Below are 72089 nucleotides of genomic sequence, written 5' to 3' on the forward strand. Positions count from 1 at the left end.
GAATGTAATATTTTTCAGACTAAAACGTGTGGTACTCAAGTGCTTGATTTCTATAAAGAATACATAGAATCTAAAAATCAATGGAATACTCTGTTTATGCTTCATTAAAAAAAACTAAATATTAATACTTTATTACCAAAAAATTAAGTGGATAAATCCACAGTTAAGGTCTTCTAAGTGGGTTCGCCCCTATAATCATCCACCAAAATCCATGTATTACGACTAGATGGTTACTATGGTTGCGATGTACAAAAGACCGGTCTTTAAATTAAGAGATAATTGGTGTCTATATCTCCACCGAACATCAATATTGGCAAAATGCCCTTGCCTTCTGATTAATAATTTCAAGACCATAATATCCTTATACTCTATTATGTGCACTTGAAACCGTGTCAGTCTCGTGAATGTGAAGCGATTATTAACTCCAATAGAAACGAGTTTATGCATTGATGGTGTCCGTTTGATAAGACATAATCATATAATTTATGGTGTTCATAGCTTAGGTTCTCTAAACTCCTGATTAATAATTTTAATATGAGTTTAATTAACTTTTAAGAAGATTTTAGATATTTTCAAATTTGATTAATAATTTTCAAATTATTAATCATATAATTTATGTTGTTCTTAGATTATGTTCCCTAAACGCCTTCTGGTTAATGATTTCAAATTTGAGTTTAATTAACTTTTGAGAAGATTATGGATATTTTCAAATCTGATTAATAATTTTCAAATTATGAGTTTAATTCAAGTTACGAGTTTAATTAAATTATGAGTCTAATTTGATTAATAATTTTCAAGTGAGATGTTATAAAATATTTTCTACCAATTGCTAATTAATTTAGTAGCTGATAAATGTTTTGGTGAATAGTTTGTGGAACTATACATTGTTTCATACATTGTTTGTTACTTGATAAATTGGTAGATACATGATTTGCGAGTTGATTTTTTGATAAATTGTTTTGTTATCTGATAAATTATTTTGTTACATGATTATTTTAGCTTATACATAGACAAATGGTTGGTATGCTACATAGATTTTTTATCTGATAAAATATTTATTACTTGGTATATGTTATGTTACCTGATATATAATTTAGTATAAAATTTTTGATAGATGGTCTGTTATTTGGTACATGTTATGGTAGCTGATTTATAATTAGAGTTTGTTTCATGGTAAATGTTACTTTACCTTATACATAATATCAAATTAGTAATAAGAGGTTGGTGTGCTACATAGACTTGTTTTTATCTGATAAAATATTTGTAACATGGTACCTGATATATAATTTGATATTTTTTTTTTGTCATCAACTTATACAGACTCATATAGACTCTGTGAACCATGTTGGGAGATTTGCATCCATGTAAACGACGAAAGACGGCTGCTTCCTTGCACTGCGTGCTAGGCTGTCCGCCTTGGTATTGTGCGTTCTTGAAACAAAGAGAATCTCTGATCGGAGGAAACTTGCTTTCAGGAGTTGTAAATCTTCTAAATAATTTGCAAAAGCTGGCCATTCTTCTGGTTCCGAAACCATCTTCACCAATTGAGAACAATCCGTTGCAAACGTGACCTGAAATTGTCGTAAATTCCTCATACATTCCATTGCCCAGATAAGCGATTCCATCTCTGCATGAAGAGGAGAAAGACAAGCTCTAACATTCCTCGCCCCCAGCAATCCATCAAATCCTTCTAAAGTACTAAACCATTCTTGTCCAGAAAAAGTATCATTCTCTTTCCAAGAAGAATCTGTGAAACACCATCTTCCTGGAATTACCGGTAGTGTCGTAATCTCTACGTTTTGTGCTATCCTCTGGTCGTTCGATATCTGTGCCTCTGCCCAGAGTGTTGACTCTGTTTCTGCCCGCTTAAGAGTTTCCCTAGGATCGATATCCAAGTTACTGAAGACTTTACTATTCCTTCCTTTCCAAATATACCATAATATCCATGCAAACTGATGGTCGTCCATCTGAGGAAATACTCTCCAAAAAAGATGATCCATGTTTGTGAAAAGAGAAGAAGTGGGGAAAATATCTGGATTTGATGGAATCTTCGAGAGAGCCCAAACCTGAAGTGCTGGAGGACATTCGAAAAACACATGATTTACCGATTCCTCAGAGGCACCACATCTTGCACAACATATATCCCCTTGTAATCCTCTTGCAGATAGATTTTTCTTAACTGATATACATCCTGTTACCAATTGCCATAGAAAATGTTTTAGCTTTGGCGGACATCTTATTTTCCAGCAGAACGCCTTTATAGCATCGATTGTGGGTCCAAAGAGTAACGGTGGTCTTTCTTTGTCTGGATAAACTCTTTCTGCCTGATATCCAGATTTAACCGTATATTTCCCATTTTTTGTGAAGTGCCATCCATCCTTGTCTATCCTCTGAGTTCGACTCAGTGGTATACTTTCTATAATTTTTGCATCTTGTGGGTCCACCAAATCCCTAATCACCTGCAAGTTCCAAGTTCGCGAAGTGGAATTAATGAGAGAATCCACTGTGAGGTCCGGGTAGAAATCGTGTTGTTTTTTATTGGCTGGTCTCGGGCGAGTGGTTGGGAGCCATGGATCATTCCATACTGAGATAGATGATCCTGATCCCACCCTTTTGATTAGTCCTTTGCTAACCAGAGATCTAGCAGAAATTATACTCCGCCAGCCATATGACGAAGAATTAGAACGGATCGATTCCAGGGGTGAGGCATTCCGGAAATATCGACCATTGAAAACTCTAGAAAATAAAGTATTTGGCTTCTCTATTAGCCGCCACAACTGCTTAGCTAGCATCGCTGTATTAAAATCAGTAATATCTTTAAACCCCAAACCTCCATTATCCTTATCGACACATACTTTGTCCCAAGATTTCCAGTGCATACCTCTTGTACGCCCCCCTGGACTCCACCAAAATTGCGCTACCGCACTCGTCAGTTTTTTAACAGTTGCCTTAGGCAGGCGATAACAGGACATCACATGATTTCGTAATGCAGTAACCACTGATTTAATAATCACTTCCTTATCTCCTTTTGTGAAAAACCTAAAAGTCCAACCATTGACTCTGTTATTTAGTCTGTCCAGGACAAAACTAAAAACTTGTATTTTGGATCCTCCAAGATTTTCCGGTAAACCTAAGTAAGATCCCATGCCTCCTATATTCTGGATTCCCAGAATATCCCTTAACTCCTGTCTAACCGATTCTTCAATTTTGTGGCCAAATTGGATGGACGATTTATCAAAATTTATAAGTTGTCCTGATACTACCTCGTATTCCTTTAATATCCTGAGGATAGTTTGACACTCCTCTTTCTGCGCTTTACAAAAGAAGAGACTATCGTCCGCAAATAGCAAATGAGATATTGATGGACATGCTCTAGCTACCTTCATTCCCGTTAATTGTTTCCCTTGCTCTGCCTTTTTTATGTTTGCAATTAAAGCCTCAGTACATAAAATGAATAAATAAGGAGATAAAGGGTCCCCTTGACGTAAACCCCGATGTGGGACAATGAGCCCACGTGGATGACCATTCAGGAGAACCCGATATTGAACCGATGATATACATTCCATCATTAGTTTAATCCAGTGAAGATCAAACCCCATCTTCTGTAGTAAGGCCTTTATAAAATCCCATTCCACTCGATCATACGCTTTACTCATATCCGTTTTAATGGCCATACACTTTTCCTGACATGCCTTATTAGTTCTCAAACCATGGAACATCTCCTGAGCGATAAGAATATTATCAGAGATCAACCGACCTGCAACAAAACCGATAGATGATTTTGTTACTTGGTAAATGCTATGTTAGCTGATATATAATTTGTTATCTGGTGCATGTTATGTTAGATCATACATAACACTATGTCTTAGCGGTTACAAATCACATTGCGAAACTTTTACGTGTTGTCGTTGTTGTTAGACGGATTGGAAGATCCCTAAATATATTCTTTTTCATATGTAAATTAAGACTAATGAAGAGAAATTTGCGGGACATATATTTTTGGCAAAATTATAAATATCATATAGAAATGAGTTAGTCATATTGCTATATCGTGGTGGAGAGATAGTTTGTTTGGTCTTTGTGTAGAGAGATAGTTTATTCTAGTAATCTTTTTTATATTGTTATAACTATATTGTTAATTATTTTTCTCCATTAGTTTTTCTTCATAAGTTATATTTATCTAAGTCCAATATGAATGAGTAGAGAAAAAGTGAACAGCTGGAAACCTACGACCACGAACGCCACGATACTCGCCTGACACGTTTTTCGGCTACCTGCTGCGGCAGAGTACAAACCTGCCATAGCTCCATATGTCGAGAGCAAATTCGTCCGTTTATTTCCGAATGGATATGGTGTGGATCGATACTGTCACTTTATGTATACTTTGCTAATATGAGCTTATTCTAGGTATATTGAGCCAATTCACTCTTAAATTTACAAGACTTAAAATAGTTTCGGAAGTGAGACAAGATGCTCTACACATATTTTTTCTTAGTACTACGAAGACTAAAATAATCTATATATTAACCAACTAAATTTTGGAGGATAAAAAAAATGTAAATTCTTTTATAGTGACCAGACGAACATCAAGTAGCTGGTTTTAACACAAGTTCTTATCCCTTGTGAAAGATAACAAATCTAGTTCCTAATTGTGTATCAATTCAAAATTTTTTTTTTGTTTTTGCTAAGAATGGAACTCAAATCTAAATTAGATTTCAGACAACTACATATATATAAATGATTTGAGACAACTATTACAGCCACACAGGCTAGTAAAGTGCAGTTTTTGTAATAATAAATGATAATTTCCTCATCATTGTATAACAATACAAGTATGGCTCACCATTCAGGAAATCAACCAATTCATACATTAACGGAAGGCCGCGATCCCGATCAGTACATACACATGGACCTTGTATTAAGCCATACATCAACACATAATACATTTGAATTTCATACACAACATAGATATTTACGTTTGTACCTACATTGACCATGTCTCTGTTAGTCAAACGGATAAAAAATGCTTATGTGGATTTAACGATACTTACATGGCATTTACATTTTTATTAATTAATAAAAATATATCATTTATAAATCTGTAGATGGGGATGTCGAAACCAGGTTTGGATGATATCTAATCCTAAGCTTAACAACTATGCCAAACCAGATTATTAGTTTTATTATCTATTGTGTCTCTTTTATATGTAATATGTTTTATTTAGATATTTTCATCTTTCTCTGTATTTTGTCATCACCCAAACAAAATAAGAAAAACATAATTCCTACATCATCTAAATATGTCCATATTCCTTCTTATGAGTTTTAAACTATCTAGAATTAGTTCCATAAAATATAAATTCTAAGTAATTGTGTTTAATTAACTTAATTATTGTTATTTTGTTAATTTTTTAAATAATTTCAAGATAAAAATTTAAAGATCAAAAGGAATTTTAGAAACTTAAAAATAAAATATGAAAAAAAAATATAAAAGTTTATTATAAAGAAATATATTTTAAATAGTTTTGAATTATATGTTTTCTAATTCAAACTTGTTATAATAATTTTTTTGATTTTTTCATATTTTATTTTTAAGTTTCGAAAATGCCTTTTGATTTATAAATGTTTTATCTTGAAACTTTATTTTTTTTAAACACAATAATAATTAAGTTAATTAAACACAATTACTTAGTATTTGTATATATTTTGGAACTTGTTCTAGATAATTAAAAACTCATAACAAGAAATACAAACATATTTAGATGATGTAGGGATTATGTTTTTCATGTTTTGTTTGGATGATGACAAAATACATAGGAAGATGTAAATATCTAAATAAAACATAGTACATATAAAACAGATACAACAGATAATAAAACTAATAATTTGGTTTAGCACAGTGGTTGAGCATATGGTTAAATATGATTTGTACCCGGGTTTGACGCCCCCCCCCCTCTACATATTTAAAAATATTTTTTCTTTTTTTTATTAATTAATTAAAAAATAAATATCATGTAAGCACTCGTTAAATCCACATAAGCATCAGTTATCATTTGACTGATGGAAACATGGTCAATGTATGTGTAAACCTAAATATCTTTGTTCAAATTTAAATTTATTATATGTTGATATATGTTTTAACACATGGTTTTTGTTCCCCTCACAATTCAAATTAAACAAAAACAAAAAGCAAAAAATTAACCTCAATAAATGATGAAGATATTAATTCATTCATGATAATAAATCATTGATAAACTTGACGGAAACCCCTTTAAGATCAAGCAAGTAGAAATTAATTAATATCTCTCATGTAATATATTTTCTTTCTTCGCTTAAAAGGTGACGTCAGGGACAATACCGAGCTCCTTGAAAGCGGCGGGACAATCAGCTAACGGCGTCTTAACCATGAAACCGAGAGGGTTAACGATACGAGTCTCGTGAGAGACGATTCCGTCATTCGCGGTTAAACTGATCTTAGCGGCGTTACGTAAGTAGGCCTCTTTGCTGACGTCACTGCAACCACTGTCTGGTGATTGGACCAACACGAGCTCGCAAACTTCTTCTTCGTGGTCACCGGTTACTTCCATCTTGTAGCTTCCTGATTTGTCGGTAACGGCTTCTTTAGTCAACGTTAGGGTTCCGTTTGTTCTGCTCCTGCACTCCAACTTCACTTTCGCACCTTCACAAACACGAAAACAAAACAAAAGAGGCATAAATTAGTCCAAAGTATGAGAAAGTGAATTGGCCGATTTCCCCTCACTTTCACTTGCCTATGCACTTGATTTAAGTACCATGAATGGTTTGGAATTGTTAAGGCTATATTGGTTTCATGTCTTATTAATATAAAACAATATGAAAGAGATATAGACTAGTTCAAAACCTTCAAATGGCAACAATGCATAACTATTACTATAAAATACGAATAGTATGTTGAAATAACCGCAATTAAATACTACCACTATATATATATGTCGGTTAAGAATCACATTTTGAAAGCTCTTCATTGGGAATGCTCAAAAGATACGCGTGAAACCGATGTATAAGATATTTGGAACATGTAATTTTAAAACAAATATAGTTGCGGTTCGATTCTGAATCTAGCTATTTTGTGCATGATTAGAGATTAGCGCTTAAATAAAATTAACTATTTGTTTGAACATATTATAAGATTGATCTAGTAACTGTGGTCAGACTACTCCTTCGGATTCAGAAACCGATATGGTTATTGTAAGACGTTGCATGCATTCTTATATTATGCAAGATAGAGAGCGCACACACATAGTCGTCTCAAACCATTTCGTTTATCAAACGTGTATTTGATGTTTTTGGATTAGAGGCTTAAATACATATATTCACGTATTCATAATTTATTTGTATGATACTTATTTTAAATTTAATTTACCTTCGAGGAATTTGCTGAGACGGGTAACGAATTGGACACGGCAAGTGTCACAGTAAACAGATCCTTGAATCTGGAAAAGGTCAAAATCGTCAGCATCAGCGGCGGCAAAACCGGCGAGAGAGAACAAACACACGGTGGAGACGACTAAGAAAGAGAAGAAGATGGCTTTGGACGCCATTTTTGTTTTTGTTTGGTGGTCTCTTCTTTTTAATTTCAAACAATAAGTTGAGATATGTTTGAGAAGAAGACAACTATTTTTGTGGCGTACCGAGTTTGTTTTATATTAGAAACCCATTGTTATTTTTAGACTGAAAGTAAAAGGTAAATCATTGGTTTGTTATTTAAAATTAGTTTCACAGGTCTTAAATACAAGAATGCTTAATTTATGAAAACTTAATTATAGAATAGGTTTCTAAATTTGTTTTACCACCCTTTTTCTCTTTGGTAGAAAGAAGCCGGCCGGAGCTATTAATATATAATCAAATCACTCCTACAAGAGAAGAAATATAAAAAAAAGATCAAAGAATAATTTAGCAATGACGATAAACATATATAAAATAGGAAAATGGATTGTAGGATGTAAGTCCATTACACCATTTTTGATGTAAAAATTACATTATTTTGGTGCAATTTTGACACCAATTTTCTTGGTGTCTCCAACCCATTACACCAAATCTTACACTAAAAAGATATTCTGCATATAATATTATTAAATCAATTGTGTATCTTTTAATCGGAACATTCTTGGTTCTAGACTTGTTCACTCACCTGTTTTAACTCAGAAATAGCCTCCATTGACTATCATATCTAAATAGGTTAGTTCTCTTCCATTTCGAATTTTCAGTATTTAAAGGCAAAAGTCTGTGGTCTGATCCTATCAAGGGATATAGGATACATAAGCTTAGGGGTAGTGGCTACATCTCTAACCATTCACAGTTTGTAAGAGATCTATCTATTCTAGACATGATTGTGTACTTTGATATCTTGGCCAACTATGTAACATCTGCGATCCTAGATAGAATCATCGAGATGGGCCATGGTTCGAGAAAACGTACCAGCCGGTCTTAGGACCTTAAGGCAAGCGTTCCATGGCCAAGATAGAAGGTTAAGGACGTCATGATACTGAGACTTAACCAAACAAATAAGAAACAAGGATAAGTCAGCTGGACAAGCTAGACGGTAGTTGGGCGATGCATTCAGGAAGCTCGATCAAGTTGGACGAAGCTCGTTCAAGGTCAGCCTAGCTCGTTCCAAGTTATGTCAGCTCAACCATCTGGAATACTAGCTCACCCAGCTGGGTCAGGTGGGAGTCAGCTCAACTCAGCTGGACGGAGTGTTCGGATCTCGGGCAGTTTGACCGGGTCCGGGCTGGTGGTGGGCTGATTGGTCAGCCATCTGGGCTAGGGATGATGGGTCTTTCGGCAAGACCGTGGGCTATGCCCAGAGAGGCTGGGTACCTCTTTGGGCTCAGGACCAATCCAAGAAAGGGCAGTTATGGGCGTTGGGGGTGCAAGTAGCAAAGGTTGCAACCTTTTGGTCAAGTCATACCCATTTGCTTAGCAAGTTGTACTGTTCGTGTGTCAAGTCCTGGCCACCCATTCTCTATAACTATAGGCCCTCTCTGTCCATTCTAGACATCAGTTTCATGAGAAATAAAAGGCAAAGGCCAAATAGAAAGAGAGAGAGAGAGAGAGAGAGAGAGAGAGAGAGAGAGAGAGAGATCGGCCAAAAAAGGCTCGGTTGTGGTGGTTTACTATCTTCGGCAAGGAGAAGAATTAAAGAAAGAGGAGGCCGTGTTGTTATGGACACCGGAGGCAAATAGAAAGGTCTGGAGAAGGACTCCAACCCCGTGGTTCAATCATCTAAGGTTAGTGGAGTAACCACCGACCCATCGGCTAAGACAATCGGACAGTCCGAACCAGTCTAGTCATGGGCGGTTGGATTATGTCCTATTCTTCTTATTATTCTCATCGATTTCTTCTTATAATACTTTCTGCATATTGGTGTGGCCTTGTTGATGTGTTGATATTGGTTATAACCATGGTTCTGGTTTAGTAATGTGGTCGCGGTCCATAACCGACGAGTTAGGCACGTGCATGGTCTGATCGGCCTCAGGTGATCCGATTGGATAGGGGTGGTTCAGTTCTGATATGAACGGTTGCAACCCTTTCCTGAACAGTCACAATGTTTCATGACTTGTGTAGGTTAAGGCGTGGTCATTTGGCCATAGGCCGGACACACACACGGACCATACAGTCCATACAGACGGTTAGGTCAAACGGTTGGAACACCTGAATGAGTGCGAGATGCCAAAAGTCATGTGTTGCCAAGAGGCACGTGTGTCCAAAGGGTACAAGTTTCCAAAGGGTGTGATTCTAAACGATGCCATTGGTTCCAGGCTTTGGCTGAACCAAGTGGACATCCGCGGCTTCATAGTCGGACGGTTCGTTTAACCGGAGTGTTGTGTCGCAAGGTCTGATAGGTTGCAAGGCAATCTGGTTTGGGCTTGGGTCTTACTTGGTTGTATGGATCCAGGCCTTGGGCCGGATTAGGTAAGAAGGTATGTGAGCCTTTGGACCAGACTTAAAAATGGCCGATCGCACCTAGATCTTAACCGGACGGTTAGACGGGTCTATGGACGATCCGGCTATGGTTGGATTGAGATCGTTTGGGCTTGGCTGGGACTTAGTCTAAGGCTTAGCCATTTGATCTATAGTTGTCTTGATAGATGTTTATGATTAGGAAGTTGAACCAAACCATACATTGCTAGAATCAATTGTTAGGCTATCTGATTGTACTTATGTGATGGATTGTGGTTTCAGGAAACGAGGCTGATCGTGGTAAAGCCAAGGAGCCGTGAAGACTCTATGAGTGAGAGGCTGTAGCATGTGGGTAGATCGTGTTAGGAATGAACTCATAAAAGCTTATATAACTGATAAGACACATTGCAACTTATGTATCAAATCTCATTTTAATTATTAACATAAATGATTTACCCTATGTTTCTGTTTACTATTTGGTCAATTGTTTATGAACCTCATATGAGAATATGACTTAGTAAATAATAGACTTGAAAATGAATCAAACAAGGGAAAATGTCTGAAAGTAAGATTTAGAGTTCAGTTGGGACGAAAGGCGAGGAACGGGTCTTACAAGTTGGTATCAGAGCATGCTTGATTCTAGGATAGTTTGGGTTATGGTAGTTCACACGCGCAGCCAACTGATTGAAGTCTCATGGTGAGGTATCACGATTGCTTAGTCTAGGGATTGTTGTGTTTTCTTATGTTATGTTTCTATACTAAAATTGTCTGGAATCCTTAGGGTGGAAAAAGCAAATCAGGAAGATCTCGGAAAATTAAGGAAGCGGCTGGTCAGTCCAGTCAGGTAGCTGCAGATGGGACTAATCCGACCGGGTTACCAACCAATCCGGTTGTGGCTAACACCGGGGGTGAGTTACCGACTGATCCGGCTAACCTTACTGGGACACATCAGGGAAATGAGGAAGGTCAACAGCATCAGGAGGGTGAAGAGGAAGTAGAATCCTCAAATGCTAACCGTGATGGTGACCGACAAGAGGTAGCGGCCGATGGTACAGCTAAGCAGGCCGCAGCACTGTTCATGAAGGACATGTTAGAGGCCATGAAGGTGATGGGTAACCAGGTGGTTGCTATGACTCATCTGTTCACACTATTGGTGAACTCATCAGTTGGTCAAGCTACACCAGTGGCTACGGCTACACCTGTCGCCGATGGTCCAGCTGTGGAAACGGCAGAGGTGGTCGAGATCAATCCGCCTGTAAGGACCGTGAAGAAGGTGGACTATCTGAGTTTTTTGCAACATATATCTCGTCTGGGAACCAAGCACTTCTCAGGTAGTGTAAGTCGTTTACCGTAAGACTTACATAGAAGTCATCCACCGGAAGACTTACATGAAAATCGTCCGGATAAAATTAAATATTTAAGTTTTATTTTTCAATTGCAAAAGTAACCTGCAACGACTTACTTGAAATTCGTCTAGTAAAAATTAAATATTTAATTTTTATTTTTCTGTTGGACGACTCCGTGTAAGTCGTCTAGGAGAAGTCAAATTTCTGACACAATCCGGTCAAATGCAAAACTAACTTGTTTATCCTAGATGATTTATGGGGAAGTCTTTTATAATTTTTTGAAAACAAGGAAAACCGGAAGACTTCCAAAGAAGTCATCTCTAAAAGACACACATAAAGTCAATTGCGAAACTAACCTATGTGTTGACCAGAAGACTTCCGTGTAAGTCTTCTCGTCGGACAGATCTGAAAAAAATTGATTTGATAGCTTTAACTAGTGAGATAACTTGTTTAGCTTCTCCAACCATACAATACTTCACCACCAAAGCAATCTACTTGTTAATGACCATGAAGCATGAGCTTGAATGGTTCTATGAACCTTAAAAATTTTATAATCAAAATCTCGGATTTTTTGGATGAATATAGAGAGAAAGTGAAATAGATATTGTTATTAGTTCATAAGAAATGAGATTGAAGGAGTCAAAAATCGATTTTTAGGTGCATTAAGAGCTTCAAATTGGTTGTTCATGGTGGTTTATGTATTCATAGCAATGAAAATATTGTAAATACTTGAAGAAGATGAGGATGAGAGAGTAAAAAACTTACTTTCGAAAAAAAATAATAATAGCATTTTTGTAAATAATCTGAACTTTTGGGATGAATATGGCAATGAAAGTTCTAAAAAGTCATAGGTTAATTTTGTGTTTGACTTTGAATTTTGAGTCATATTTGCAAAAAGTTTTTTTTTCATAGAGAAAGATCTAAATACAAAAGTGATTTTCAAACTTTTAATTTAAACATAATCAGGTTAGTTGAAAAATAAATGTGATCAAATCTTGATCAAATCTACAATTTGAATTTATTTTAAATAACTGGGAGAAAATAAATGAGAGAAATTCCAGATTGGGATTTTTAATATTAAAATTTGAATATTGTTTTAATAAAGATTATGGAAACTAAAAAATATGTAGCACCTTTAAGAATATTGTAACATCCCGAGTTGTGATATGTGAAAAAAGTTTAAGAGAATTGATTTGACTACCTATGTCACCAAAGTTGAGTTACCTTTTCCGTCACACATCCGTTTAGAACTCTAGAGTTAAGTGTGCTTGGTCTGGAGTAGTGAAAAGATGGGTGACCTATCGGGAAGTGATTCGCGATACCGTGCGAGAAATTCCAGATTGAGATTTTTAATATTAAAATTTGAATATTGTTTTAATAAAGATTATGGAAACTAAAAAATATGTAGCACCTTTAAGAATATTGTAACATCCCGAGTTGTGATATGTGGAAAAAGTTTAAGAGAATTGATTTGACTACCTATGTCACCAAAGTTGAGTTACCTTTTCCGTCACACATCCGTTTAGAACTCTAGAGTTAAGTGTGCTTGGTCTGGAGTAGTGAAAAGATGGGTGACCTATCGGGAAGTGATTCGCGATACCGTGCAAGTGAGGCCAAAGCACGGGGAAAGGTCGGGTCGTGATTGCAGGGTCAGTAAACAATACTTTTGGACCTTGGAAAATTAACGGACCGACCGTTGGATGGGATGGGGCCCACGGGCCAAGAGAGCAGACGTGGGTGGCTCATTAGCCGTGGACGGTCGGGGCGTTACAAATGGTATCAGAGCTGGTTAGCCATCTCAGTTCTGACCTGAGAGGCGTCTTGAGACCTGTCATGGGGCGCAACGAGGACGTTGTGTTTTTTGAGAGGGGGTAAATTGTAACATCCCAAGTTGTGATATGTTGGAAAATGTTTAAGAGAATTGATTTGGCTACCTATGTCACCAAAGTTGACTTACCTTTTCCGCCACACATCCGTTTAGAACTTCAGAATTAAGCGTGCTTGAGCTGGAGTAGTAGAAGGATGGGTAACCTATCGGGATGTTATTCGCGATACCGTGCGAGTGAGGCCAAAACACAGAAAAAGATCGGGTGGTGATTGCAAGGTCAGTAAACAAGAGAGTGGGCATGGGTGGCCCATTAGCCGTGGGTGTTCGGGGTGTTATAAATATCCGACCGAATTCTCACTAATCACTAAATATTTTCAACATATATTTTACATAGTAATATTTTTATTCATATATTATGAATGAAATCTAATAAACTTTCATACTAATAAACATCAAAATACTCAAAATATTATATTATTATTAACTGGATACTTCCAAAGAATTTTATATAATAACAGTATTGATATATAGATTTATTATTAAAAATAAGTTTAAAAATCTATTATTTATCACATACAAGACAGATGGTATAAACATATTTAAGTCTTGGCATATAAATTGATAACAGAAAACCGAACTGAAACAACACAAAACAAAATCCAAAACCAAACCAATGTTCACAAATATTTTAATGGTTCCTATATCGTTGAAACGGAAAAACCGAAACCTAATCGAAACCAAACTGAGAATCGAATGGGTACCAAAATATCTTAAATACAGTTTATATACTTTAAAATATTAATTATCTTTAGTTTTAAGATTATCAAATATTCTAAAAAATACTGCTTATAACCGAACAACCCAAAAGATAGATTACCCTATTACTTTTTATCTGAGATATTTAAAATTATCGTATTATCCCGATAGAACTGCATCACCCAAAAATATATTCGAAATATTTAAATTTATTTAAGTTATATGATATTTGTTGGACCCAATTTCGGTCAATTAGGTAGTTGGTCTTGAATGATTTGGGCCAACGCGACCAACGAAGAAGCCCAACTCTGACAAGCAGGAAGAGATCGATTCAAGGAGCTGAAGATAACGGAACGGTTGCAGAGATCGCGGAGTCAACCCGCTATAAGAAGAGATCGAAAAACAGAGAAAATGACACGTTGAAAACCGTAGAGAGAGTTACACCCATACATCGACCTTATTTTCACCTAGCTTTAAGTCTTTTGTCTTGTAGATCTCTTTTGTAACATTCGAGCTCGTCTAATTTGTTGTATTCAATCTTATTCATCAATAAATCCATCTTGACCTACCGGAATCTGATTATATCGTTGTGTTCTAAAGATATCGTTACCTACATCATCTTATCTTCCCTAGATTAAACTCTCGATCATTATCAAATACTTAGTGTATATTTTAGGATCGACATTTTGGCGCCGACTGTGGGGAAGATAAACGAGAAACATATTTGCTAAGAAAACCGATCTAAGTTTCCTAAGCGCGATTATGGATTCTAATCAAACCATCAGAACCACGCCATCAGAAGTCGAAAACGTCGATCCCGTTGGATCCGATTCGAGAACTGAAACCTTACCCACTGGACCAACGAATACCGGTGGGACGGCCGGAATAACCAAGACACAACGAATCCCTCCAATCGGTGCCTCGAACCAGGACCGAGCATCGGGCCACGATCAATCATCACCATCAGATCGCACCTCGGTTCCAGACTAAACCTCGATCCCAGACCGAACCAGAGCTCGGGTCTGGAATTGCACCGGAGAAAGGCAGGTCGCTGACGACCTAACCCGACCTCAGTTAGCTAGGCCGATATCTCCGACCCCCTAGCCCAGACTCGGGAAGAAGTGACCGAGCTCCGAGGAATAGTCTCATCATTAATCGATGAAACTCGCAACCAAAAGGTCGCCTATCAAACCATCGCTAACCGACTGGATCAGGCTGAACGAGAACTTGCGGAGCACCGAGCTAACGCCCGATAAAAAAACAAACCGCCGTCTGATCCGTTAAGGAAAACGCTGAATCCCCAAAAGTACCGGAGCCTTCAACATTCCAGAGATCCCAAGCGCCCAAGCCGGGTGCTACATGGGAGAGAGCTTACAACGACCCCCGCAACAGGGCATGGCACAACGAAGCTTAAGTTACAGCGGGCTGGACGAAATAGATACGGGGCTACGAGGTCAAAGAATACTCCGATCCAATCGAAAAATGAATACACGGAGAGACCTGGGGAGCCAAGAACGCGAATTCCACCACTGGTCCACTTAACCCCCGAGAATCAAACTCCACCAACTACAAGAACCTTTCAGCAAATGGGGTTCAATGACCCAACAGGGCAAGCTCGAGGTTACAACCCCCGCAGACCCATCAAAGCGGATCCTCAAAGAGAAGACCTGAGGATCCCGAACGAAAACGGAACGTTCCAGAACTATATCAAAAGAAACGATGCCGAGCTCAAATGAATACTCCCTATCGTACATATGGTGACCAGCTCTGCCCCGGATAAAGATATGGTCATCGAAGAGACAAGAAGGACTCCATTCACGAACCTAATTGCCAGCGTGAGGCTACACCATGTGGGAAAGCTGAAATTCCCAGAATACGCGGGGGACACAGACCCAAAAGGTAACGTACGAGCCTTCCGACTAGCGATGTCGAGAGCACATCTCAATGACAATGAAAAGGAGGCCGGTTATTGCCGCTTCTTTGCCAAAAATCTCACCGGGGCTGCTCTTGAATGGTTCACTGGCCTAGAAAAAACTCAATCGACAACTTCACCCAGGTTGTGTGTACTTTACTCAAACAATACTCGGTTTACATAGAAACAAGGATTACCGAGGCAGACCTCTGGATTCTCAAAGAAGCACCCTTCGAACCGCTAAGAGCATACATAAACAAGTTCAGAGAAATCATAGCCAAAATTTCACATCCGAACGAAGTTGTAGCCTTAGCAGCACTAAAGAACGGCGTCTGGTTCTCGTCCAAATTCAGAGAAGAGCTGGCAGTGCGAGAACCCATCTCGTTGGACGACGCCCGACACCGAGCCTCCTACTTCACAACCCACGAGGAAGAAGTCACAGCTTTAAAAGAACAATACAACGCAAACAAAAATAACGTCGCCAAGAAGACTAATGCTCCTAAAGAACCAGCGATCAAAGGGCAGCACTCCTATGCGATAAACAATTTGCCGCAAAACAAATCATCGACGTACGATCTCAACAAATTTTGTGCTTCCATAACCGTAAGGGTCATTCAACCGAAGAATGTCAACCAACACTTTGCAGTCAAAGTAAAAATAAAGAGACCAACAAAGATACCAAAGAGGAAGAAGAAGCGCCAACAACGCCGAAAGCCAATCAAAAAGTGAAAGGCTCTTCGAATAAAAGAGGTAGGAAAACCGAGCTAGAATCACCTAGTTCTCCGCCCCCAGCACCAAAGAAAAGAATCGACATGATTTCATGGGGACAAAAAATGATATCCCTGAAGAAATCGAAGGACATACCGCAGGAAAAGTCTGCATCGATATCACGGTAGCAATCCGCACGTTAGAGAACCTCGACAAAGCCTCCCCTCCATCTAGTGTTCTTCAATACAATCCAAATGTGAAATCTCCCTTCAGGGAAATCTCCAACTTCAAGCGAAAGCATAGGATGGCCAAAATCTAAGAACTACTAAAAAGACCGATTGCCCCACAAATTCGGAAAAAAAAGACAAAACGCAAAATCTTAATCGCAACCAGTCTGGGGGACAGACACACTACCAACTGGCACCCACCAAAAAGTGGAATTGCCCGGCTCATGACAAAAAAAAACGAATCAACTTTATCTACGGAGGCTCTAAGTTCTGCAACTCGGTTAACTCGATCAAAGCATACCAACGAAAAGCCGAGAACAACGTAGGAATCAAAGAGCCCTTATCAGGTCCCAAGACCACGAAATAACCTTCGACGAAAATGAAACAGTAGATCTTGACAAACCGCACGACGATGCTTCATAATACGACTCGACGTCGGCGGTTGCAAACTCTCTCGGGTCATGATCGATACAAGAAGCTCGCTTGACATCCTCTTTTATGACGTGTTCAAAAAAATGAGATTCACCAAGGGCCTCTTTAAACAAGAACAGACCCCACTAATCGGATTCGCAGGAGAAACTACTTACTCCCTCAGATCAATCGAACTCACAGTAACCGCCGGAGAAGTCAAGAAAATCGTCGAATTCATCGTTATAGACCGTCCAGCCCCGTTCAACGCAATCCTCGGAAGACCCTGGCTGATGAGGATATTCAACCAGAGCCGGAACCAGACTTAACTGAACCTGATATCCAGGACATGATCAGCAACATAACCAAATCAGAGACAGTCCAAGAAGTGCCAGTACCAACCGTATTCAAGGGAGCTATCACTAGACAAAGAGCTAAGGTACTTCAACATAAATTTAATGAGAGCATGATACTTGCTTCTGATCTTGGACAGGTTAAACTGGCTGGTGAACCAAGCTTGAAGCAAGATGAACTAAAGGATGCAGAACCGGTTAAGGAGAAACAAGCATCAAGTGAGGATATGTGGCCATTCATCCCGGAGCAATGCCACACCAACCTGATGATCATTACCATGGAAGATCAACTTGCCTAGCAAGTCTCTTGGACGAATCTAGCAACTAGGCCAAGCTCTTTGTGTGTGCTCTTTTTCCCTTACTCTTGGTTTTGTCCCAAATGGGTTTTCCAGAGAAGGTTTTTAACGAGGCCACAACTTGCTTCACACTTATCCCAAGTGCCAAGTTCGATCCAAGGCTAAGAAGCCTCATGACCTTATTTCATGTTTTACATTATAGTTTGTTTCCTTATTTGTACTTTCGTGACCTAAGTGGAGCCTGTTCCCTTAGTCCTATTTATATGTTTTCGCAAGCCCACTTTTGGAGCAGACTTTGAATAATCATAAACTTTTCTTTTAAAGAAAACCCTAGAGCTCTCAAGCTAGAACTCGCCTCCTTCTCTTTGCCTTGTGAGACCAGTACCTCCACGGCCTAGAGGAACCTTGTGTTGTATCACGAGCCTCCCCATCTCTCGTGTGGTGCACTTCATCCCATCATACAGTTCCAGTTCAGATCCCTTGGTTGATTAGATCAGTCCATCCGGATCACCCTTGTGTTAGATCGGCTCCTTCTCTCTTGCTTGGGAACGTACAGCCTTTGATAGCTTAGGCTTGTATCATTTCTGGTATCAGAGCTGAAGTTCCTTCAGCATCAGGTTATATCTATCCTTGTCTCTTCTATTTGCATCCGATTTGTGATTCATTGTTTCTGCTTTCATGAAATCATAAAACCAAATAAAGAGATCGCGTTTCATTGTTGCACTTAGTTGTTTTCTTCACATCTTGCTTGCATCCGATTGTTACATCCTGTTCTGCTTAGTTTTAATCTTCATCAAGTCAAAAAAAAAAAAAAAATAAAAAAACGTGTTGCTAGGATTGCATAATTCGGTTTCCATTTTTGCAAAGAGTTTTCAAATTGTTTCCTTCCCGGTCGATCACCTTTTCCAAGTCTTTCCAATTCTATTACTACTACAGCTTTTATTAGTGTCTATTGCCTATTCGAATTTATAAAAAAAAAACAAAAAAAGGAAATTTGTATCTTTTCTTTCTCGTTTTCTTTCTTATTTACCTATTGAAAAGCTAAGGCATCTCTTGTTTATCTTGCAAGGTACAACTCAACCGCATACATGGGAGAAGCGAGTGAGCAAGCTACCATGATGCAAGTCCTCAACGCTTTGAGAGAAGAGATGAGGGTTATGCGGCAAGACCTTGGGGAAAGGATGACTAGAGTTGAGCAAAGACCTCCTCCTTTGCAACCAGTACGGAACGTTGATAGGTTCTTGAATCCAAACAACAGAAGATATGGAGTGCCCGTCCATGACAACCCGGAGACTAGCACCCGGAACCAGCAGACTGATGAAGACACGGGACAGCAGCACGGTCCAATACCAAACCAGAGAGCAGGGTTGCCACCAGATGACTATGGTGAAGAAGAAGAGGAGGAAGGGTTTGCACCTCAACCCCGAGCTCCACGCAGGCAAAACCGGCACCAAGGGTTTGAAGAAGAGGAACTCCTACCTCAACACCGAGCCCCACGCCAACAAAACTATAACCAAGGGCCAGAGCACATCAAGATGAATGCTCCCGGCTATGCGGGGAAGGTTGATCCAGAAGCTTACCTAGACTGGGAGAAAAGGATGGATCACATTTTTGCCTACTATAACCACCCTGGTCCTAAAAGAGTTGCTTTGGCAGTAGCTCAGCTCACGGACAATGCACTTTCCTGGTGGGATAGATTGTGCTCCGATAGGAGAAGGAACGGATTGAGGCAACTAGACTCTTGGCTAGACATGAAAGATGCGATGAAGCAACGGTTTGTGCCACAACACTTTCACAGAGACTTGCAAAGGAAGTTACGGGCACTCAAGCAAGGCAGCAAGTCAGTGGAAGAGTACTATGAAGAGTTTGAGAAATTAAGAAACCGTTTGGACCTTAATGAAGATGAGGAAGCTACCATGGCTCAATTCCTTGATGGTTTACAGGAGAGGATAAGCTGCAAGGTGGAGAGACATGTTTATGCTGACATGAAGGACCTGTTCCATCTAGCTATCCAAGCTGAACAACACATCAAGAAGAAGAGCTCCAAGGGCAAGTCTCAAGTTTCTTGGAATTCAAGCAATAGCAACTACAACAAGTCGGTGGACAAAGGAAAAGGGGTTGAAGGAGACAGCCGGCCTAAGCCTCGCACCACCGAACCCACGAAGGACAACAAAACCGAGCCAGCCAAAGCTACCAACCCCCAACGTGCCAGAGACATCACCTGTTTCAAATGTAGAGGCCGAGGGCACATGGCAAGAGAGTGCCCAAACCAGAGGGTTATGCTGCTCACCGATGATGGCTATGAATCTCGTGATGAAGGAGAAGTACCTGAGATTCAAGAAGAGTATGGAGAAGTTGAATATGCTGATGTGGGAGAGAGCTTGATGATCCGACGTGTGCTTAGCGTCTTAGTTCAACCCGCCGAGACAATCCAAAGAGAAAACATATTCCACAGCCGTTGCACCATAAAAGGCAAGGTATGTAACCTTATTATAGATGGTGGGTCTTGTACCAATGCTGCTAGCGCTTACATGGTAGGAAAACTTGGTTTAGAAAAGACAAAGCATCCGCATCCATATAGGCTAAGGTGGTTAGATGATAAGGTTGAGCTTAAAATTAAGGAACAAGTGAGCATTCCATTTAGCATTGGTAAGTATCAAGATGAAGTAGTTTGTGACGTAGTCCCTATGCAAGCTGGACATGTATTGCTAGGAAGACCATGGCAGTGGGATAGAGAAACTAAGCATGATGGTAGAACTAATATGTATACATTCATGCATGATAAGCGTAAGATAAGCTTAGCGCCTCTCACTCCAACACAAGTTCATGAAATTCATTTGCAAATGGTTAAGGAAAAGGAAAAGTCTGTTAAATCAAACTTTCTTATCCGTTCTAGCTGTGTAAGAAAGGCTGCTACTACCAAACACACAATGCTACTAATGATCTTTAAGGAGCTTTTGAGTGCAGGTTCTGATGAGTTAACTCTTCATCCAGAGATTACTAAGCTTCTTGACATGTTCAAAGATGTGTTTCCAGAGGAGATTCCGCACGGTTTACCCCCACTCCGAGGCATTGAGCACCAGATAGATTTTGTGCCAGGAGCTGCCCTGCCAAACAAACCGGCTTATAGGGTGAACCCGGAAGAGACTAAGGAGTTGGAGAGACAAGTGCAGGACCTATTAGACAAAGGATACGTGAGGGAGAGTCTCAGTCCTTGCGCTGTGCCTGTCTTACTTGTACCAAAGAAGGACGGGACATGGAGAATGTGTGTAGACTGCCGAGCCATCAACAACATCACCATCAAGTATAGACACCCCATCCCACGGCTTGATGACATGTTAGATGAGCTAAGCGGAGCCACCATCTTCTCCAAGATTGATCTTAAGAGTGGGTACCATCAGGTAAGAATGAAAGAGGGAGATGAGTGGAAGACAGCTTTTAAAACAAAGCAAGGTCTATATGAATGGTTGGTGATGCCATTTGGACTTAGCAATGCTCCTAGTACTTTCATGCGTCTCATGAACCACATTCTTAGGCCATACATCAGTAAGTTTGTTGTGGTTTATTTCGATGACATTTTAATTTACAGTACTAGTTTACTTGATCATGTGACACATCTTGAGCAAGTACTAGAGACACTTCGACAAGAAGGGCTTTATGCAAACCTCAAGAAGTGCACATTCTGCACTGATAAACTTGTCTTCCTAGGTTTTGTTGTGAGTTCACAGGGCTTACAGGTTGATGAAGAGAAGGTTAAGGCCATTCAAGAGTGGCCGACTCCAACAAACATCAGCCAAGTTAGAAGTTTCCATGGCCTAGCTAGCTTCTACAGGCGGTTTGTCAAGGATTTCAGTAGTATAGCTGCACCCCTTACTGCTGTGGTGAAGAAGAGTATTGGGTTCATTTGGGAAAAAGCTCAACAGGAAGCCTTTCAGACCTTGAAGTATCGCCTGACCCATGCACCAGTACTGGTCTTACCCGACTTCAATAAGACCTTTGAAGTAGAATGTGATGCATCAGGGATTGGGATAGGGGCAGTTCTTATTCAAGAAGGAAAACCCGTGGCTTACTTCAGTGAGAAGCTTGGTGGAGCAGCTCTTAATTATCCGACCTATGATAAAGAGTTGTATGCCTTGGTGAGAGCTTTGGAGACATGGCAGCACTACCTGCTGTCTAAAGAATTCGTGGTACACACTGACCATGAAACCCTTAAACATCTAAGAGGGCAAACCAATCTCAAGAGGAGACATGCTCGCTGGTTAGAGTTTATTGAAACATTTCCCTACATTATCAAGTATAAGAAGGGCAACGAGAACATTGTAGCAGATGCACTCTCCAGGAGATATGCTTTGATTGCAACCATGGAAGCAAAGGTGTTGGGATTTGAGTTCATCAAAAGTTTGTACGGAGAAGATCCGGATCTTGCTGCTATCTACTCAAGTTGCACCAAAGGACCACAAGGAAAGTTCTACTTGCATGAGGGATTTCTTTTCAAGGGCAGGAGATTATGCATTCCTCAATGCTCCTTGAGAGATCTAATCACTAGAGAGGCTCACGGAGGAGGGCTCATGGGTCACTTTGGAGTAGATAAGACACTTGCTGTGGTCAGGGAACATTTCTATTGGCCGCATCTTAAGAAATCAGTAGAATCTCATTGCGCCAGATGTGTGACTTGCAAGAAGGCTAAGTCTAGAGTCCAGCCTCATGGCCTTTACATGCCACTGCCGATTCCTACAGCTCCTTGGGTAGACATCTCCATGGATTTTGTCCTAGGATTACCAAAAATTCATCACAAGGATTCAATCTTTGTTGTCGTGGACAGATTCTCCAAAATGGCACACTTCATACCTTGTGCCAAGGTGAATGATGCGTCCAAAACTGCTGATCTGTTCTTTAAGGAGGTAGTGCGCTTACATGGGGTGCCAAGGACTATTGTATCTGACCGAGACACCAAGTTCCTCAGCCACTTTTGGAGAACACTATGGAAGAAGTTGGGAACAAAGTTGCTATTCTCTACTACTTGCCATCCCCAAACTGATGGGCAGACTGAAGTTGTCAACAGACGCTCTCTACGCTGCTTAGGGCAACCATTGGGAAGAACATGAAGAATTGGGTTGATTGTATTCCATTCATCGAATTTGCATACAACCGAGCTCAGCATTCAGCCACTAAGATGTCCCCCTTTGAGGCAGCCTATGGGTTCAACCCGAAAACCCCTTTGGATCTTAAACCATTACCCCCAGCTGAAGTTGTCAGTCTTACCGGGGAAGCTAAAGCTGCTTATGTCAAAGAACTCCATCAGAAGGTTCAAGAGAATTTAGAGAAGAGGACTGAGCAGTACACTAAACATGCCAACAAGGGCCGCAAGGACATTGTATTTGAACCAGGGGAGTGGGTTTGGTTACACATGCGGCAAGAAAGGTTTCCTAACCAGAGAAGTTCCAAGCTGAAGCCAAGAGGGGACGGCCCATTTCAAGTTGTTGAGAGGATCAACAACAATGCCTACCGTCTTGATCTGCCAGGTGAGTTGAATGTGTCTTCTACTTTCAATGTTACTGATCTATCTCCTTGTTTTGCAGATGAACCAGTTTTGAGGTCAAAACCTTTTGAAGAGGGAGGGAATGATGAGGATATTCAACCAGAGCCGGAACCAGACTTAACTGAACCTGATATCCAGGACATGATCAGCAACATAACCAAATCAGAGACAGTCCAAGAAGTGCCAGTACCAACCGTATTCAAGGGAGCTATCACTAGACAAAGAGCTAAGGTACTTCAACATAAATTTAATGAGAGCATGATACTTGCTTCTGATCTTGGACAGGTTAAACTGGCTGGTGAACCAAGCTTGAAGCAAGATGAACTAAAGGATGCAGAACCGGTTAAGGAGAAACAAGCATCAAGTGAGGATATGTGGCCATTCATCCCGGAGCAATGCCACACCAACCTGATGATCATTACCATGGAAGATCAACTTGCCTAGCAAGTCTCTTGGACGAATCTAGCAACTAGGCCAAGCTCTTTGTGTGTGCTCTTTTTCCCTTACTCTTGGTTTTGTCCCAAATGGGTTTTCCAGAGAAGGTTTTTAACGAGGCCACAACTTGCTTCACACTTATCCCAAGTGCCAAGTTCGATCCAAGGCTAAGAAGCCTCATGACCTTATTTCATGTTTTACATTATAGTTTGTTTCCTTATTTGTACTTTCGTGACCTAAGTGGAGCCTGTTCCCTTAGTCCTATTTATATGTTTTCGCAAGCCCACTTTTGGAGCAGACTTTGAATAATCATAAACTTTTCTTTTAAAGAAAACCCTAGAGCTCTCAAGCTAGAACTCGCCTCCTTCTCTTTGCCTTGTGAGACCAGTACCTCCACGGCCTAGAGGAACCTTGTGTTGTATCACGAGCCTCCCCATCTCTCGTGTGGTGCACTTCATCCCATCATACAGTTCCAGTTCAGATCCCTTGGTTGATTAGATCAGTCCATCCGGATCACCCTTGTGTTAGATCGGCTCCTTCTCTCTTGCTTGGGAACGTACAGCCTTTGATAGCTTAGGCTTGTATCACTGGCTATACAACATGAAGGCAGTTCCCTCAACCTATCACCAATGCTTGAAGTTCTTAACTCCAAAAGGGATCGAAACTATTAGAGGAAGTCAAAAGAGTTCCAGAACGTGCTACGTCGCAAGCTTTAAGGATATTGAGCAGCATCCCTAAAATAAAAAATGTAAGACCCTGAACAGACGTACACACGTACACGAACGACCGAACAAACGACCCTACTTCTAGGGAAAACAATCAAACTACGTTATGACTTGATCCCTCACCGAGGGTACGTAGGCAACTCACAACACGAGTTCAATTACCCACCAACTGCAAAACTCAAAAGATGCACGCTGCGACACCCGAAACATGCTAGCATGGCAACATCGACCTCGAATAGAAAGTCAAGCTACCATCTTCCTCACAAATTTGTAATATAAACGACACTTGATATTTTTAATGAAATCTAATTTTTTCTATGTTTCACACTTCGAGCTCTCTCGATATCCTATATCCAAAGAAAACAATCCCTCGAATACTTATAACGGATGGCTGCAGACCAAGACCTTGATCAAGTCTTTGGAAACGGCCAGCCCCGCCAACCAACGCGGCAAAAACTCGTTAACAAAATCTTTTGCTACATCGACCCACAGCCTCATAAGATCGTCCCACGTAATTATAAAAATAATAACGATAACTAAAGGACTCGCAGTCCTGTTTTTTATTAAAAAGAACAATGCGACAAAAACAGAAGGGAAAAACAAAAGAAAAAAAATTAAATCCCTGAAACTACTCCTCGGCGTCAAACTCGCCATCCTAAAACTGATTGCCCACGATCTTCGTCTCGTCACCCGGTTCATTAACCTCAGAAGGAACTTTCGCAAAGAAATCCTCTGGTAGATCCTTAGAAATCTGAGGGAGATCCAATTTCCCAATAGAAAAATCCGACACTGCCATCACATCGAGCTCGGACCCGAGCTCGACCTGCTTCGCTCGAAGACGTAACAACTCATCCGAAGCCAACAAGTTATTATTCATAATCTCCTTTAGGAGATCTATATTAGCCATAACCTCCTTAAGACGAGCTTCACAATCAGTTGCTGCCTTCTTCTTCTCCCACTTCTTCTTCAGAGATATCAACACATCTAAATAGTTATCGGCTAAAGTCTTCTTAGCATCATAGGTTGTGCGATGAAGATCGTCAGCGAACTTACTAGAAGAAGACTCGATCTTCGCATGCAGAAAAGAAACCTACTCGAGGACCGACTTCCTCTCGTTACTCACGATTCGCAAACGAGCTTTGAGCGAAGCTGCCTGATTCCCTAGCTTTTCGGCAGCAGTCAGCTGAGCAGCGTTAGCATGCTCTCGATCCTGAGCCATCTTCAAACCAATATTTAGTTCCCGAACGACCTTCTTGATTTCATAAAGCTCATTGGAGCGCGGGACATCCTGCAAACGCCTCTCTAAAATTGCCGCAAACTCGTTGTTATCCTCCATAGCTTGGAACATGACGGATCAACATGAACACAAGCAAGTTAAGGACTCAATGTCGCGAGTATCAAAAAGCCAACCTTAGCGTGCGCATCAGCCATCTTAACGAAGGCATCACGCTATGTCATGTTTCGAAGAGAAGGGAGCGGACACCCGACTGGCTTAAATTGCCTGACAGCAACGCTATCCGAATCTTCCGTAATCGGGTAATCTTTGAAATGAGAAAATTTCCATTGAAACGGTTTCGCAACAGTGTTTTCACCCGAAACACCAGGACAATGATCATCGCCAGCCACGTTTGCCTTCTTCAGAGGGCTGTCTCGACCATCCGAGCAAGTCGGACTGTTCTAGCTCGTACAAACCGCCACCTTATATCCTCAAAGGCTTTTCCCCTCTCTGCTAACGGGAGCATGATGAAGTCGGGTCTCTTAACGAACAACTACTGTAAGCGCTTCACTCACATCACCAAAACAAATTTGTTCTACGCCAACACTTCCACTCCGACCTCGTATCCTCTCTGACTCACGGAGACCCACTCTTCTCCACGACATATCAGAAAAAGTAAAGGAAAAAGACCTCGCTCAAAACATGAAATCGATACCGAGAAAAATAAAATCTTATAAAGGGTAAACACACCGCATGATCTCAACAAGAAAGGAGAATAAAATAAAAAATCATATGTTCATCCGATCAAAACAAAAAGATATCAAAAACGGAACAGAAAAGATCGCTTATATCCGATACAAAAGAAACAGATAAAAAAACACCTAAGAACTAGCTCATTCGCCGGAAGACGAGTCCGCAGCTTCGTCATTGACAACCGAATCTTCAGAAACTTGAGGAAAGTCGGGACCCGCCACCGACTAATCCGGAACGGTGACCAAACTAGCAATGGCCTCGCAGTCCTTCTCCATCTCCTTCAGGGGAGCTATCTCATCCTCGACAACCAGCCCTTTATCCTTGATCTCGTTTAGCAAATCAAGATTGGCAACCACCCCGTGGAGTTGAATCTCAGCAGACACTTCTTTCTTCTTATCAACCCATCTCTTCTTCAAAGAAGTTAAGACCTCTCAGAAGCCACTGGCAATTTCACGGCGAGCAGCGCGAGAACCTCAGCTGATGTCCTGGTCACGATCCACTTCGAGCTCCGCAACCTTGGTTCTGAGAGTAGCGACCTCAGTCTCAAAAACTGCCCTTTCTTGACGAGCTCTCTGCCATTTGTCCCTCAGAATCATAGCTTCTCAAGTTTTCTTCCTAGCCTCCTCCTTGGCCACCCGAAGCTCCTCCGTAAGCCTCCGGACCTCGACTTTCCCTTTCTCTACCTCGCTTTCATTGCGAAGAGTAAGCATGCGATCCTCCATCGTCACAGCGAACTCATTGAAAGCTTCCATAACCTGGAAATGGGAAAAAGCCTAAGAATTAGAATCCTAACGCCTATAACATAGATACATATAGCTCAATGAATTCCTCCTCTTCAGAAGAAGCATGACACGGGGGACGACAACCCACAAACCTCGTACGACGAGCAAGAGAAACATGGTCATCCTGGCCCACGGATGATGGATCATCAACCTTTAGAGCGACCTTTCGATTTTCGCTTGGAACAAAACGGCTCCTTCATAACGGCCTTCGACGAGCGACGCCGTGTACGGCTCGCGGCAGCATAATTGTCCTGCAAGCTAGGACTCAAAGGGACAGGAGGCCTCCGACCTTCGGGGAGACCCTCATCGTCCGAATCCAGAATCGAGATTGGAAGCAGCCCACTAGCAGTTTTGCCCGCCGATGCCGGCCTGGAGGTACGAAACGACGACCTCCTCGCAAGCTGCCTGTCCAACCTATCACAAGGAGGAGGATTGCTAGAAGAAGCCCCTACCTTATCCGGAGAGCGTCTGCTTCATCCTCAAAGGCGCCCGCGATCACCGGGACAACACCCGATCCGTCTGGCATCAAGAAGGCAGATCGAATTCGAGCATGATCGTTAGAAGACCAAGTCGAACGACCTCTCCGAAGAGCTCCAATTAAAATTTGAAGCCCGTCGGTCATGTCCGATCTCCCCAAATGAACTAAAACGAACAAAAAAAAGAGAAAATCAGTCAATAACTGCCCGCGCATGCTAATATAGAGAAAACAAAAATACTAAAGAATGACTCACCTATGTCCTCAGCCCAATATTGGGGAAGCCTCGAGAAATCAAAAATTCCCACAGACGCCTCGTCGATCTTGAAGACGAAGAACTCATCACGCCAGTCCTGATCGCGATACGGGAAACCCTGTATGATGTGACGTCCTGGATGGGGAGACATAATAAAGATTTCGGAGTTTTGGTTGTTTCGTTTCATCAAAACGAGATGAGGGAGCTCGTAAAGGCCAAACGATAAACCCTCTTCGCGAGCCCTGACTAGGAGTGCCAAAAGATGTCCCAAGAAGTTGGGGCACATCTGAGTGAGCGACAAACTCCGCTCCGCCAAAGTACTAAGGATAGGCTCTGGGATCGGGAAGGTAAGACCGCAGGTCTCAAAGAAGGTAAGATACGCCCCACCGTATCCATCGCGAACAGCTTCCGGAGAGTCTGTCGTGGAAGCCAAATCAACTACAACGGCCCGATCGACGCCATGGACAGTATAAAGTTCCTCGAGACATTTAGCTGTGGTCGTTGGAAAAGGACAGAAGAACGACAGAGCCATCTTATCAGAATACAGCAATTAAAAGCCTTTGACTGCAAAAAAAAAAAGAGGATTAAGGCAGCGTAGAAACGCTCTCGGGTACTTATAAGCCATCACAAGCCCTAACAGCAGTATTGCTAAGCCCGGGGAATTTAATGATTCGCCCTGAGGCGGCGCATATATCCGTTACGCGGGCAAACCAAAAAGTGTGCACGAAGCAACGTATGAAACCTATTTATATCATCTCCCTTCATTCATCCCGAAGAAAAGAGATTTGGGGGACAAATGTTGGACCCAATTTTGGTCAATTAGGTAATTGGGCTTGAATGATTTGGGCCACACAGACCAACAAAGAAGCCCGACTCTGACGAGCAGGAAGAGATCGATTCAAGGATCCGGATATCGCGGAACGGTTGTAGAGATCACGGAGTCAACCCACTATAAGAAGAGATCGAGAGACAGAGAAAAATGACACGTTGAAAACCCTAGAGAGAGCTACACCCATACATCAGCATTGTTTTCACCTAGCTTTAAGTCTTTTGTCTTGTCGATCTCATTTGTAACATTCGATCTCGTCTCATTCGTTGTATTTAATCTTATTCATAAATAAATCCATCTTTGCCTACTGGAATCTGATTATATCGTTGTGTTCTAAAGATATCGTTGCCTACATCATTTTATCTTTCCTAGATTAAACTATCGATCACTATCAAATACTTAGTGTAGATTTTAGGATCTACAATATTGTATCTAACAAAATCCAAAATGTGATTTTTACACGAACTATTCAAAATTATCCAAACGTAGGAACCGAAAAAAACTCAAATTTTACCAGGTTCCTAACGTTATTATCTGAACCAAACTAAAAACTAAAATAACCAAACCGAAACTAAACATAAATTCATAAATAACCAAACAGTTCATACATCTCTTGAACCGAATAAACCGAATTGGCACAAATCGAAAAAAAAACTGGAACTGAACCTAAAACCAAACACCCAGGGATAAACAAATTAGTGGACTGACGGGTTAGTAAAATTTTCAATAAAATCTAGTAATGGTTTAAATTAGATAATATTACCCGGTGGACAAAAGTTTGGTCCAGTTTGTGCTTCGGGCTTAATAGTAATGATGAATTTCCGTACGCGTCCGGCCAGTGATCATTCATTTTTCTTCCCTAGCTGTAACCTTTTTTTTTTTAACATCCCCTAGCTGTAACTTATAAGCAATTGTATTGTATTTTTATGGACAAAATAGAAAACTTCATAGAAATTCGAATAGATGAAATTGGTGGGAAACATAATTGAAAAGGAAAGCAAATCATCATGATTTATCTACAAAAGGATACTTAGCGTAATGAAGTTCACTTGTTCTGAGTGATTATGATTCGATGATTTGATCCAGTTAGTTAATTTTGTCGAATCATTTTCTTCTTTCTTCGTTTAAACATTTAACTTGCACGAATGGTTCTCTTGTGATTGAACGGAATCTTTGAATTCAAATTAATTAATTAATAAGAAGACAAAATAAGATTCCATGTTTTGATAAGATTAATGATTTTGATGCATTAACGGCATATTTGAAACAAATTCATTAATCAGCAAAACTGAGAATTTTGAACTACGAAAATTCCAGTTTCTAGTTGAAAAAATAATGATCGTAGAGAACATATTATAAAACCTCAGAAACGAACTATGTAGTAGAAATTGGTTAACTGTATTTAGCAAACAAAAAAGCGTTAACTGTTACCATAAACCCATTATTTTAATTTCTAAATTATGCAAGCTTCCAATCTTAGCCTTTTAAATAAAAAAGACGCTATGGACTTCGAATCAGATTGTGAACAACTTGTGGAACTAATTAACAGAGAAGAAGACTGACCAGCGATGGCAGTGGAGCTAGATGAGATTAAAGCCTATGCAACAAGATTTATGGAGTTTTCGATATTGTTTATCCTTAGAGCTTTAAACGTCCGTGCAGATGGAGATGCTCCTCGGAGGATCGGCTCGTCTGTTCCCACTTGATCTAGCCTAGATAGATAGACAACAGAAAAAAAAAAATGTCCGTGCACATAGCAGGCGCTAGATCATGAGTCCTCAGGTTCCCCTCTGTAAACGGTTGTTCACCACGATGGCTAGTACCTAATACTGGTCATAACTCATACGGATGCAGACCAGTAAGCTGGATTGATTTTTTTCGATGTCAAAAAAAAAAGACGCTATGATCCTAATAAAAACAGGGTAAACATACATAAATGATATAAGTTTAGTAGCTCAAAATTGCTAGTTTCCAACAAATATGTTTTCTGATCCTATTTTCAGGTTTTTGTAACAAATATAATTTTTAAATGTTTCCTTAATATTTGATTTTCAATTTTTATATCAATAAATATATTTGTCCAAATACCAATCAGTATCCAAGTTCGAGTATCGTTAAGCCTTGGGAGATTAAAGTCTAATAGGTTCGAACCATGATGAGTTCTAGTTATCTACATAGATGTATAAGATGATCATTACTTGTAAACTAAAAATACTTTGTCATAATCACTTCATAGGAACATTACCAGTAGTATCACACTTTTTTCACTATAAAACCCCACTGCGAAACCCTTTTGGAGTAATCAAACTAGTATCTAAATCCTTCAACTTTTCTAAAACAATGGCTTTAGAACACATCAAAATCTTTCTCATTGTCTCTCTAGTTTCATCATTCTGTTTCTCGACCACTCTTTCTCGTCTTCTCGACGATGAACTCATCATGCAAAAGAAGCACGACGAGTGGATGGCCGAACATGGACGTACTTACGCAGATATGAATGAGAAAAACAGTCGCTACGTTGTGTTCAAACGCAACGTGGAACGCATTGAACGCTTAAACAACGTTCCCGCCGGAAGAACGTTTAAACTCGCAGTAAACCAGTTTGCTGATCTAACCAACGACGAGTTCCGTTCTATGTACACTGGTTACAAAGGAGACTCGGTCTTGTCTAGCCAAAGTCAAACAAAATCCACGTCGTTTAGGTACCAAAACGTTTCTTCTGGTGCTCTGCCGATTGCTGTTGATTGGAGGAAGAAAGGAGCTGTGACTCCTATCAAGAATCAAGGCAGTTGTGGTAAATATAATTCATAATCTTTATTCATGTATATAAATTAAAGAACTAAAGCAAGCTAAGATTTTGAATCGTTTTTGTTGTTGAAACTGAAAAGAAGTTGGTGTCCTTGTCCCAAACGATTTGATCACTTAATTTTGTACCGAATATAAACAAAATACAACCAAACCAATTACAAGTTCATTTTTACTTATTTGTATATACAAAATATAAATAGATTTCTGTATACTAAATTAAGAGAGAAAATTATTTTTATATATATTTTAAATAGCTTTTATTCCAAAACCGGAGCTAATATGATTGAGGATTTTAAACCGAACTTAAAAATTCCAGCTATGAATGCTCAACACCGAAAAAAACAAGAATATATAACCCAACCAGATCAAATAACCATCCCTAAGATAATTTTGCATGGATGGTGAAACTAATTAACGAGGGAGTGTACGTGTAGGATGTTGTTGGGCGTTTTCAGCGGTTGCGGCTATAGAAGGAGCAACGCAGATAAAGAAAGGGAAACTTATTTCTTTGTCTGAACAACAGCTTGTAGACTGCGACACAAACGATTTTGGCTGCAGCGGTGGTCTAATGGATACTGCGTTTGAGCACATAATGGCCACTGGCGGCTTAACCACTGAATCCAATTATCCTTATAAAGGCGAAGACGCCACTTGCAAGATCAAGAGCACTAAACCGTCAGCAGCTTCTATCACAGGTTTCACTTTTATTCTCTAATAAAAGTCATACAAAAGATTTGAAATGCACATAATAAACCCAAAGTTAATCGGACAAACTCTAAATAATTAAAAATAAGAAAAAAAAATTGTTTATAGAGAATACCAAACCAAACCGAATATAACAAATTATCATACATAACCACACCAACTTTCAAAATTCGATCATAATTCTCACAACTGTGTATACAAAACAAGATCAGTCCTGAGATTTTGGGAGTTACATATAATTGGGTACGAATTCCAATAATTTTTACACAATTTGTTTATATATATGTATATATTAATTCTTTAAAATTTGGGGTCTCTACACAAACACAATGTTTCATTTATCCCATGTTCGGTCATGACCAACCAATATATTTGTATTAGATCATAATTTTCAAGCCAGTAATTAAACCAAACCAAATCAAATGAGCAAATGTTCATCCTTAGGTTACTAGTTATTCTTTGTTTTTTCTATAAAAAAAAGGAGAAAAAGAAATAGATACTGGTACAGTGGTACTCATGCTTTGAATTCCAAACATTTGTTCACGAATCATAGGCTATGAGGATGTCCCAGTTAACGACGAGAATGCTCTAATGAAGGCAGTGGCACACCAACCGGTTAGCGTTGGAATAGAAGGAGGTGGTTTTGATTTCCAATTCTACTCGTCCGGTGTGTTTACCGGAGAGTGCACAACGTATCTTGATCACGCGGTGACTGCCGTAGGATACAGCCAATCTTCCGCCGGATCAAAGTATTGGATCATCAAAAACTCATGGGGAACAAAATGGGGAGAAGGTGGATACATGAGGATTAAAAAAGATATCAAGGATAAAGAAGGATTATGTGGTCTTGCCATGAAGGCTTCTTACCCAACTATATGAAAAACCGGTTCAATACCCGGTCAAGGTTAAAATGTGTATTTTTTTTTTTTTTTTGAACACAAGGTTAAAATGTGTATATGTGTGGGTTTTATGTCTTAAAATGGTGATATGAATACTTTGTATGGGTGTCACAAAAAACAAAGAATAGTTTGTATGGTTATAATTAAAGACTGTTGTATGTAATCTGTGAAAAAGGTAAGGATGCAAAAGATTTGATAAGTTCAGATTGTTTATTTCAAATTTAGTCACGTAAATTTTTTTTTTTTTTTTTGGAAAAAATATTAAATTTTATTCCTCAAAAAAAAAACTTTTATACAAAAAGTGCAACCATTGATCTAATTCCTCCATGAAACTTTAGCACCAGTAGTCTTGAGAATAGGACCAGACCAAAGGAAAGCTGAGCAAAGTTGCTCCACTTCTTTGACACATTGACTTGGCAATCGTAAAGAAGGAGACCAAAAGTTTACAATGCTCATTATAACCACTTTAATCAGTTGCAATCTCCCAGTATAAGATAGAAATCTGCTCGTCCAAGTATTAATTCTACTTCTAATTTTCTCCACAAGTGACTGATAGTCATGCTTCCTCATCACCTGAGTCATAAGAGGATGACCCCGATATCTTATAGGAAAAGTACCCTCTGCTAAAGGAAAATTCAACAGAATCTACCCCTCTCTTCGTCAAATACACCTTCCATATATATTGTAGATTTCTCAATACTTATCTTCAGCCCAGATCAAACCGCGAACTCATCAAACACTGCAAGTGCCCCTTCTATAGACGCTTTTGATCCCTCTACGAACACCATGAAATCATCTCCAAAGCACAAATGAGTGAGGGAGAGAGAACTACATCTACGGTGAAATTTGAACTGTTTTCCTGAAACTGTCTTATCAATTTTCCTTGACAGAATGTCCATACATAGAATAAAGAAATACGGGGAAAGAGAACATCTCTGACGAAGTCTTCTCGAACTTTGGAAGTAACCAACAAGTTCACCATTCACTTGAACTAAGAAGGATAAGCTTGTGATGCACAGTCCGATCCAGTGAATAAATTTTCCAGGAAATCCCAAAGCTTCCAACCCCTTCAGAACAAATTCCCACTGAACAAAATCAAAAGCCTTAGAAATATCGATTTTCATAACGCACCTCAGGGAGATTGACTCTTTATGATAATCCTTCACCATCTCTGAAGCTAACATAACTTTTTCCATGAGTAATCATCCTTTAATGAAAGCTGACTGATTTTCACTGATAATACTAGGCAGAAATTTCTTCTATTACCTTGTATAAGACATTGCAACAAATTACCATTTGTCACTTTCTTCTTATCATTACTTTCTTCACTTTGCAAAGCCTCCTTCGAAACCTCCAAATTATGCTCCTTCTCTTTTTCTTCTTTGTTGGTTTTCTCACCACTACCTGTTATAGCTTCACTCTTCCTCTTTTCTTTACCATTCTTCACACAAACTCTTTCTGTATGATCCCACTTTTCACACAAATTACATCTTGCTGGCAACCAAGGATAGTGAAACTCAACTATGAACTCCTTCCCCTCTTTAGAAAACTCAATCTCTTTTGGCAAAGTCTTCGAAACATCAACGTTCACAAAGACTTCTGCTACCTCAAGGTTAGTGCACGCCAGCGTCTCCGGATGCAATCTACCAGGAAAGCCCACAGTGCTGGTCATGAAACTAAGGCCTTCCCAAAAGTACATATGCAGAGGAACCTTACGTAAATGAACCCACATTGGAATCACATTCTCCTCCTGTTTTTCTTCCTCTGTCTGTGGAGTCTATTTAGTCACCACTATGGGAATTCCGGCGATGTTCCACATAGCTCGCTTAAGAACCTTCTCACGAGCTTTGGGATTTGAGATCCTGAATAGCATCGCCGTTGCGTTAACCACATAGACCTCCACTTTCCAAGCTAGCTCTCCATAACTCCATATCTTACCATGTGTACCTTCGCCATATGAGGAGCGAGATCCAAATTATTCCCGACTACAAAATCATCCCACAACGGCGTTGAATCCACGAGAACCTCATTTGGAATCGCAACCGTATGCTTTCACATCCTTCATTAATATCTCTACCTCATACTTCTTCAAACTTTTCTTATCCTTCACCACCGAAACCCAGCTCTTGACTTTCCCGTCCATAGAATCACTCGTCCCATCTCCTAGACTCGCCGATCTCACCTCTGTAGGGTTTAGAACTCCTGCGGATTCACCAAATCCATCGAAAAGCTAGGTCACAATCACTCTCAAAGTCGCCTCAAAATTGCTTTTTCTCAAAACGCATCGTTTTTTCCAAAATTGTTGACCATTTGTTTTACCACTCTCTAGTCACGTAAGTTTGATATCAATGAATCTTGACGATGATAGCTAGGTGTAACTTCAAACAAGTACGCAAAAGAATATAAAAACGGATGATAAGTAAAGATTTCATTTAATGCCTAAAGCAATATGATGTGAAAATGGATGTAGTGGATTTGTCTGTTGCTTGTGATAATCACATTTTGTTCATCATTCACGACACGTTTTGGTTCCTTATAGCCAAGTTCGATTCAGGGTTTGATTGACAGGTCTTTGTAGAGTTTTTCACATCCAATTTTTTTTCTTTCTAAAACACCAAATCTCTTCCAATCATATTTACTGAGATGATTAGAAACTACATATTTTTGTTCTTCTGATTTAGCTTTAGAGAACAAAAACTTAAAAAGATTTTAATATCTTAACTAGATCTTGACCCGCGCTTTTGAAGCGCGGGTTTTCTTACAATAAAAAGTTTAATAATGTTAATGATTTTTGTATGTTATTATGTTACAATATTGAATTATATCAAAACATAGAATTTTATAAAATTATATGATTTATGAATTAATTTATTTAAAATTTTGTATGTATATTGTTATGTAACTCTTTCTTAGATCAAACATTTTGTTTGGTTCGAATAAAAACCGATCCGAATCGGTTCAGATCCAAGTCTACGGCAAAGTATCGATTGGGTATATTTCAGACCCACAGTGTCGATTTAGGTTTGGATTCTACAGAGATCTGAACCGGTACCCTGAGTATCTAAAATGTATTGTGTATATTAAATATATTTTTCTGTTTCAAATATGTCTTCGGTATCACGATTATTCTTTTGTGTTTCAGATTCGGTTTTCGGTTAATGTTTCAGATTTCAAATAAAATGTTAGATTTTTAGAAACATATTTCGTGTATACGCATAAATTTTGAATATAATTAAAAAACTTTAAAGTATTGTCATGTTTCTATACATTATGTTTTACATAAAAGTTTTACATTCTGTATATAAAAAAATTTGGTTCATATAATATGTTAATAAATGTTGTAAATCAGCCTTTATGTGGAGCGGATAAATAATCATCATAGCTGACAATATAAACTATATCTAAATATTATCTTTCTGGTATTTAAAATAAATGCTAATATAATTATTTTCTGTTAATAAGCACAAAATCTGGTGGCAGAATCTTTTAGTTTGGCATAAATATTAAATATATTATGTGGAGTTGATTAATTAAAGTGATATAAAATATAACATTCTAATGAAAGAGCCAACAACCTTTTATAAGTAAATATTTAAAGATTGCTTCTCTTTTAATAATATAGATAATTGAGAAATAAACCGGTTTTTGGTATTTTTGTTAAAAGTAAACCGGTTTTGGTTTGCTTCGATTAAAAGCGGACCATGATTGATTGACTCTGTGTTCCTTGCACGACTCCTCTTTCGTGTTTCCTACAACAGCCATTGACTCTCGTCGACACAAATCAAATTGCAAAGAGATTCGGGCATGGACGATAAGAGAGAATCTCCACCGACGATGATACTTCAATTCGCTCCATTGAACAGCTCCGTCGACGAAGGTTTCTGGCACAGCTTTTCCTCTTTGAAACTCGATAAACTCGGAATCGACGATTCTCCGATCTCCATCACCGGTACGACCAATTACCAAATTACCCCCACAACATCGATTCCAATTTAGAGAACTCCGTAATTCGATGCATTCACATTGATTTCACCGATCCCTTTAGGTTGTTAGAGAACAAACAAAAAAAAAAAAGTTGACAACTTTATATAGCTCATGTTTGGTTTGCTCTAATCACCATTATATAACTGTTTATAGATTTATCTTCACGAAGTTTTAAACTTTGAATAAAGTTTAAAACTTTATGTAATTCATGTGGGATTGAAACTATGTATAACGAGTTGGTTTTATCAGATTCTCTTGTATATGCCATTGGAGATTAAATGGGCTGAGGTATTTTGTTTCTTTGGATTGTGGAACTTGCAGGATTCTATGCACCGTGTTCTCATCCGCAAGTCTCAAACCATCTGACTCTTCTTTCGGAGTCATTGCCTTCTTCTTCAGATGAACAGTCATCTACCGAGAGTACTAGTCATGGGAATAGGAACAAGTGTCCTGTTCCAGGGACTCTCTACAACACCAACACCGTCGAAAGCTTTACTAAACTCGACAAACAAAGCTTGTTAAAATCAGAAGCAAACAAGGTATATGTATGATTTTGACTCTTGTTTTGACTGTTACAGAATATCTAACTTAACATGTTTGTTGAGTTTCAGATTTGGGAAGATATTCAATCGGGAAAGGCTCTCGAGGACTGTGCTTTGTTATCTAGGTTCCTCGTTATCTCGTTTGCCGACCTTAAGAAGTGGAGCTTTCGTTATTGGTTTGCGTTCCCTGCACTTGTGCTTGATCCTCCTGCAAGCTTGGTTGAGTTAAAGCCAGCTTCGGAGTATTTTACTTCAGAAGAAGCAGAATCAGTATCTGCTGCTTGTAATGAGTGGCGTGACTCAAGTTTAACAACTGGTACTCAACGACATTCTTCTTTAATTGTTATTACTATGCAAATTTAAAGAATGGTAGCTGAATTCTTGTTACTTCTCCTTGTCATGCTATTAGATGTTCCATTCTTTTTGGTTTCGATTTCTTCTGATGATTCAAAAGCTACCATCAGACATCTTAAAGACTGGGAAGCTTGCCAAGGTGATCACCAAAAGGTATGTGTCTCTTCCAAATACGTTAGACGCTGTTTTCCTTTTGTTTATACCTTGATCTACCTCTCTTCCTGCAGTTACTTTTCGGTTTCTATGACCCGTGTCACCTTCCTAGTAACCCTGGCTGGCCACTTCGGAATTATCTTGCACTTATTCGCTCAAAATGGCACCTCGAGACTGTTTGGTTCTTCTGCTACAGAGAGAGCCGCGGTTTCGCTGACATGAGCCTTTCTCTTGTTGGTCAAGCCTCCATTACACTCTCATCTGATTCATCTGTACCTAACTCAGTGGGATGGGAGCTTAACAAAGGAAAACGAGCCCCCCGATCCATTAGCCTTGCTAACTCCATGGATCCAACAAGGTACATGTTTGCTCTCTCTGTCAATGCTTTAGTTAACTAAACGGATAAGATCTGATTAACGATCCTTTTCGCAGGTTGGCTGTTTCTGCTTGTGATTTAAACTTGAAGTTAATGAGATGGCGTGCGTTACCGTCTCTAGACTTAAACGTTCTGTCCTCTGTGAAGTGCCTTCTTCTTGGAGCTGGTACATTGGGTTGTCAAGTTGCTCGTACTCTTATGGTAATGCATCAACGAGAATACGAGATTAAACAATCTTACAAACTCACTTACAAACTCACTTACTAACTTAAGAACCTCTCTATCCTTTTCCTTTAGGGTTGGGGAATCCGCAACATAACCTTTGTAGACTATGGCAAAGTAGCTATGTCTAATCCTGTCAGGCAATCTCTGTACACGTTTGAAGACTGTGTAGGCCGTGGCGAGTTCAAAGCCGTAGCTGCTGTTAAAAGCCTTAAACAGATCTTTCCAGCTGTGGAATCTAGTGGAGTTGTTATGGCTATACCGATGCCTGGACATCCCATCTCTAGCCAAGAAGAAGAGTCTGTTCTCGGTGATTGCAAACGCCTTCGTGATTTGATTGAATCTCATGATGCAGTGTTCTTGTTGACTGATACAAGAGAAAGCAGGTGGTTACCTTCTCTTCTTTGTGCTAATGCTAATAAGGTAACAACATTTAACTCTGTTTCTTTCTTTCTTGTTTGTTTTCTTTTTATACAAGTAACACAACCTGTTTTGATTTGAATTTTCAGATTGCTATAAACGCGGCTTTAGGTTTCGATAGCTACATGGTAATGCGACATGGCGCTGGCCCCACCTCGTTAACTGATGATATGCAGAATCTTGACATGAACAAGGCAGGAAGACAGAGACTTGGTTGTTACTTCTGCAACGACGTTGTTGCACCTCAAGATGTAATAGCACTTGGTTGAGTCTTTGTTTTATGTTACCTCAAGCTTTTACTTGTGGTGAACTTATTTTGTTGTTTTACATTTTGCAGTCAATGACTGATCGAACACTGGACCAGCAATGCACTGTTACACGCCCGGGGTTAGCTCCCATTGCAGGAGCTCTGGCCGTTGAACTCTTAGTCGGAGTTCTACAACATCCACTTGGGTAAGTCTTTTGAAAGTCTTGGCTCAGTCCACAAGCTTGTCTTCTTACATTTGTTTTTCTTTCACAGTATATATGCAAAAGGAGACAACTCGAGCTCGAGTAATGGAGGAAACACCGATGAATCACCTCTAGGGATCTTACCTCATCAGATTAGAGGCTCAGTTTCTCAGTTCTCACAGATCACACTGCTAGGACAAGCCTCCAACAGCTGCACAGCTTGTTCTGAAACTGTAAGTTTCTACATGAGATATTTCTTAACAAAACGTGGCTTGCACGGTTTCTTATGGATGTCAAAATACTTGTCTTTCAGGTGGTGTCAGAGTATCGAGAAAAAGGAAACAGTTTCGTACTTGAAGCTATTAACCATCCTACATACCTGGAGGATCTTACCGGTTTAACCGAGCTTAAGAAAGCTGCTAATTCGTTTAGCCTCGATTGGGAAGACGATGAAGACGACGATGAAGCTGTAGATATGTAATAAATTATTTTCATTACAGACTTTATATGGTGGTCATGTCGTCTTGTTGATAATCACAAGTGTCGGGACCATCATTTTCCAAGTTAATTTCGCTAAGAACATTAGTTAGTTGCCATTCATAGCAGTGTTGATTCACGTCTTATTGTTGATAAATTTTACACTCCTTTCTTATTCTCTATAGTTTTTCCGATTTGAAACGCTACCTAAGATTTAGAATTGGATGTTCACTTAAAAAGATAATATGTTGAAAAATAACCAATGAATACACAATATAATATTACGCATATATAATGCAATGTTTAAACCGTTTTGGTAAAAATATGGGATCATCTAAAAGTATGTGTACTCATCCTATCAACTGCTATAGAGACTAGTTAATTAAACTTGTTAACTCACCCATGTGGAGATATGGTCCCTAAAAGCAACCCGTTAATCAACACGACCACATGACATGCTTCTCTGTAAGTAAAGATTTCATCGTATGGGTCGTAATAACAATAAAGCCTCATTTTCCTTGTCTTACAGTAGGATCTGGTGCGAAAATCTACTTTTTTGGATGGTGTCTTGTTCCTAGTAACCATACTCCATTGTCACAACCCATTAAACCAGTTCACCTATATATATAAGGCATCTAAGATGCAAATAAAATAGCACGTTATAAATGCATGTTCATTTTAAAACTTTCTATCAACGCGCCTCAAAACAAAAAAAAAAAAAATGTCCTCGACGGAGAAAAATGCGCTGAGCTCGAAAGCCCACTGAGAGCAAGTCTTCTTGAGGGAGAAAGATGCGACTGAGCTCGAAGGCCTATCTGACTCACTAGCGAATCAGAAAAACCCCAATTTTCATCAATGTCAGGCTCCTTTAAGTAGCTAGTCAGTCACCATTCTCATCCACGGCTGAGACACTGGTCTATGGTGGCAACATAGCAGTCCCACTCTGAGAGATAGCCTTGCCTCTCAACTTTCGTAACCATAGAGAGGCAAGGCTAGCGCTCATGGTCGGGTTGTTATGTTGACATCAAAGACGAAAGTCTCGGCCGTCAATGAGAATTGTGATTAAAGTACTTGAATGAAAAAGAAAATGTCCCTGTAGTTGATGTTAATTGGGATTTTCCTAATTTTCCAATGAGGGATTTAACATCAGATAGGCCTTTGAGGTTAGTTTCATCTTTCTCCATCACGAGAACTTCTTCAAGTTCTGCTATCACCGGTGATAGTGTCATATTCACACATCATCTACCACACTGAGTTTATTTCCATTGGAGCTTGTAAGCAATAATCGTAACAATGATAATTCGGGCTATGTGTTCAAAAAAAAAAAAAAAAAAAAAAATAATTCGGACTCTTAGGATGGGGTTCTAAGCTTCGGCTAAGAACCGTTTCTTAACTTTTAACTAAGAAAAGCTAAGAACCGTCTCCTAAATAAGAGATATAAGAGCACCTCCAATGGGAGTTCTACCCCTTGGAGCTCTAAAAATGAATATGTATGTATGTATATATTGTGTATATGTATGTAGTTGTGGGGTCCACTAAATAATGTAGAAGCCCTATCCAAAGATTCTAAAAGTTTTGTTTTTAGAACCTTTGGATAGGGATTCTACACTATTTAGTGGACCCCACAATTACATATACATATACAATGTATACATACACACATATTCATTTTTAGAGTTCCAAGGGGTAGAATCCCCTATTGGAGGTGCTCTAATAGCTGGTTCTTAGCCGAAAGGTATTAAAAAAAATGTTAAATCATGAGTTAAGAATCCCAAATTAAGGCCCGGATTAATCATGCTCTAAAAATCTTTTAATGTTTGCTTATTTTTTTGATCTCCGCCACTGGTTGTGTGAATATAACACTATCCAGCGAGAGCAGAACTTGAAGAAGTCCTCCTGATGGAGAAAGATACGACTAACCTCGAAGGCCTATCAATCTTAAAGACCGTTTTATAGGCATGGATCTTATATGGAATCATGGTTTAATAGGGTACCAAATACTACAAATATTTTTCTCTTTCGTGTTTCTAGCGAGACAGAGATTGTTGTTCTGTTTTTTTTTTTGTCAATCGCAGTGGTTGAATGATGCTCTACTTAGATTTCAATGTGTGTCTCAACCATGTATATTGTCAATGAAAGAAAAGAATGATGCTCTACTTGCACAAAATGATTTCCATATTGTCAACATTTTAGCATACGTTGGAAACATCGGCAATTAAGGCCTGACTGATTCAAACGCAGCGGTTGCGGGAGTTTGTGGATGCGGGCGGTTGCGGTTTCTAGCGGTTTTAAAAGATTTATATGATTGATACTGCGGTTAAAAATGGGTACGTTTGCGGGTGACTTATGACTAGTTAATTACCAAATGCAGTAACAGTCAAATAATAAATTAACAATATTTACATTTAATATAATTATAAAATATCAAAAATTATAAAACTATAATAAATATAAAATTTACATTTAGAAAGTTATAATTTTAATTTTTGAAAATTTATTGAAATTGTTTTTATTATAAAATTTTATAATATTAACTAAAATATAATAGATATATTTTAATATTTTCATAATTTCAATTTTCAATTTTTTATTAAATATTTTTACTTTTTTATATATATATATTGTTTTAAAAAAAAAGAAAAAAAATTTACCCTCCCACAACCGCCCGCAACCGCAAACGCTAGCTGGAGCCAGCTTTTGAATTTATGAGATACGGAGCGGTTTGAAATGGTTTAGAGCGATTTAAGTGATTGTTGCAAACCGCCGACAACCGCTACCAACCGCAAAAGCTGTGTTTGCGGGTGGTAGCGGGAAAACCAGTTGTCCCCTAAATGTGTTTAGCTATAAAATGAATAAATGGTTGTTAACATTTTTACCCCAAAATTTTGAATAGATGGATAAATAATATATAAACATCTATTTTGTTTGGACGTCTATTTTGTTAATACCAATTCTTCTGTTTCATGAAGTGTCATTATAACATTTTTTTGTTATATAAAAATTTCCACTTTAGAATTTCAATGTAATATATACATATTTTGAACTTAATATTAATCACAAAATATTTTGAACTTATAAATAGTTTTGTTTCTTACAAGCCATTGATTAAATAGATTCATTTATTATAGACATAAATTTATTTTAATTATTTTATTTATCTGTATAAAACATACTCCCTCTGTTTCTAAATATAAGATGTTCTAGGTAAAATATGCTTATTAAAAAAATATTTTATCTAAAAAGTATTATTGAAACTATAAATTACAAAATATTCAACCAATTACAAAATAGAACTATTAAATTTGATTGTTTATACAAATTTTGATAAAGTTAAGCTACCTAAGAATATGAAAATATTTTATATATTGGAACATAAAATTTCTTCTAAACATCTTACATTACTGAGTATCAAAATAATACTTTTTGTTTAACAGATGAAATATTATTTAGTCAAAATATATTGAGTAACATGTTAAGTACCCTGTGGTTCGGGAATTTGTAACAAGAACTCCCAAGGCTCCAAGCACTAGTGAGCCACAGTCCATTCTGAAGAATTTTGTGGCATTTTAGTGACTTCACCTAAAGCAAGATATTTCAAGCTAGATTGTCATGAATCTCAATATCAAACATTTGTTTTGATTAACCACGGTTTCCGGATCCCACTTAGTGGAGCCGACTAATCTGTGGAATCCCGACATACTGATCATGTGTATTGAGTTTTTTTTTTCTCAAGTACATCTAGACCAACTCCCGCTTAGTTAATATGAAACATTTCACTATAGAAGAGATTAAATTTAAGGAGAACAAACTCAAGAGGTATATATCTTTAAGGACAACAATGTCAAGGTGAAATTATCTATATTATTAAAACTGAAGTACCTTTTAGTACTGTTTGGAAACATGAATAAAAATTAAAACAAAAATTGTTTGAAAACAGGAATAGCAGATTAAATATTTTTTTTAATTTACATATTTAACCATTGTATTTACAATAATTAAATACTTCATTTTTATAACTTTTTTATTTACAGATTCTGCCACTGTATTTAATATCAAATTAAATTAATTAATTATAATAGTTGTTGTTTCTTTATGGTGAAAATAAAAACACAAACTTAAATATATAGTATATAAGTATATATTATAAATACTTTTTAAACTCTATTTAATTTAGTCAATATAAAAATTTCGAGAGTTCAATATTCAAGAAAAAATATATCATAAAATTAATAATAATTCTTAGAAAACTAATGCAAAAATTAAAAATTTTAGTATGTAGTTTCATTTTAAAATAAATTAACAAATAAACAACAGATCAATATATGAATAGTACAATTACATCAAATTGTATCAAATTATAAAAATTTTAATATAATATAATGCACAAATAAAAATAATTATTATCAAACATCTATACTATTAAAAGAGAAACATTCTGAAAAAATCTATTTATGAAAGGTTGTTAAACTATTTCATTAGAATTAATTTGTTTTGGTCCTAAATTAATGACACTAATTATACACAATTAATAACTCTAACAACCCGTTCATCTTTTTGTGTTACTATGAAAAATTAATAAAATCTCCTAATATCGTGGGATCACAAATATTTGTTGTGTGTGGATATTAAAGTCACTAAATCACAATCATATGAAAGATAAAGTAATATTCCATATTCCATACATCAACTATATAATAATGTCATTAAACATATTGTACAATAACATCTTACATTATATAGTTTCAAATATTTCCAAAATAAAATTTAATAAAACCACTTTCACAAATCATATGTTAAAACAAAATTATATATATATATATATATATATATTATGTTAACTTAATTTTTATAATAAGCATTATAATTAAAAAAATTATTAAGAAAATTTTATAACTATTAATAACCCTACAAATATGTTCTATTGAGTTATTTAAAAAAAAAAATCTACCAAGTAAACCTTAAGACATATCAATTTAACAAATGTAACTCTTATAAAATACACACAAAATATAATGAGAGAGTAAGTTTAAGTATTCGGGTCGGTTCTTTTCTATCTGAGTTTTATAGGTCCAAAACTGTTGGACCCAAATGGATATTTGAATTTTTTTCATGTCAGAATTGGTTTGTAATCATAATTCAAATACATATTAAATACATGTAATATTTGGATACATAGGAGGTCTAGGTCAGTTCAGATATTTAAAGTCTAAAAAAAATTAAGTACCTGAAAACCTACATAATGATCTGAAACTTGAAAAATATTAGAAAACCTAACAAATACTCAAAATATATTAAAATATATGAAAAAGATCTTAAATTCTTCCCGAGATACAACCCGAAAAACTAAAAATATCCAAACTTTTATTTGAATATCCGAAATATCTTTTTTTTTTTTAATTTAGAATTTTACCTGAAACCTAAAAGTATAATTGAAAACTCAAACCCAAAACAAACAAAAAAAAAATCTATAGTACCAAAAATATATTCGAAATACTCAATATACTAATATACTCAAAACATTTCATGTACTTTCGGTATCCGAGTCTTGAGTAGGATCCGTACTAAACCAAGATATGTTGGTCCGAAAAAATATCCAATATATACATTTCCTTGGACCTGTTTTTTGGATTTGAATAAATGCCTAAACTTAGAGAGAGAGTTATATAAAAATGTATATACAAAATCTCAAATAAACTAATTCATAAGTCATATAATTTTAAACAGATTCTCTTCTCGATATAATAAGATTTTGCAACCTAATAATGTACAACAATCCCAAAGTACTAATTCATATCAAACTTTATCTATAATCCAAAGCCCGCGCTTTCGAAGCGCGGATTAAAATCTAGTCTATATTATAAAATAATATATTTGACCCTATATGTAAATTACAAAACATAAAAAACATACATGAAATATTTTTATAAAACCAGCGATTTATGAATTTACGTTGAACATAAGTTAAATCAACCATCCGCACATGGGCGCGGGTCAAATTCTAGTATGTTCTTAAACATGGAGTATTATTTTAGTTAGTTTTATGTTTATTTGGTTTAGTTTTGTAATTTTAAATTAAAATTTAATAATATGTATTTTCATTTTCAAGTAGTATTTCAGAATATTCTCTACCGGAAAATCTACTATCAATCTCCTTATCCAAAACAGAAACGAATGCTCGAAGAGAAAGTAACGAAACCAGAGAGCTTTAGAGCTCATTAACAATGGTCTCTCTTCTCGGAACATCTCCTTCCTCAATCTTGTCTTGCCCTCGTCTTTCTTCAACACCTTTAACATCCCCCGTCTGCTTCCGACCAGGTTCCAATCTTCCCTATAAACCTCCCTTAAATTTCTCACTGTTACATGTTCTAGCCCTTCAATTTCTAGCAGTAAAGCTTGATTGTGTGTGTTCTTCTTTTTGCAGGTAACACTTTTGGAGGAAAGTTATACAGAAGAATACAATCAGAGACAAAGAAGAGCAGATCTCGTCACCATGTCTTGGTTACAAATGTCGCCACTGGGATCAACTCTATAGAACAAGTATGACTTTCTTAAACATCATATAATAAAAAAGGATCAATCTTGGAATGATTTGTTGTGCTAAAGACATTAGCCTTTTTGGGGTTTATTAGGCAAAAAAGATTGATACAAAGGAAAGTGCAAGGCCAGTGTACCCCTTCGCCGCTATAGTTGGACAAGATGAGATGAATCTATGCCTTTTATTAAACGTCATTGACCCCAAGATAGGTGGTGTGATGATCATGGGAGACAGAGGAACCGGTAAATCAACAACCGTTAGATCTTTAGTCGATCTTCTCCCCGAGATCACGGTCGTTGCTGGCGACCCTTACAACTCAGACCCTAGAGATCCTGAGTTTATGGGGAAGGAAGTGAGAGAGAGAGTTCAAAAAGGCGAAGAGCTTGACGTCATGGAGACAAAGATCAACATGGTTGATCTTCCTTTAGGTGCTACTGAAGATAGAGTCTGCGGAACTATCGATATCGAGAAGGCCTTAACAGAAGGTGTCAAGGCCTTTGAGCCTGGGCTATTAGCTAAAGCCAACAGAGGGATTCTTTATGTGGATGAGGTTAACCTCTTGGATGATCATTTGGTTGATGTTCTTCTTGATTCTGCTGCTTCAGGTTGGAACACTGTTGAAAGAGAAGGGATTTCCATCTCTCACCCGGCTCGGTTTATCCTCATTGGCTCAGGGAATCCGGAGGAAGGAGAGCTTAGACCGCAGCTTCTCGATAGGTTTGGTATGCACGCGCAAGTAGGCACAGTTAGAGACGCTGAGCTGAGGGTCAAGATTGTGGAAGAGAGAGCTCGTTTTGATAGTAACCCAAAGGAGTTTCGAGAGTCTTATCTAGAGGAGCAGATGAAGCTTCAGGAGCAGATTACGAGCGCGAGAAGCAATCTTTCTGGAGTTGAGATCAATCAAGATTTGAAAGTGAAGATCTCGAGGGTCTGCGCTGAGCTTGACGTTGATGGACTGAGAGGTGACATTGTGACGAACAGAGCTGCGAGAGCGCTTGCTGCGCTTAAAGGAAGAGATCATGTGACGGCAGAAGATGTTGGTATCGTTATACCGAATTGCTTAAGACACCGTCTTAGGAAAGATCCTCTTGAGTCTATGGATTCGGGCATTGTCGTTACAGAGAAGTTCTACGAGGTGTTCAGCTAAAAGAGTAAAGACGAGAAGATCTTTGAAACACATTTAGTTACATGCTTTGTTTTTTTCGATTATTACAAGAATACATTTCAAGAAACATCAGTTTGGTTGTTTCCAGAAGCTTGGCTTGAGTTCTTGAAACTCAGGAGATCTCTGATAAACAATGGAGGCAACTCTGATCAGAATACCAGCAGTGAGTGCCCATATAACAAAGTTTCTCTCTTTGTCTTCCACATAGTAATCGAAGTAGTGAAGAAGATATCTTTCTTCTCCATGCTCTCGTTCCTCTGCTCTCCTGTTCTTGTCCTGCGTAAAATCCGAATAGAAACGCATTGAAGATCACTAAAACTTTTATCCAAAAACATGGTCAAATTACCTTGAGAAACATCTCTAGCGGAACATCAAAGATGTCTTCTACTTCAGCTGGATTTGGTAGCTGGTTAAATGCATTCTTGTCGTGTAGAAAACCGATAACTGGTACAACTGACATTCCCTTCTGCAAACACCCTCGAGGAGACTGACAGTTTAATAGCCAAGTAACTTGAATTTATATGTTTTGATTCAGTTTTTTTACCTTGTTAACAAATGGTTGAAGAACAGAAATGATTGTAACAAGAGAAGGATCTAAACCGATTTCTTCACGAGCTTCTCTCAACGCGGTAGCTATATCATCTGCATCTTCTTCGTCTCTTTTCCCTCCAGGCAATGCTACTTCTCCTACAACCGTTTTCATACGTTAAGATTAAAGAAGATGAGATCTTTTTTTTAATGAGACAGATTTTGATCTTACCAGGATGAGAAGAGAGAGTAGAGGAGCGTTTGGTTAAGATCACACGTAGGTCCTTTCCATCTTTTCCTTGTTCTTGGTATATACAAACTAAGACAGCTGAAGATTTTGCAGGAAAATGTTGAAGAAGATGATGAGATTTGTAGTTTTGAAACCGTTGGATTAGAAATTGCAAAGGATCTGTTGGTGTTGAGGACATATTGGAACACAGAGTTAAACACTTTGAGAACTATGTTTCTTGTTCTCTTGTGTTCTTCAGATCTGAATAAAGGGACTTTGTTCTGATACAAAAATCAGATTTGTTAAAGGGTGGACAGCAAATATTTGGTAACATCCATGGTTCTTGGTTTAGGAGGTTCGATCCAATTAACAAGAATTGTTTAATCTCAAAAATACAAAAGAACTTGATTAAAAAGCATGTCATAGATTAATTTGCGTATTAAAGTTTCATAGTCAATGTTTGATAACCTGATTTAATCAAAACCAAACTGAAATATAACCTAAAAACTTTTAAAATGGTATATTTGATCAATCCACAACCATTAACTTTTTTAAATAATGTTTTTTAAACACCATAAGTTAGCTAACAATTTTTTAAAAAATACACTCAATCAAAAATACACTAAGGAGACGACTGGTTTTCCCGTTACCACCCGCAAACGCAGCTTTTGTGGTTGGTAGCGGTTGTCGGTAGTTTGCAACAATCACTCAAATCGCTCTAAACCGCTTCAAACCGCTCCGAATCTCATAAATTCAAAAGCTGGCTCCAGCTAGCGTTTGCGGTTGCGGACGGTTGCGGGCGGTTGCGGGAGGGTAAATTTTTTTTCTTTTTTAAAACAATATATATACAAAAGTAAAAATATTTAATAAAAATTTTAAAATTGAAATTATGAAAATATTAAAATATATCTATTATATTTTAATTAATATTATAAAATTTTATAATAAAAACAATTTCAATTAATTTTCAAAAAATAAAATTATAACTTTCTAAATATAAATTTTACATTTATTATAATTTTATGATTTTTGATATTTTTATAATTATATTAAATATAAATATTGTTAAATTATTATTTGATTGTTACCGCATTTGGTAGTTAACCAATCATAAGTCACCCGCAAACGCACCAATTTTTAACCGTAGTACCAGTCGTACAAATCTTTTAAAACCGATAGAAACCGCAATCGTCTGCATCCACAAACTCCCGCAACCGCAACCGCTGCGTTTGAACCAGTCAGGCCCTAAAACTTGAGTTTAACATTTAGTGATTATTATTTAGGATTTAGTATTTAGGGAATGAGGTTAAGTTTATAAACTTCTATAAATGTTTTATAAATTATTCTTAAATATATATTAATCATTTAGGAAAGTTAATTTAATCTATCTATCATAAATTTAAGGTAATTAAAAAAATGGTTATTCTATAAGTGTAAATTTGAAAAAGTTGTATCAAATTTGTCGTAAAATTGAAATTCGCCTACTTTTAAAGCTGTTTTATTTGAAAATTAAAAACCAAACTATTCAACCAAAATGAAAAAATGTGCTTATTTTTTTGGATTATGGGTTTCTTCAGTAATTTCGAGAAATAGAACAATTTGTAACATTTTTGTTTTCCAAACATAAATGATTATATATTAGAATCAAAATAGTCATAAGAGAAAGCGTCACTAGAAACCAAACGCATCGTTTTGCGATTCTCGATTTTGGTTGGGCTTTTCGCTGGCGCCGTCTACGGTGGTTCCGATGGGTGACGATGATGATTCACAAGGGGAGGCTTTTGGTTCTCAGGGGGCACCGACTGTTCCGGTTGCTGGTCCTGGAGGACCTAAGGGCTCTTGAGTTGGTGCGGTTCAGGGTAATCGAGTTTTGAAGAAGTATGACGTCGAGATTTTGATGAAGGATTGTGTTGGTTCCGTCTTGGTTCCGAAGGAGATAACGAAGGATGTGGCACCGCTCTGGAAAGATTTCCTTATTGGAAAGTTTCTCGATGATGCTCCACATATTGCGAAGATTCATGCCATAGTCAACAAAATATGGGCTCTCAATGATAAGAAACAAATGATTGACGTGTTTGAAGTGAACTCAACGTCGATGAAGTTTAGGGTTCCTAACCAAGCTGATCGAAACAGGATTCTCAGGCGGGGGATGTGGAATCTCGCTGGCATTCCGGTGGTGGTTACAAAATGGTCTCCGGTGAATGAGAAAGAGAAAGCTTCAGCGCAGTCGATTCTGATGTGGGTTCATTTAAAGAATGTTCCTCTAAACATGTTCTCATGGAAAGGTCTGAGCTTTGTTGCTAGCCCGATTGGCACGCCGGTAAGACTACATCCAGAGACTGCACAGTGTCTAGACATGGAGGTTGCGAAGATATTCGTGAAAGTTGACTTGACGAAAGACCTTCAGAAGAAGATGAACTTCAACATTCAGGGACAAGAGTTCTTGATTGAATACTCGTACCCATAGCTGCCAACAAAGTGTCCTAAGTGCGAGAAGTGGAGACATTCTTTTAAAGCTTGTCCAAACAATAAGGTTCCACAGATGGAAGCTCGGAAGGAGCAGGAGACGCTTGAAGTTCAGGAGAAAGAGAAAACAGTGGAAAATCAGAGTATAAGAGTTGAGAAAAATGCTAGTATACAACAAGGCTCAGAAGAGAGGACTGAGAAGCTGAACGAGGTGCTAGTAGAAAATGTGGAGGAGGTCTTAGTTTCAGTGACGGAGACAGAGGATGAGAGGGTAGTAGAGCAAGTAGTGGGGTCAAATGAGGCAGTGGCTATAAAGACTGGTGCTACAACCAATCGAAACTGTAACAGTGAAAGAAAAGGAATGTCTAGATGTTTCACCAGGGAAGTCGAGTCGCTCTCCTTTGAAAAGTAGAGATTTAAAATTTGGTCAAGTTGTCATTCTCACCAACTCGAGATTCTCGGTGCTGAGCTCTGAAGAGGAGGGTGAAATAGTTGAAGCTGAAGAGGAGGAAGTTGAAACTAAACATGTAGATGATAATGCTCTACGCGCTAGTGTGGAAGCAAAGGAGAAGGAGATTGTCATACCTCGTCAGTCTCTACCTAGAGATTCAAAGATCAAGCATAAGGTGTTAGGTGATAAGTCTGTTCAGAAAGCGCATGATGCATGTCCCAGCGAGCTGAATAAAAGGAAATCTCGTCATCATTAATGTCTGGGTTCTTTTGGAATATCAGAGGGTTCAATAAACTTTCTAAGCATATGGTGGTAAAAGATTGGGTAAAGAAGTGTGGTTTTCAGTTTGGTTGCCTGATAGAAACAAGGGTGAAAGAAAATAAAGCAAAGAAGATTCTTGAAAAAGTCTTTCCTAGCTGGTCTTCTATCACAAATTATGAGCATCATCGTCTGGGTAGAATCTGGGCTGTCTGGAATCCGAGGGTGCGAGTTACTCTGTGTTTCCAGACCGCACAAATGATCACGGTTTCAGTTCTTCTAGAGGGTATGGTGGATGAAGTCTTCTGTTCTTTTGTCTATGGCTACCATTTGGAGGACGATAGGAAGGAGCTTTGGAGAGATATCAAATCTCATCAAGGCTCTCCAATTATTCGAAAAAGGCCTTGGACAGTTTGTGGTGATTTTAATGAGATTTTGAGTGGAGAGGAGCGCTCCAATTTTGACACTAATTATGGCTCAGCAAGTATGAGAGAATTCCAAGATGTGGCTAACTACTGCTCTCTAGTAGACATGTCCTACCAAGGTCCGAGATTCACATGGAGCAATAAGAGAGACAGTGATATTATCTGTAAGAAACTTGATCGAGCCTTAATAAATGAAGAATGGATGCGAATGTTCCCTCAGTCCTATAGTGTCTTCGAGGCATGAGGGTGCTCGGATCATCAGTGGTGTAGGACCTCTATCAAACCGGAGGGCATGAAGCCAAAGAAGCCATTTAAGTTTGTGAATGCCCTAGTTGGCATGCCAGAGTTTCTCCCTTTAGTTAGTGATTTCTGGTCTACTACAGAACCGTTATTCAATTCAATGTCTGCTCTCTTCATACTAGCGAAGAAACTAAAGACTCTAAAACCTCTGCTTTGGAATCTGAGTAAAGAGGAGATAGGAGATATTATTAATAAGACAAAGGAAGCTTATGTCAAGCTTTGTGAGCTTCAGACCAAGACTCTTAATGAGCCTTCACAGGCCAATATGGCGACGGAGTTTGTAGCTTTCACAAGATGGACTTTTCTGTCAAGGTTGGAGGAGAAGGTCCTCAGTCAACGAGCCAAGATTCATTGGTTAGTGATAGGAGATGGTAACAACAAGACGTACCATCGAGCTGCAAAGGTTCGAGAGATCAGAAACTCAATCAGAGAGATCAAGCGTCAAGATGGATCTATTGCGGATAACCAGGAAGATATTAAGCAAGAAGCTGTGGACTACTTCAGTACGCTCATGAATCATACTCCTCCAGACTACACTGGAGTAAGCATAGAGGAGCTACAAATCTTCTTAACTTTGATTGCTCTGAAGAGGAGAGGAGCATGTTGACTGGTGAGGTTTCTATGGAGATGATAAGAAAATTTCTGTTTGGAATGGCTGCAGATAAATCCCTGGGTCCTGACGGGTTTTCTTCTGAATTTTTTCGCGCAACTTGGACTATTACTGGTGGAGATTTCGTCCAAGCGGTGCAATCTTTCTTTGATAAAGGCTTTCTCCCGAAAGAGATTAACTCTACAATTTTGGCTCTTATCCCCAAGAAGTGAAAGACTACAGGCCTATCTCTTGTTGCAACGTAATCTACAAGGTGATATCAAAGATCCTGGCAAACCGGTTGAAGAGACTGCTGCCTTCCTTCAGCTCCCTGAACCAATCCGCATTTGTCAAAGATAGGCTTCTTATGGAAAATATCTTATTGGCATCAGAAATGGTGAAGAGCTACCACAAACCCACAGTGTCAGCGAGGTGTGCTGTAAAAATAGACATCTCTAAAGCCTTTGATTCTATTCAGTGGCCATTCTTGCTATCGGTTCTTGAAACCATGAGCCTACCGGAGAAGTTCATCATGTGGATAAAAAAATGCATTGAGCTTGCTTTCTTTTCTGTTCGGATCAATGGAGAGCTCGCTGGGTATTTCAACAGTAAGAGAGGATTGCGGCAGGGGTGTGCTCTCTCACCTTATCTCTATGTGATTTGTATACAAGTTTTGTCCAAACTTTTGGATAAGGCTGCATTACAAAGACGCATTGGTTATCATCCTTACTGCAAGGACCTAACCCTAACCCATTTATGCTTCGCTGATGATGTTCTTGTGTTCTCGGATGGGAGGAAGAGTTCTATTGAAGGTATTTTGGAGGTTTTACAAGGAGTTTGCAAAGATGTCAGGTCTGTGTATCAGTCTGGAGAAGTCAGCACTCTTTCTAGCAGGTGTAAAGGAGGATATTAGCGCTGAGTTTCTGGATCAGTTTCCCTTTGAAGCAGGTTCACTCCTGGTTCGTAATCTTAGACTCCCACTGCTATCAAAGAAGATGTCTGTCACAGACTACACACCTTTGCTTTCGAGAATCAGAAATAAGATCAACTCTTGGACTGCACGGCACCTCTCCTTTGCGGATCGACTACAGTTAATTGACTCCGTCCTGTACAGTTTGACAAATTTTTGGATGTCAGCCTTCAGACTACCTAAACAGTGTATTCAGGAAATTAACAGTCTCTGCTCAGCTTTTCTCTTGTCGGGTCCGGTGTTACCTACTCAAAAGGCTAAAATAGCTTGGCCGGATGTTTGTAAACTGAAGAAAGAAGGAGGATTAGGATTGAGATCCCTCGAGGAGGTTAATAGAGTATCTTGTTTGAAGTTGATTTGGCGTATTCTCTCCACTCGAAACTCTCTGTGGGTTCAATGGATTCACAGATATCTGATCAGGAAGGTGTCTTTTTGGAATATTAATGAGGTAAGTTCTTTAGGCTCTTGGATGTTGAAAAAATTGTTACAGCTCCGACAATTGGCCGTGCAGCTGACTAGAATGGAAGTTAATAATGGATAGTTGACTTTGTTCTGATTTGATCAGTGGTCTCAGCTGGGTATCTTAATCAATCTCACAGGGGAAAGAGGTTGTATCAGTCTCGGTATTTCGATAAATGCAACGGTGGAGAGAGCTGTAAATATATATCAAAGACGCATGTATGTAAGCTCTATCTTGATGCAAATAGAGCAGGATATTATGACCTTCAAAGAACATGGTTTTGGACAGCAGGATGATATATGTCTTTGGATGCGGGAGAATGGTGATTTCAAACCGGGCTTCATGACCTCTCAAACATGGAACCTATCACGAACGCATGCTGCTCGTGTTCCATGGTTTAAAGGGATCTGGTTCAAAGAGGCCACTCCAAAATATTCATTTCTCAGTTGGCTAGCTGTTCATAACAGACTATCGACGGGGATAGGCTGCTCCGGTAGAACCCTCAAGTAATATCCATTTGTTGGCTATGCAATGCCGCAACTGAAACGAGAGACCACTTGTTCTTTGAGTGCCCGTTTTCTGAGGAAGTATGGAGAGGCACGATCAGAGGACTAGCAGGTACGGGAATCTCTGCCCAATGACCTATTATGTTGGATCGTTTAGTGGTTGGGTTACAAGACATCCTCACAACCTTTCTATTGCGCTACTGCTTCCAAGCAGCAGTGTACGCGATTTTGTATGAAAGAAATACCCGCAGAGTGGGTGTGACTCCTCAGTCTGCTGGCCGCATGCTCCTCTTCTTGGATAAGCTAATCCGAAACAGAATCTCTTCACTGAGAAGGAAAGCTGGAAAAAAATATGAAAAAACCATGGAGATATCATGGGGGGTGATTGGTTGGGTTGTAGGAAGTGACTTTAGCTTTAATTTCCATCTACAACCTTAAATACTACCAATCATGCTTTATCTTAGTTTTTAAAGCTACAACCAAAAACCTAAAGCTACAGCAAAAACATACAAAAAATAGTTGTAAAAATCTTATTTTCTAAAGCCCCATCCTTTTAGCTGTAGGAAATTTTAAAGCTACAACCCTTAAAGCTAAATCAAAAATTCTACAGACTAAATTCTAAAGTAAATTTTCTATAGTTACAGTCCAACCAATCACCCCCATGGTTTGGGAGTAGATATTTTTTTTATTTCCTTTTTTATAAACAGTCTATAAAGTTACTCTTTACATAAAAGTAGCATTAGGTTGTACAAAGGTTTTTGAAGTGAATAAATTTAAAAAAATTTCAAAAAAAAAAAGTGTCATTAGGAGAGTAAAATATATGAAACATCTTTGGTGGTGAGTAAATCTTCTGGTTTGTTGGATTGTCTTTGATCGATCATCGATGCTTTCTCAAACTTACTAATCCAATACTAAACTTCTCGAACATAATTTAATAGACTAAAGTTCATGGATTCCTTGTTTACCATACTCACTAATTGTTTATTATCCCCTTCAAAATGATTCGTTTGATACATTTGCTCCAACAACATTGAATAGCATCTATCAATGTTTGAAAACCACTCTTTAAAGCATTCATTGTTCCCTAATGTATGCTTGTCCTGCTCCTTTATATACTGTCCTGACTCATTGCAGATAATCCATCCAGCTTTTGTATTTGTACGACCATTAACAAAAACCCATCAAAATTACAAATTTGTAATTTTTATAGTTCTATCTTTGGAATTAACATCGACTCATACCAAATCCACATTCTACATTTAGAAATGCTGTCATATCCTTTTTTTTTTTTGAACACTTAGATGCTGTCATATCCTTCATTTATATTAGGGAAATTGGAGCGTATGGCTAAGAAAAAAACAATATTTAGCTCCATAGCCAAATGCCCTACCATACATCCATATAGAGTGTATTTTCTATAATATTACCCTGCTAGCCTTCAACGCAACCTGCAGTTCAAAAAAAAAAATTAATTATCCAACCAAGCAAAAATTACGCGTGGTCATCAGAAAGTCACACATCTCCCAAAAGTAATTTTTTCTTCTTCGTCACTTTCTAAAAAGGTGAAAAGTTTCTGGCCGATATTTGTTGAATCGCAGAATCAAGCAGCAGATTCCACCGTATATTGCTCTTCCATCCACCACGGAGGCATCGTCTTCCATTCAAACTCGTCACTCGTCATAGGTTCGTCAAGCGAACGCGCCGATTCGAAATTCAAAGGAGATTCATTAGAGTTCGTAAGTGTGATCGGCATGAACGACCACCATAGCCTCATCTCCTTCATATTGGTGATTAGGTTGAGATCTGTTGCAATATTGTAAGTTCTCTGTTTTGTGCCACAGATTATATTATTTCCATGCTTTTTCCCCTTATGTGGAATAGATTCGGCCCTAGTCTATTCTAAGTTGATAAATCTAACCCATCGTTTATGTTGCCTGTCCGATCTAGTAAGCTGAGGCAAACAAATTGATTTAGGGTTGAACTTTTTTTGGTTTGTCGTACTCATTTGTTTACTGCGAAGGGGATAGTCATTTTAGAATGAAAAGTCCTTTTACGATAAAACAAATTTAGTTCTCTGTGAAATGGAATATCTTATGGAACATGTGCTATTTGAAATGGAAAATCTTTGGTTTAGACTAGTTACGTGCCATTCCATTCTCTGCTATTTCTGAAGAATCGTATCAAAACTAATATATTATTCGTTTTCCATTCCATCTGACCTTCAGTTCCTTTCCATATATATATTCTATATTATTTCAGATGGTATAATTCTAATTTCATGTGTTATTTTTTTACTCGCATAGGCTATTTTCGATTGACACAACTAAACATTTAGCCTAAGCAGAGAGTAATTCATATACTAGTAGCCTATCTCATATGTTGTCATTTCCTTTCAACTTGTATACTAATGTGTGCTTATTTTTCATTGTGTTTTTCAGGTTTGTCAAGAATGAGTTGGAAGGATAATAGTATTTCTATACTATTTTAAGAAATGGAACAGGTATTCTCTTATTTGTCACGTTTATTAATATATAATGCACTATTTAGTAAGTTATATTTCATTCGATGTCTGAAAGAAATGGTTCAATCTTGTTCTTTGTTGTTTCATGTTCCATTGATATGAGTTTTGTATCGATGTATACATGTGTTTTATATTAGTCTTTATATGATTTTGTAAAGAAAAAATAATATATCTGAATGTAAATAGAACATAATTTATTATGACATCAAATAAAACAGAATACAGTGTGATGTTGAATGGAAATGATATTCATATTATCTTGTCTCTTCCACCTCTTTTAATGCCGTTAATCTTTATTTCTTTTCGCTACAATCAACCTGAATTTGGTGTAAGCATTACATCATTCCATGTAATCATAGACACTTCAAAATTTTGGACAATATATATATATTGTGCTATATCGTTTGTTACATTTTCTATTCTATATGCTCATGTAGAATGAAAATGCATGTTACATACATTTCGAAATTTGGGTTTAATTTATGAAAGATTGAGTTTGAGGTTGGATAAAAGTTTATATTCCATATAGGGTTTAGTGATTAGTAGCTAGGATTTAGTTTATGAAAGATTGGGGTTGATATTGGATTAGGGTTTATATTTCCGTGTAGGGTTTAGTTTATGTATGGTTGGGGTTGATATTGTGACAAGAATTACCATCTTCCATGAAGGCATAACCATATCAATATTTGAAAAATATGTTAAGATGAGTTTTAGATTGTAACTACATTTTCAGATTTTCTATTCTATATGCCTAATGTAGAATGGTAATGTTTATATACTTTTAATATTTGGGTTTATGGTTTATATTTGGGTTTAGGGATTAAAGTTTAGGGATTAAAGTTTAGGGTATAGTATTTTGTAGGTGAAGGAGGTAAAGATGGAATTAGCATTAACTTCTTCGATAATATCATAGACATTTCATATTTTCACCAATATGTATTATGCTATTTATTTAGTTCCATTCTATTTAGGTTGAGAGTTTATATTTGAATTTAGGGTTTATATTTGAGTTTAGGGTACAATGATTATGGTTTAAGGTTAAGTATTTAAGGGTTTATGGTAGGGTTGTTATATGGTTTATTATTGAGGGGTTGGGATGGGATTGGTGTTATATACTATTTTGGTTGGAGGTGGGTTAAGGTTGAACACAAATGCATTGGTTCTGAAGAATAGTCTCCACTCTATTTTAGATAGTATAGAACAATAGTTCAAATTTTATATATCTTTATTTTATTTTATTTTTTAAAATTATTATAATTAGAAATTAGATTTAATATTTGAGTTTTAGTTTAGAGATTCGAGTTTAGGGCGTAGTATTTAGGTGTGGAATTGAGTTTAAGGTTTCTAGTTATGTTTCATATGAAGGTGTTCTGTTTGTTTCTATCAAACATAATACTTTTATAAATGGAATAAAACATTTATATAGCACAGTTAACATATACGTGGTAAGAAAGCATGTGACGTGGATATATTTGCTTGATTTGTTAGTTAACAGTACACAGTGAATGTGATCCATCTATTAAGTCATCGATGTCATATCTCCTTTTGTTTTGACCGGTAACTTGTTTTCAGTAGGGGTATAACCCCTGTTCTAAAACTCGGCCGCCTAGCCAATTAGGCGACCGATTAGGCGCTCGACGGAGAGTAACCGCCGCGATTTTGGTCTACTCAGTTAAGCTAGTCGGAAATCCGAACAATTACTTAATAATCCGATTAATCGCCTAAAAGGCGGACCAAAACCGAAAATATTAGACTTTATTTAAAAATTTTGGGCCAGAAAAACAAGCCCAATTATTATATGTGAGATGAGACCTTGACTATGTATTTATAGGAGACCTTGAGACCCTTCTTAATGTTAGTTTGTCGATGTGGGATAAAAGCAAGTGGGTTTTTAATTTTTTTTTTCTAATTCGTGTGAATTAAAAAACATAAAAAGACTGTAACGTCTACACATCGAACCCTGTACCAGTAACAGCAACAAAAGTGTCACCAACCACCGGACTATGTTGTATCTTTGCCTTATTTTTACATGTATTACTATATATTCGTATATTTATAATTAAAAATACAAAAACTGGGCTCCGCGTATACCCCGCGTAATCCCCGATTTATCAGTAACTCGCTAGGCTCAGGATTGCCGCCCGACTAGCGCCTAGCGTAGTTTCGAACAGGGGGTATAACCGGTTTAGGAGAAGGCAAAATATTATTCACTCAATAATGTCAAAATCATAGTCATTTGCCTAATTATACTCTAGATTTTGGCTATCTCGCAAATTCACCCTTTATATTATAAAGAGTGTCAATTTACAGTGAACAAAAAAAAAGTGTCAATTTATAATTTTGTTTCACAAAGTGTCAATTTTTTTTTCCAATGCATTTTTTGAATAAAATACATTTTTAACTTATTCTTTTAGTATGTTGTATTTACTTGGAAAGAGAATTTTATTTAGTATATTAATAAAAAGTAAAACATATTATAATTTTTTTTAAGGATTTTTAGTAATTAAACCCCTCAACTAAAGATGAACCGTAAAAAAAACCCTCAACTAAAAATCATGTGAAATAAACCCTCAACTTTAGCTCCGTTAACATATGTTACCCTCCGTCTAAAAAACAGTGACGGAGGGTGAAATATGTTAACGGCTTATAAGTTGAGGGTTTATAATGTTGAAAACTTAGTTGAGGGTTTTTTTTACGATTCAAAAATAGTTGAGGGGTTTTATCACTAAAAGTCATTAAAGGGTTTTTAAGTTATTTATTATCCATTTATACATTGTTTTAGATTGATTTGTAAGCTTTTAAAACTAATTTATATTTTTAATACATTAATCTATTATAAAATTAATTTATACATCTTAAATTAATAATTTTCAACACGATTTACAACTTATTTTAACTTCAAAATATTAAATTATTTGATATTTGGCAATAGTGATATACAAAAAAATTGTGTGTTTATAAGTTATATTAAGTTTTAAGTAGTGTTGAGGATAATTCATCCATGAAGTCAATTTTTCTATTTGGAGTATGACGTACTTTTTCTTATTTTCATGATTTTCGTCATCAGGCTCATGCTTTCTTATTTTCTTATATTGTTCTTGATTTATTGTATTACTTTATGTTTCAAATATATTATCGATCAAGAAAATAAAAATATAATGTAGTTATTCAGAAATCAATGAGAATAAAAATAATCATGCATTATTTTGGAGGGGGGAGAAGTATGAGCCGGATGACATAAATCATGAAAATAGGAAAAAGTGCGTCATACTCTAAATAGAAAGATTGACTTCATGGATGAATTATCTCGACACTACTTAAGACTTAATATAACTTAGAAACTATAAATTATTTCATATTTGACAATGACGATATAAACACACAATTTTTTTTATATCACTATTGTCAAATATCAAATAATTTAATATTTCAAAGTTATAATAAGTTGTAAGTACTGTTAAAAATTATTAATTTAAGATGTATAAATTAATATACAAATATATTAATGTATTAAAATTTATAAATTAGTTTTAAAGGCTTATAAATCTTAAAACAATGTATAAATGATAATAAATAATTTAATAATATTTAATGACTTTTAGTGATAAAACCCCTCAACTAAAGATGAATCGTAAAAAAAACCCTCAACTAAAAATCCAGTGAAATAAACCCTCAACTTATAAACCGTTAACATATGTCACCCTTTGTCACGGTTTTTTAGACGGAGGGTAACATATGTTAACGGAACTAAAGTTGAGGGTTTATTTTACAGGATTTTTTAGTTGAGGGTTTTTTTTTACGATTCATCTTTAGTTGAGGGGTTTAATTACTAAAAACCCTTTTTTTAATATGTGTAAAAACTTCAAATAACCCTTTCATGAAATATAAGGAGTATATGATTAAAAAGCCTACTATTCTACTAATTTACAATGATTAAAAATAAACAATAGTTCTGCATGTTTCATAAATTTGTTTTTTATCAATGATTTTTTTTGTTATAAAGAACCTTTTACCAAAAAAAAAAAGAAATTTTCTTTTGTAAAATAATTCATGACCATTCGGTAATGTCCCCAACTTACAAAAAAAGTGGGTGACGTGTCCAATAAATATAGGCCACACAACTAGCTAATATTCTTACGTATCATTCTACTCTCTTTATTGAGATCTATACAGCAGTTAATGTCACCTACATTTCTTACAAATATAATGATTTCCTTATCTTCTTATTCCTTTTTAATACGAGTCACAAAAGCTTATTTATTTATCGATTATATATTAATTTGTAGAATTTTCTAAGGAAGAATGAGATTATGATTCATTATCATAGTAGACTGAATATATATATATATATATATATATATATTAGCCCCTGAATCTACAGAGATTAATACAGGGGCTTAGATGATGTTGTTAAGATGATGTTAATTTTTAAAAAAGAAAGTAGTATAAAATTTCGGTTCCATCCCGGAATTGCATTAAATATATTGATGAACCTTGTGTATATTCCGATTATATATGTTTGGTATAGGTATATAGAAAAATATAAGTTGACAAAAAAAAAGAAAAATATAAAACATATACATATATATATGTGCAAAGTATAATATATATGATATATTGTGTATTGTACACACATGGGCAATGAAAATTAGTTGGCAAGAAAAAGAGGACAGTGATAATTAATACTACGCCAAAGGCTGGCCATTCTCCAACTGTTATGTACCACACATTTTGGTAACCTACAATTATTTGGAAACTTTCATGTCACTAACAAAGTCAATAAATATCAACATCCTTTGTATTCATTTTTGTACTTTTTTGGTTTAATCATTCAATATACTGTAAAAACTCTATAAATTAGTAACGATGAGACTACGATAATTTATTAAATTTACAGAATTATTAATTTAAGATGATTTTCCCTTTTTAGATTTATATTTTAAAATAATAGTTTTTATTTAAAAGAAAGAAAGAATATTTTATTTCATAATATTATATCTATCTTATTAAAACTCAAGTACAAAATTGGAGTGTTTGGAGACTTGAATAGGACTTTTAAAAATTTGGAGTGTTTGGAAACATGGATTGCAGTCTTTTAAAAAAAAATATTTTTGTTTGAAAACAAGGATAGTAGTATTAAGAAAAAAAATAATGGGCTTATGTTTTTTTTTAAAATTGAAAGTTATCTAGGCCACTTTTAAAATATACCAAAATGGGTCAATCTAATTCCCTAAAAATTTTTTTTCTAAACTAACCATAAAACAAAATTTAAACTTTATATACATATTTCAAATCAAAATAATAATTCAAATTTGATTTATATCAAAAATTGATTCAAAAATATACATATATTCAAAAATGGATTTTTACTAAACTATTTTTCAATAACCATTATAAAAAAATATTGTCAATATATATAAGAAAAATATAATACAAAGCCCAATTTGAAATACCAACTCAAATTATGGTTTTCATATTTCATATTAAGTTTTAAAAATATAATATATGTAATTATTTATATGATGGTATGTATAAAATACTATTAATTATATGATTACTTATATGATGGTACATATAAAATACGATTAATTATATGATGATAAAATACGATATATAATAATGACTAGGGATGGGCTTTTGGATACCCATACGGGTTTAGTTCTGATCGGTTTGTGTTTTGAGTTTTCGGGGTCAAAGATTTCAGCCTTATTAGAATGTTTCTAAATTTTGGTTTGAGTTCGATTTGGATCTTTGCGGGTTTGGTTTGGGTTTGGATAACTAATTTAAATTATTTTTAAAGTCTTAAATCATTATATATTTTAAATTTCTCAAAATGTATAAATAAAATAATATATTACGTATAAATTTGAATAACATATGTCATAATACTTAAGCTTAACATATCAATTGGCTTGATTTAAAATTTTGGATACGAAATCAATAATTATTTTAAGTATTTTTGGTGATTTGAGTATACTTTAACTATTTCAGATATTTACTTTTGACTATCTATATATATTTTCAAGTATTTAAACCAATTTAAAAGTATCATTTTTGATGTTTTATATACGTTAAATCTAAAAATAATTAATATATATAAGTATATAAATTATTTTTAGATAAATTCGGATACCCAAATACTTCGGTTCGGATCAGATTCGGTTCTCTAAATAACAAAATTTTGAATAATTAAAATATTTAATCAATTTATGTTTGGGTTTGGTACTATATCTTTGGATCGGTATCGGTTATGTTCCTCGGATTCATCCAAATCCTAATAATTACATGAAAAACAAATATCAACATATTTTTCAAAATATACACCCGCGCGCCTGCGCGGGTCAAAATCTAGTCTATATTATTAAAGCTGAAGTACCTTTTGGTACTGTTTGGAAACTTAGATAGTCGATTAAATGAAAGTTGTTTGGAAACAAGGATATTATATTAAATATTTTGTTTTTACATATTTAGTCACTATATTTCTTTCTCATTTACAGATTTTGTCGTTTGGAAACTTGGATAACATATTAAATGAGAATTGTTTGGAAACACAAATAACAGATTAAATTTTTTTTTTTATTTACACATTTAGCCATTGCATTTCTTTCTTATTTACAAATCTGTCACTTCACTTAAAATCAAAAAAATTAAATTAATTAATTACAATGAATTGTTATTTCTTTTTGCTGAAAATAAAAACACAAACTGTAATATAAAGTATATATTAATCTGCTACAATACAATTTTTAAGAAAATTAAATATCATAAAATTAATAATAATTCATAAAAACTTACTGTAAAATATTAAATCATTTTTAAATAAATAAAAAAATCAATAGGTTAATATATGAATATTACACTTACATCAAATTGCATCAAGTTATAAAATTATAAATATAATATTACATACAGATAAAAAATTATTATCAAACATCTATATTATAACATAATATATTCTACACTAAATATATTTTACAAAACATAAAAATATAAATAAAATCAATGGTTTATAAATTTACATTGAACACAAGTTAAATCCAACCCCCGTGCAGGGGCGCGGGTCAAGATCTAGTGTTAGTTAAAACTTTATATATTTCAGTTTCATCTATTTTATGAGATTATTTGATAGATTTTATGTATGTTGAAGAAGATTATTTGATAGATTTTATTTGACAGTTTCATCTATTCAGTTCCGATGGCAATTGGTGACATATTGTATAGCTGTCAAGAAGAATCTGTGAGCGCGAAGGATAAAAGGGGATATATGTTGTGCAAGATGAGGAGCCCATGAGGAGTCGATAAACCATGTGTTTTTTGAATGTCCTCCAGCACTTTAGGTTTGGGCTCTCTCAAAGATACAATCAAATCCAACTATTTTCCCAACAAATTCTCTCTTCACAAACATGGATCATCTTTTCTGGAGAATTTTCCCGCAGATGGATGATTATTAGTTTGCATGGATACTTTGGTGCATTTGGAAAGGAAGAAATAATAAAATTTTCAGTAATCTAGACATTGATACTAGGAAAACACTTAAATTGGCAAAAATAGAATCATCACTCTGGGCTGAGGCACATATATCGAACGAACACAAGATAGTATCACACACCTCTACAACCCTACCATCAATTCCAGAAAGATGGTGTTTCACTAACGGTTCCTGGAAAGAGAATGATATTTTCTCCGGACAAGGTTAGCTCAGCATTATAGAAGAATTTGATGGGTTGATGGAGGCGAGGTATGTTCGAGGTAGTCTCTCTCCTCTTCATGCGGAGATGGAAGTGCTACTTTTGGCAATAGAATGTATGAGGAACTTACGTCAGTTTCAGGTCACGTTTGCAACAGATTGTTCTCAATTGGTGAAGATGATTTCGGAACCAGAAAAATGGCCAGTTTTTTCAAGTTATTTAGAAGATATTAAGATCTTGAAAGAAAGTTTCCTCCGATCAGAGATCATCTATGTACCAAAGACTCAAAATTCAAAAGCAGATAGCCTAGCACGCAGTGTCAAGAAGCAACAGTCTTTCGTCGTTCATATGGATGTAAATCTTCCGGTTTGATTCACAGAGTTAGTATGAATCTGTATAAGTTGATGACAAAAAAAATTATATAGAGTTATCGTTGAACGGTCATATTGTCTTTTGACTTGTGGCACTATATTTTTTTTTTTTTATTTGATTTAATTGCTTATATTTGAAGGTCATTATGGTAAATCAAGTAAGTAAAGTTTCTTATTTGATATTTTCAGATTATTCATATAAGACATATTTAGAATATCTGTAATAAATTATTTCTATAAAATTTAATTGTTTTAAGAGTCAATTGGTTCATAATACAAAAAAGAGCATAGATATTAGCAATCTACCTAGTAAACTTTGGTGTCTAGCAATTAAAATACCATCATCTAAGATTTCGGGTATTCACCTAATTAGGGGGAAAGTTTTGTGTACAGGCTGAAATTTCTCTTGTTTTTATGTATTTATGTTTAACTTTAAAGAGTTAACAAATTCTCCACAAAATATAGTAACAATGCAGATTTCTAACCCAATTAGTATCTTATAAAAACAATAGATTAAGTCATTTAATCAATACTAAGTATTTGTATAATAAATGTGTATATTAAATAAAAGGGTTATGAATAGATCCAAACTTGATTAACTGATAAAAGTTTGACTCTAAATTAATAGATTAGATATTAAAGCTATATTTGTCAATTAAATTTGGCTACAACATATAAACGTTCAAATACTAAATATTTTTTTTTAAGTTGCCCAAAATATCTTGAAAAATATAGACAGAATATTGTAAGATAATATTCTTCAAATAAATAAATTTTAATATTTTAATATGTTAACTAAATAAATGAATTTTTAGGTGAAGCTATAAACCATATTTGACAAGCTTCGTATGATCCAAAAACATCAATATTATAAAAAAATTAGTCAAATAATCTACTAATGCTAATTTTTCTAATAAGTAGCTTATAAAATAAAATTATCAGGTGTATTTTTTTGCTTCCAAATTTTATTTCATAAAATATCAAAAGTTAACTGATAGATATAACATTTGATTGTATTTGGATTGTATTGTGCAGATCTATCCTACCAAAACATGCTTTGTCAAAAAAGAAAATCCAACCGACCATGCAAAGATCAAATATATTAACTTCCTACTATTATAAAACAACTAAAACAAACTTTGACAAGTACCAGATGTGTTAAAAAGATGAATTAAACTATTTCATTTTTAACAAATTGAAAATTAAACTAAAATTAATATGAGATGAGTTTAATAAACCAATTATCTTATTTTGATTCTCATATGAGATGAGTTAAAACTATTTCATTTATATTTAGATGAATTTTTAATATAATTATAAAATACTAAAAACACTAGTATATTATACACATCAAGATATGTAATTTCATAATCAATCAATTAAATATAGATTAAATTTAAAATGATTTTTAAAGTAAAATATTATGATTATGCGTTTAAGTAATAGAACTATAAATATTTTTTTTGTAGTTTGTACTAGAGATTACTATTCACAAATATAATCACTGAATATATTTGACATCCCAAAAAGTATCAATTTTATTTAAAATTTATGATAAGCATACTAAACATTTACTTGTATAATAAACTAAAAGTTACACTCCCAATATTCTGTTTCTCATCTAAATTTCAATGTTTAAAGAAAATTGCATGGTGCTTGTCAGAATTCTTCTCCCGAACAATAATTTCTATACATAAATTATTGTTTTAGAACATAAGTGGTATATATTTTTAATGTTAATCATATACTTAAATATTTATATAACTATTTCAAATACAATAATTTTATAATTTACATGTTATAATTAATTAATTGTTTAAACCTTATGTATTTGCCACTTCTTATTATATATTTATCTTATTGTATTTGCATTTAGTTATTAAGCAAATTAATATATTCATGAGAAAATATATTTAAAAAATATTTGTATTTAATTTATGCTAAATTCTGACCCGTATTTCAAAACTGGATTTCTTTTACCAATATTTTTATGCTTATTCATTTAGATAATTTATTATTGTATATATAAAAGTGTAAGATATGTTAATTTTTAGACATATATTATATAGTTTGTTAATTTTAAGTCGTTCTATCATCATATTATATTTTAAATAAATAGTTTATATTTATGAAAATAAAATTTATAAATGTATCAATTGAATATAATTTTATCATATTTATTTTAGTATACTAATTATATTTTAACATGATCATGACTATAAAAGTAGATAAAATAGGATATAATTTATTTTCATTTCTAAACGATAACTTAAATACATTAAGTTATTGTTTAAATATTACACAGATTTATTAGAATTTTTAAAATATATATATATAAATATATATTATATTTAAAATGAAAATATATTATGATTAAAGTAGTTACAAAGATTTAATATTATTAACTTTAAAGAAATACATGTTAATTTTTATACATGTATTATATAGTTTGATAATGTTAACCCATCTTACCAACATATTAGATTTTATTTTTGAACATAAATATTTTATAATTACGAAAATAAAATATATAAATATATAAATTTAATACAATTTTATTATATTTAGCTCAATATAATAATTTTAATTTAATGTGATTGATTATGATTATATAATAACTAAAATATTATAGATTTTTTTTATTTTTCATTTTATATAACTGTATATTAATGTATAATAAAATTTTAAACTAATTTCGAAATTAGTGAAAATATTTAAATATAATTTCAAAAATGAAGATCTTGTAAAAATCTTTTTAAACAGATTTGTTAGAATTTTAAAATAAATATATTTATATTTAAAATGAAAATGAAAAGATATCAAAAGATACTATGATTAAAATATTTTAAAAATTATATTTATTATTAGTCTAAATTAAAATATAGTATGAATTTCTATGAATAGGTCCATTAGGTCCATTTTTAAAAAAATCACACATGAATCAAGGTTGTGACTTCTGTTTTAATATATAAGATAAATGACATACATGTATTTACTCACTCTGTTTTTGAATAAGTATCATTTTAGCATTTTTTTCTTTGTTATATAAAAAATGTCATTCTAATTTATAATCAATTTTGGCCAAATATTAATTGCAAAATGCATTGAGCTTCTTTTTGTTGGTTGTTCTATTTCGGTTTGGTTATCCAGATTACCTCAAGTTTGAGTAATAGAATAGTCTTTCTTTGTCAAAAAAAAACTAGTTTAATAAATGAAAATATAAATATATCTCAATCATTTTCTTAATATGTGTGAAAAGTGTCTAAGTGTTTTATGAAACGAAAGAAGTATTAAATTATTTTTCATAAAACAACTGATATTAACCAATTGTTAACGATGTAATAGTCGGATATTTTGTTTGTGTAGTGAGATCAGCTGAACCCATGGAGAATACTCCTATAAGGTAAAACAGCTAATACGGTTATGAATGAAACGCAGCGAATTTCTTGTGAGTCGAAATGTCGAATACGAATAACAACTGTTCGTTTATTACGGAAAATGATGACAACAAACTTTTACAGTAATTAAAGAGACCATGATCATTTATGAAGTACTGATTATGGGAACATTTTCAATACAAAATACAGAACAATGAATGTTAGTTCTCTCCTAATATGGCTATCTACCTAAACAATTAAAAGAAGAAGAGCACATGCTTAACAAATTAGCATAAATTATCACATCGAAAACTTTATCGTTATTTGCTCGTTGGTTAGTTTAAATGATAAGCATTCGTGTTTTATCATGACCAAAAGGGAGAATGCACTAATTTCCGGCCCCACCCCATATATAGTAGGAGACCCTTAAATTTCATAAATAGTTTGTGGCTTAAAGCAAGTGCTCTATACTTGCTTTATAGAAGGGATGGGCCGTGTGAGTAGCAATAGACCACTCAGTTATTCCGGGTTTCAAGAAGATTTGCTTACAAGTCTGATTCACTTTAAGTGATTAGAGCTAATTCCTTAGATGCAATCTCTTCGGAGTTTCCATCTCTGTAACTTCTGCCTTTTCCATCCATCTCTTTTCAATTTATCTCCAAAGAGGGTAGAAAATTTAGCTAAGAAATGTATTGTACTATTTCTACCAGTTTTTCTGAATAGTATAATGCAGTATTGTTTGCCGAAGATGTTACTTGCCACATTAATACAATGGGATGAATATATTGTCCAATACAAATCCTAATTAATATAAATTTCAATATGATTATAAACCAAATTGACTTTTAATTACATACATGATAGTTAAGTTTGATAATTATTTTGGATTCAGTTATGAAAAGAAGTACGGGATTAAAGCCAACAATGTACTTAAGCGAATATAGGTAATATGTGATGGAGCACATATGTAAAAAAATACCAAAAATAGGTGTGAGAGACAAGAAAGTCATAAAATACTTTATATATCACAACCAAACCAACTCGAGAACCAAAATTGAATTTCTCCGTTAGCTACTACATTACATTATATGTCTCAACCAACAGCTGAACGCCAAGCTGTCAAAAATACCTCTATATATACGACGATTCTCAACACAGACCACATGACATATTCACCTTCTCTCTAAAAGAACTTTCTAACCAAAAGAAAAGTCTTTCGATCAGTCTCCTCTGTAGTAAAATGTTGTTTGCTATGTTTATGTCTTTTTTCGCCGCAATGGCTTTGCAGTCGCCATCTTTGGTTGTGGCTTTGGACGTCCACCTCCTCCGCCAGCTAGCTGCAAAACACAATGTAACAACAATAGTTGTATTTGGAGATTCTAGTGTTGATCCAGGAAACAATAATTTTCTTAACACCGATTTGAAAGGAAATTTTCCACCTTATGGTGGCAATTTCGTGAACCATAAATCCACCGGAAGATTATGTGATGGATTGCTCGCACCTGATTTTATTGGTATGTTTAACATTATAGTTTTTATTAGTCTTAAATTTCTATAAGTTCACTAAAGATATTGTTTTTAATTATGGATTATGTTCACATCAACACTTATGTATTTGGTAGCTTTACATTAGTCCCTAGATATTAATCTTAAGACTTTTATATGCTAAATAATTTTATAGTTTACGTCAAACTTACATTTTTAGTTTACATTTTCTTCAGCTGAGGCCATGGGTTACCCACCTATACCAGCTTTTCTTGATCCAACCCTTACCCAAGCTGATCTACCTCGCGGTGCAAGTTTTGCCTCGGCTGGTTCCGGTTATGATGATCTCACAGCTAATATATCCGTAAGCCTGAACATGTTTCCTTTTTTGTTACTTTTAACAAAAACATAAAGTTCAAATTTGCCTTATAATATAAAGTCAAACTGTAATCAATTTGCTTTTCTCGGGTGGAACAGAACGTGTGGAGTTTCTCGACGCAAGCAACTTACTTTTTGCATTACAAAATTCACCTTACTAAACTGGTCGGACCATTAGAGAGCGCAAAAATGATAAATAATGCGATATTTCTTATGAGTATGGGATCAAATGACTTTCTTCAAAATTACTTAGTCGATTTTACTCGACAAAAGCAATTCACTGTTGAACAATACATCGACTTTCTCTCCTCCCGTATGCTTGACGACGCCAAGGTACGCATACATCTCCATTAAACCTCTTAAATGTATCTATGGATATATCTATACTATTATTTATGAAGTGATTTTGTTTATTTGTCAAGTTCTCCATGATTTTAGGTAATTTTGCTTACTTTTCATATTTTTATTAATAGATTTTAGCTAAATCATTGATTTATTATTTGTTATTAGCTGAGTCATTAATATATTAATTTAAAATCATCATTAGTGAATCTTGTGTATAATTAAAAACGAATGTTAATAATATTAAATTTCTATGTTATATTAAAAACGAATTTTAAACAATATATTTACTGAATTTTATATATAATTAAAAATGAATTTTATTTTAATAGTATAAAGTTTATATGTTTTATGTTACATTAAATAATTGATTATAAAAAAATAAGATTATTCTTATATATATTGTGTTGCTATCAGAAAACAATATTTTATTATAAAAGTTAAGATAAAAAAATAATTGATAATTAAATATTAGTCAAGCAAAAAAATTATATAAAGATATTTTCTAAACTATTTCTAAGATATTAGTGTTTTAAAAAAAATTAACACAATATTAAGTATATATTTTGATAAAAAAAATATTTGATATATATATATATATTTTATGTTTGATTTAACTATTTAAAACCATAAATAATAACTTATTATGTTGGTTTTAGATTAATAAAACATAAACTAATAAGTATTCATAAGAAGTTTATGTCCGCATGTGCGGGCAAAACAACTAGAACGATATTTGACGACATGTTAATGTTACATGTATAAATTTAGATACTCCCTCTATTTTTAAATGATGCATGTTTACATAATATATACATTAATATATTTATACATTAATAAATTTCGTCAATATTTATAGTTTTATACAT

General features: G+C 35.9%; 6 protein-coding genes across 7 annotated transcripts in view; 4 read left to right on the forward strand and 2 right to left on the reverse strand.

Annotated features, from left to right (window-relative positions):
* Positions 1-6133: 6133 nt before the first annotated feature.
* LOC103853656 (pollen-specific protein-like At4g18596) lies at positions 6134-7657 on the reverse strand. The gene is made up of 2 exons (XM_009130566.3): positions 7403-7657; positions 6134-6679 (listed from the first exon to the last, which is right to left on the reverse strand). The coding sequence occupies exons 1-2, from the start codon at positions 7578-7580 to the stop codon at positions 6333-6335; spliced, it is 525 nt and encodes a 174-aa protein (XP_009128814.1). The 5' UTR covers positions 7581-7657; the 3' UTR covers positions 6134-6332.
* A 16717-nt stretch (positions 7658-24374) lies between these two features.
* LOC103853666 (senescence-specific cysteine protease SAG12) lies at positions 24375-33422 on the forward strand. Of its 2 annotated transcripts, XM_033284033.1 has the most exons (4): positions 24375-31580; positions 32029-32289; positions 32853-33203; positions 33242-33422. In XM_033284033.1, exons 1-3 carry the CDS (start codon positions 30965-30967, stop codon positions 33176-33178), a joined length of 1203 nt encoding a protein of 400 aa, XP_033139924.1. In that variant the 5' UTR covers positions 24375-30964; the 3' UTR covers positions 33179-33203; positions 33242-33422. The 2 variants fall into 2 exon arrangements, with proteins under 2 accessions (XP_033139924.1, XP_009128825.2); XM_009130577.2 differs by having other exon boundaries at positions 32853-33422.
* A 3485-nt stretch (positions 33423-36907) lies between these two features.
* Positions 36908-40382, forward strand: LOC103853668 (ubiquitin-like modifier-activating enzyme atg7). The gene is made up of 11 exons (XM_009130578.3): positions 36908-37147; positions 37504-37721; positions 37794-38040; positions 38134-38231; positions 38306-38589; positions 38664-38808; positions 38905-39252; positions 39339-39500; positions 39587-39702; positions 39770-39932; positions 40013-40382. Exons 1-11 carry the CDS (start codon positions 37003-37005, stop codon positions 40178-40180), a joined length of 2094 nt encoding a protein of 697 aa, XP_009128826.1. The 5' UTR covers positions 36908-37002; the 3' UTR covers positions 40181-40382.
* A 5881-nt stretch (positions 40383-46263) lies between these two features.
* On the forward strand, positions 46264-48079 carry LOC103853670 (magnesium-chelatase subunit ChlI-2, chloroplastic). The gene is made up of 3 exons (XM_009130580.3): positions 46264-46491; positions 46598-46713; positions 46806-48079. The coding sequence occupies exons 1-3, from the start codon at positions 46398-46400 to the stop codon at positions 47856-47858; spliced, it is 1263 nt and encodes a 420-aa protein (XP_009128828.1). The 5' UTR covers positions 46264-46397; the 3' UTR covers positions 47859-48079.
* Positions 47861-49152, reverse strand: LOC103853669 (nudix hydrolase 11). The gene is made up of 4 exons (XM_009130579.3): positions 48637-49152; positions 48421-48563; positions 48223-48342; positions 47861-48152 (listed from the first exon to the last, which is right to left on the reverse strand). Exons 1-4 carry the CDS (start codon positions 48830-48832, stop codon positions 47946-47948), a joined length of 666 nt encoding a protein of 221 aa, XP_009128827.1. The 5' UTR covers positions 48833-49152; the 3' UTR covers positions 47861-47945.
* Positions 49153-70159: 21007 nt separating this feature from the next.
* LOC103853671 (GDSL esterase/lipase At5g45950) overlaps positions 70160-72089 on the forward strand; it is a 3389-nt gene continuing 1459 nt past the window's right edge. The window contains exons 1-3 of the mRNA XM_009130582.3: positions 70160-70529; positions 70737-70864; positions 70978-71211. Coding sequence (XP_009128830.1) covers positions 70256-70529; positions 70737-70864; positions 70978-71211 — 636 coding nt within the window. The 5' untranslated portion in view covers positions 70160-70255. The remainder of the gene's footprint in view (positions 70530-70736; positions 70865-70977; positions 71212-72089) is intronic.

This window comes from Brassica rapa, chromosome A02 (assembly GCF_000309985.2).
Source record: "Brassica rapa cultivar Chiifu-401-42 chromosome A02, CAAS_Brap_v3.01, whole genome shotgun sequence".
Taxonomy (NCBI): domain Eukaryota; kingdom Viridiplantae; phylum Streptophyta; class Magnoliopsida; order Brassicales; family Brassicaceae; genus Brassica; species Brassica rapa.

Bases quoted from the DNA above. Each gene is read 5' to 3' on its own strand.
- LOC103853656 (XM_009130566.3), bottom strand. From the start codon at position 7,580: ATGGCGTCCAAAGCCATCTTCTTCTCTTTCTTAGTCGTCTCCACCGTG. The intron at 6,680-7,402 runs GTAAATTAAATT...GTGTTTGTGAAG, and splicing joins TCTCAGCAAATTCCTCGAAG to GTGCGAAAGTGAAGTTGGAG.
- LOC103853666 (XM_009130577.2), top strand. From the start codon at position 30,965: ATGTATAAGATGATCATTACTTGTAAACTAAAAATACTTTGTCATAAT. The intron at 31,581-32,028 runs GTAAATATAATT...GTGTACGTGTAG, and splicing joins CAAGAATCAAGGCAGTTGTG to GATGTTGTTGGGCGTTTTCA. The intron at 32,290-32,852 runs GTTTCACTTTTA...CACGAATCATAG, and splicing joins GTCAGCAGCTTCTATCACAG to GCTATGAGGATGTCCCAGTT.
- LOC103853668 (XM_009130578.3), top strand. From the start codon at position 37,003: ATGGACGATAAGAGAGAATCTCCACCGACGATGATACTTCAATTCGCT. The intron at 38,590-38,663 runs GTACATGTTTGC...TCCTTTTCGCAG, and splicing joins AACTCCATGGATCCAACAAG to GTTGGCTGTTTCTGCTTGTG. The intron at 39,501-39,586 runs GTAATAGCACTT...TACATTTTGCAG, and splicing joins ACGTTGTTGCACCTCAAGAT to TCAATGACTGATCGAACACT.
- LOC103853670 (XM_009130580.3), top strand. From the start codon at position 46,398: ATGGTCTCTCTTCTCGGAACATCTCCTTCCTCAATCTTGTCTTGCCCT. The intron at 46,492-46,597 runs GTTCCAATCTTC...TTCTTTTTGCAG, and splicing joins CCCCGTCTGCTTCCGACCAG to GTAACACTTTTGGAGGAAAG. The intron at 46,714-46,805 runs GTATGACTTTCT...GGGGTTTATTAG, and splicing joins GGATCAACTCTATAGAACAA to GCAAAAAAGATTGATACAAA.
- LOC103853669 (XM_009130579.3), bottom strand. From the start codon at position 48,832: ATGTCCTCAACACCAACAGATCCTTTGCAATTTCTAATCCAACGGTTT. The intron at 48,564-48,636 runs GTAAGATCAAAA...AAACGGTTGTAG, and splicing joins TACTCTCTCTTCTCATCCTG to GAGAAGTAGCATTGCCTGGA. The intron at 48,153-48,222 runs GTAATTTGACCA...GATTTTACGCAG, and splicing joins CGCTAGAGATGTTTCTCAAG to GACAAGAACAGGAGAGCAGA.